At 39.1% G+C, this 72,089-nt stretch overlaps 2 protein-coding genes, 1 non-coding gene and 1 pseudogene across 4 annotated transcripts; 1 reads left to right on the forward strand and 3 right to left on the reverse strand.

The window, feature by feature from the left end:
* Positions 1–16,155: 16,155 nt before the first annotated feature.
* Positions 16,156–20,022, forward strand: LOC145555799 (uncharacterized). The gene is made up of 9 exons (XM_081617520.1): positions 16,156–16,706; positions 17,326–17,406; positions 17,488–18,147; positions 18,268–18,403; positions 18,508–18,670; positions 18,795–18,923; positions 19,177–19,371; positions 19,479–19,601; positions 19,684–20,022. The coding sequence occupies exons 1-9, from the start codon at positions 16,520–16,522 to the stop codon at positions 19,774–19,776; spliced, it is 1,767 nt and encodes a 588-aa protein (XP_081473646.1). The 5' UTR covers positions 16,156–16,519; the 3' UTR covers positions 19,777–20,022.
* Positions 20,023–20,138: 116 nt separating this feature from the next.
* On the reverse strand, positions 20,139–22,701 carry LOC145555800 (uncharacterized; annotated as a pseudogene). The gene is made up of 3 exons (XR_014091562.1): positions 21,851–22,701; positions 21,107–21,236; positions 20,139–20,967 (listed from the first exon to the last, which is right to left on the reverse strand). The product of XR_014091562.1 is annotated as an uncharacterized LOC145555800 (transcript).
* A 662-nt stretch (positions 22,702–23,363) lies between these two features.
* LOC145555801 (putative prolyl 4-hydroxylase 7) lies at positions 23,364–31,525 on the reverse strand. The gene is made up of 8 exons (XM_081617521.1): positions 31,229–31,525; positions 31,038–31,136; positions 30,900–30,957; positions 30,636–30,740; positions 25,192–25,249; positions 24,928–25,103; positions 24,796–24,856; positions 23,364–23,976 (listed from the first exon to the last, which is right to left on the reverse strand). The coding sequence occupies exons 1-8, from the start codon at positions 31,315–31,317 to the stop codon at positions 23,675–23,677; spliced, it is 948 nt and encodes a 315-aa protein (XP_081473647.1). The 5' UTR covers positions 31,318–31,525; the 3' UTR covers positions 23,364–23,674.
* Positions 31,526–43,117: 11,592 nt separating this feature from the next.
* LOC145557240 (small nucleolar RNA R71) lies at positions 43,118–43,224 on the reverse strand. Its single transcript, XR_014092286.1, has one exon. It is a non-coding gene; the product is annotated as a small nucleolar RNA R71 (small nucleolar RNA).
* Between the last annotated feature and the right edge of the window lie 28,865 nt (positions 43,225–72,089).

Consider the following 72,089-nt stretch of genomic DNA (forward strand, 5'->3'; position numbering starts at 1 on the left):
ATTTAATATTAGAACTTACTCTAAATTTTGCATAGAGGTGGGCATCATATCACTTACATAAATTGTGAATTGCTAAGTACTGCCAACGTTTTTTATCAAACCGCCAACAAAAGTGATGAAGGGACAAAATTGCCCTTACTCATCCACACTTCCTGCTTTCTCTCTCCTAAGTTCATTAAGTCTCAAACTCAATAGTCAACCACCACAAATCAACCATCATTGCCACCACCACCCACGCCACCACAGTCATGACCACCACCACCCACGCCACCACGGTCACGACCACCACCACCACAGCACCATCACCGCCCACTACGACCATCATAATCGGCGCTCCAAACCGGTCACCCAGGACGGTAATCGGTTTCCAGCGCCGGTTGACCACGGTAATCGGCATCCAAAACCGGTTACCATCCCAGGTGACCGGTTTTGCACGCTGATTGACCACGTTTGACCGGCGTGCGAAACCGGTTACAACGGTGTTTAATCGGTTATGCGTGAGGCTCTACCAATTGTTCTCACCAATGAAAAATTTTTCGGTTGCGGGAAGAAACAAATGTTCTTCAATTGTTTTTCAACCAAGGGAATTGTTCTTCAAATGTTTCTTCTTCCAATTCAATGTTTCGGTCAATAAGTGATCTTCATTCTATTGCCGATTGTAAGCGTTGGATATTTTCTTAAAACAAACCGAAGGTAAAAACCACTATGATACGCTGCTACCAGTTCATTACCTCTGATCGCCGCCGTCACCGACCTTCCGCCTTCAACATACTACCGCTGGTCCCGACGCTTCCCTTCTTCTCCGATGTACAGCTGTTGTGGTTGATGGTGGCGGTTGTGGCCCTTGTGGGTGATGAGAGAGAAAAAAAGTTAAAAGCCAAAGAGGAAGATGGGTGGGGGTATACTAAGGCTATTAGTGTCCATTCACCTTAAATATCGGCAGTTTTGATAAAAATTGTTGGAGGTATTTAACACCCCCCTTACATAATTGGTTTACTTGACAAGTGATAATCGTAGAAAAGAAGTGCAAAACGTTTTTAGATAGAACAAATAGTATAAGTTTGGTAATACTTGATTTTTACTTTGTTTACATTTGTAGGAAATTGAGGGATATATTATATTTCATTTGGATAACAAATGAGGAAGGAAGAGAATTGGAGGAGAGAGAAATGGAGAGCTTAATTTATAAGAAATTGATATCTCCAACAATAGAGAGATTCAGAGAAAAACTCATTATTCTCCCCTTCCCTTCCCTTCCCACCCTTTCCCCTCCATCTCCTTTTTTTCCTTTCTATTTCTTTATCCAAACAAAATGTTAAATAATTACAATATCCTGGCTAAAAAAGGGGTAGGGGATCATACAAATCATCCACATATCCAGCTTTGATACTATCTACACCATTCGATAATTTAATCTAAATTGAACACCATTGTGACCATTCTGTACTCGAGACATATACTTGGTCATGAGTTTTGTATAAGGTTGGCTAACGTAATTTTTATTGTAAGACGCTCAATTTGAGGGTAAATTTTACAAGTTTTATGGTAACCTTAATGTTTTTACGGGTAACTTTTAATTTGCAAGGAGTTTGATTGTATTTTGATGTGTAATTTATTTCTCATGGATATATGCTATGATGACTATTGACTAATATGATTAATGTAATGCATATACAAGGTACATATGCCTTAAAAGAGAATCTTATACTCCCTCCATTTCATAATGTTAGTCCCATATACTATTTTGGGCGTTTCAAAATGATCTACCCATATTGAATCTATTCCTTTATTTTATTTTATTTTATTTTTCTAATTTGGTCTTATAATTTCTAATCCCATTAGTGGATTGATGACATGGCAATAATTAAATATTCTGATTGGTCATCAATCCCATTTGTTTTGAGGGTTTTTGTCCCTCGGGAGAGTTACAACACGAAGTCTGATCCGACTGAGCTGTACCTGCAAAATAACGGAGACTCCGGGTGGTTGGAGCTCCGCCTCCGACGGTCAAGTTAGTAACTTGAAATGGAATAAAGAGAACGGAAATTTAGGTGGGTATCTGCTCGGATTCCAAGCTCAAGTCTTTCTCTGATGTGAGAGAATGAAGGTGTAATAAATGATTGAATGTGTCCCCAAAATGGGGAAATATTCCCCTATTTATAGGGTCCTTGGAAATCGTGCCCTTATCTAGGTCACTTGACCTAGATTGCGGTGGGCTGCGCCGAATTACGGCATTCTCTTGGGATTTGGGCCCTTGAGGGCCGCCATTTCAGAATCTATCTGAAGGAGCCGCGTGTCAAATGGCTAAGGGGCCACTTGGACAGTCTGATCCTAACACGTGGCCTTCTCTTACTGGGACACCTGTCTAGGGTAATTTTTACCCTAAACATTTGCCCCTCACATGGGTCACGTGGATGTCACGTGGGGCATGTGACAGGTGTCCACCTATCAAAGGTGAACAGTAACGGGTAAAATTTCAAATTTCAAATTTCAAATCAAAAATTTTCCCCCCACTTTCACTTTCTATAAATAGAAAGTTACCCCCCTCCTTTTCTCACCTTACGTTCACATTGACTTTTTTAGAGAGAGAAAAAGAGATTCTAGAGAGAGATTCTCTGCTCCCGTCTGCGTCACAGCAAGTTCAAGCTTCCGCATGCTAGCAGTTCAACACCCGGTTCACCGGTTGTAGCGGTTTTCAGATTTTTCCAAAGAAAAAGCAAGGTAACCGCCTGTACCACTTTAGCTTTCCTCCCTTTCAATTTGAATACCATTTGTTCCGCCTGTATACCCAACTTTTTTAGTGAATAAAAATGAGTTCCCAATCCACTTACTCGGCACTGCCTAGGACACTCAGCCGATCCCCCGGAACGGCTGAGTCTAGAACAGGGGGTGCCTCTTTTGGACTGTCGAAACCAATATGCTCATCTCCGAATTCCTCCCTCTCTGTGTCTGTGCAGGACACAATGGCCAGAACAAAACAGACGGTCAGGCGGTCTAGGAGCCGGCGCACTATGAGAGTGCCAGCCGATGAGGTTTTCCCGGAAGGGGAACAGAGGGATTGGGAGGAGAGCGGATTTGACGAAGAGGCTCCCTCTACCTCCAGGAGCTCTGGAGTAAGAGAGGTAGACGGCGAGGGAGCCGCCTCCTCTAATGAAGCCGACGATGCTGAGGCCGGCCAAGGATCAAGAGCCGAATCTTCCGGCTCCGACCAGGACAATTTTGCGGCTGACTATCAGCAACCGCCCAAGGTCGCTGACAACCCCAACCCCAAAAGGACCCGGATGCTGCCGAGTAACATTGCCCTTCTTAATAGTGGGTTCAGGGCCTTCAAGGAAAAGCATCCCTTTGGACGGGGTTGGGAGGTCATCGTTCCTCCGGCTGATGCCGTAATGGCCTGTGGAGATGACATTGAGCACGCAGATGACTACTTCATCTGCTACGAGGCGGTTATCGAAGCCGGCCTCCGGTTCCCCCTCCACCCCGGGATTAGGAAAATCCTCAAGGGGTACGATCTAGGGGTTTGGCAGCTCACCCCCAACTCGTGGGTGAATATCCTAAGTTACATCGCCGCCTGCGAGTTTCAAAACTTGAACCCCAGCTTCTCCGCCTTCGCTCACATGCACTATTTGAGCAAGGCTCCAGGCGGCCATGGGGCATGGTATACTCTGACTACCTTGCCCCAATACTTGATGACTTTGGACAAGGTGTCCAAATGGTCCGGGTTGAAGGACAAGTTTTATTTGGTTTCTTCCCCCACCCTAAGACACAACCGGACACTGCGCCGGTACAATGCTGAATCGACTCTTCCGGGACGTAAGTGCCCTCTCCCGGCACTCTCTACTAAGGCCCGGGAGCAAATAATGGAGCCGAGATTCTTTGAAACAACAACTGAGCCCATGGGGGATGTGACTCATATTATTGTACCTAAAAACTGGATTCCCCATCTGGACTTCTTCAAGGACGAGTGCTTCTTGTCCGCCTGCGGGCTAAGTACCATGTTTCCCAGGGGTAGAATACTTCTCATCCGGAATGATTGTTATTTTATTTTAATTGCAAACTTGCCATAATTTTCTCTAACTATAAATTCATGCTCTTGCAGACGAAGCCTTATGAATGGTAGACCAGGCGAAGACACCGGCTAAGTCCGCGGCGCTACTGCGCAAAGAGGCGGCACTTGCCAAGAAGGCAGCCGTCGAGGCTAAGGATTCCAAGAAAGGCGGGGTAAGACCACCTGACTTTATGTGTTTGCATTTTTTTTAACGGTTGGGTATACTTACCCTTTGTTTATTTTTCAAGAGTCCATCAAGAAGGTTCCACGATCCTTCTCCAAGCTGCTAAAAAGGCAAGGAGATGATCTGGAGAAGACTCCGACTGCTAAAGCCCCCAGGAAGGGCCCTCCTCCTCCCCATACACAATCATCTGCCCAATCCGATCGTCCAACGACCGGGGGCAAATCCCCTGCTGTGCTGAAAAAACTGAGCGAAGGCTCAGAACGCTCGCAGCAGAAGGCGCCGGATGTCTTTATGGCATCGAAGGGTGGCGAGCCACCTAATGTTGCAAGCGGTGTGGCAACGCCTGGGGAGGGGCAGAATCCGGAGACCCATCCGGAAGCCCAAGGTAAGGGTCGGATTGAAATACCTTGGCCACTTGATTTTATGAGAGTCAAGACCAAGGTTGATCCTTCTAAAGGGTCGGTCTGCAGCCGGCAACAAATGAATGCCGACTACGTTGCCTCTATCTCACAGAGTATTACTTTTGATGCAGATCTGACTTCTGACCGGCCGGATCTTGCGGGTTTCGCAAAACGGATGGTGAGGACCCTCACCCGGTCTGAGAAGAACTCCATACCTGATCTGCAGATTCTGGACTTCGACCGGATAATGGGTCAACTGGATGAGGTAGTGAATCCCACAACCTTAACATCTTTATTTTTAATTTTGCTAAGTAACTCATAAGCCGGCTGTTCTTGTCACAGACAATGCTGAGAGTGGACAGCCTCTGGGGCCCCTTTAGGCGGAAGCAGGAAGAGGTAAATGACGCCAAACGGAGGGCCATCGAAAACCTCAACTCTGCTGAATATTCTGATTATACGTGTAATTTAAAGATTAAAGCAATAGAGTTGAAACAGGAGGAGCTGATCCGGAGTTTGACGGCTGCAAACGATGAAGCTAACAGCCGGGCTGATGACCTTGATAAGCAGCTGAAAGATGCCAAATCAGATCTCAAGGCATTAGAAGATGCTGACAAGGAGAATGCCCAATTCCGAACAGACAATAACCGCCTGAGGGTCGAGCTCATCAATCTGCGCAACAAGCAGTCGGACGAGCTGGCCCAAGAGCAGAAACGGCTGACAGAGGAGAATGATCGGGACAACTTGGCCCGGCTGCAGATCACTTGGAACCTCCTTTACCCAGAAATAGACTTTGAGGTTTATAAGCTGAGGTATGATTACGCCACTGCGGTGTATGATGCCCAGCAACTGGTGATGCTCTACCGCTGCGCTTCAAAGATTGGGCTGCTGAGCAGGGATATGAAGTCTCTGATGACGAGGAGCCGGCGGCGGATGAGCATAACGAAGGCCAAACCAGCCAGACTCAGCCGGAGCAGCATCCACCTCAGCCTTAGGCGGGCCTCCCCAAATTCTGCGGCAGTATGCCAACCATTTTCTTTACCGGCTTGTATGTCGTGTTTTGTTGTATCTTTACCAACCATGGGGTTGGATTAACACCTTATTTTTTGTTTCTTCGCCGGATGTAACTCCGGTTAACACATCTTCCGGCCTTTGAGCCATTTTAAATATTTAATGAAGTATTCCGACTCAGTCGGTTGTTTATACTTGTTTGTGTTTTTCAATTTGAATTTTGTATCTGTTCGCAATTCTTTAACATTTTGCCTAACTTTAAAAAGCATGCGGCAATTTGCAATCCAGGTACTCTTGCCCCTGGGCGGCTGTGTGGTTGGTTTTATTTCAAGTTGATTGATTGGCTTGGAAACACTTGATACTAGGAGAAGTATGGAGTGTTTTTAGGCCAATCAATCACAACGGTGATTGCCCCAAACCAAGTGCACAACCGGCCATAAAAACGGGTGTTTTTGAGCTTCTTATCCAGGCGGTTATATTCCGTCTGGGATTAACACGTAGCCATTACACATAATATTTTGCCCCAATAGGGGAAGTTAGTGCAACTTTAGAATAAATAACCTAACTAAGAATTTCAGCCGATGACCGACTGATGCCTCAGGGCATCCGGTACTCGGTAACTTAATCGTTCTTCATAGATTATTCTGGTCAGACGACTATGAATTGACCAATTTGGTCGTTCAATTTCCGCAATCTGCATCTGTACATAGAACCGACGAATAGTCCGTTCTCTGCGACGATTGCACCTGGAGGGGTGTCGCCGGACGCCTTTGTCCATGTTGGGACAGACGGTTTTATAAAATAAGCAACCATCCGGCCATATTGGCCTTTGGTCTTGTTTGAGACCGGTTGTATAGCTACTAAGCGTTTTTGTGCTTAGTTTTTAATCGGATCATTGGCCGAGCATTATTACAACATTGGATTTACACTAAATATCGAATTTAGTTTGTTGAACGAATAGTCCGTCTGAGTATTACCCAGGCGGTCAAGCAATTATTAAATTACACTATCAACGTAATTAAATAAATAAAGAGTTCGTCTGAGTTTTACCCAGGCGGACAAGCAGTTATAATATTCAACCTAAACTAAGTATCAAACTTAGTAAGTTAAACACAGGGTCCGTCTGGGTATTACTCCGGCGGACGAACAATAAAAATGGCAAAAATAATTCTCCAAACAAAGCCTGAATTTTCATTAATTGACTTACTGTTTACAAAAATTATACATTCTCGGAAGTAGTACTTTTTTAGATTGTCTACATTCCAAGTTCTAGGCAGGCGGCGGCCGTCCGGAGTTTCCAGACGATAGGTGTCGTTCCTGACTTCTTCATAAATCCGATAGGGGCCTTCCCAATTAGGGGTTAGCTTCCCAGCCTCATTGGCCCTTCCGGTTGCCTCCATTTTTCGTAACACAAAGTCATCCACTTTCAGAGGACGCTTGTGCACTTTCTTGTTATAAGCTCTGGTCATTCTCAGACGGTATATCTCATAGCGCAGGGCAGCGTTGCCCCTGCGTTCCGGGAGGGAGTCCAATGCCAGCCGCAAGGCCTCCCAATTTGCCTCTTCATCATAGAGCATAACTCTGAGAGTTGGCTCATAGTGCTCAATGGGCAAGACGGCTTCAGCACCGTATACCATAAGAAATGGGGTTTCTTCGGTTGCCCCTTTAGCGGTAGTCCGGATGGCCCACAGGACATGAATTAATTCTTCTGCCCATAAACCACCGGCTCTTTTAATTTTCTTCTTTATGCCGTCTGAGATGAGTTTGTTGAAGGCTTCAACTTGGCCGTTTGCTTGGGGTCGGCCGACTGATGCAAAATAATGTGAGATACCCTGATCTCCCAACCAAGTCTTGAGCTGAGGGGTCTCAAACTGAGGGCCATTATCAAACACCATATACATAGGTACCCCAAACCGGATGATGATGTTCTTCCAGATGAAGGAGATGACATCCTTTGTCTTGATGTTTTTAATTGACTTAGCTTCTACCCATTTGGTGAAATAATCCACAGCCACCAAAATGTAGCGCTTTCCGCCTAGAGCGGGCGTATAAGGACCCAAGATATCCATGCCCCATTTAGCAAATGGGACTGGGCTGTGGATTGCCATCAGATCAGTAGCCGGGCGGCGAATTAGTGGGCCAAACCTTTGGCACTTGTCGCATCTTTTGACTAACTCTTTGGCGTCTGCTTCAAGAGTAGGCCAAAAGTAATGCCGTCTGGCTCTGACGGCTAAGGACCTGCCGCCTATATGAGAGGCGCAGTATCCAGCATGCAATTCTTCGAGAATTTCTTTCCCCTTCTCTGGGGTAACACACTTCAATAAAGGTTTGAGGAAACCCGCCTTGAAGAGTTCTCCTTTTCTCAACTCGAAGTTTGCTGCTCGCTTTTTCAAGACGACTGCCTCCTGTGATGAATCAGGGAGCTTGCCGTCTGCTAAATATGCCCGGATGTCATCCATCCAGGTAGAGCTTCGGTCTAAGATTCCAATGGACTCTTCATGTATGCTTCTCTTTTCAAGAACTTCCCAAAAGACCGATCGAGGAGTGTCACAGCAGGCGGATGAAGCCAATTTGGACAACGCATCCGCCTGGTTGTTATCTGACCTAGGCACTTGATTCAGACGGAATTCCTCAAGTGCCCCAATCTCTTCTTTGACTGCCTGAAGGTATTTGATCATAGTCAGATGGGTTGCCTCATATGCTCCCTCATACTGGCTGACGACCAACTGTGAATCAGAATAGGCATCAATTTTAGTTGCCCCTGCTGCCTTACACATGCGGATTCCGGCTAGCAGGGCTTCATATTCCGCCTCGTTATTTGAGGCTTGAAACTTAAACCGCAGTGCATATTCAAATTTGTCCCCCTCAGGGGACTCATATATAATTCCTGCACTGCAGCCATTCTTCGTTGAGCTTCCGTCTACATACACTTTCCAAACCTGGTCAATAATATCCGGTTGCACCGGTCGTGTCATTTCAACAATGAAGTCGGCAAACGCCTGACCTTTCACTGCCTTTCTAGGTTCAAAAGTGATTTCAAGACTTTGCATTTCAATAGCCCAATTCAACATTCTGCCGGATGACTCCAAAGTAGACATTGGCCGCTTGAGGGGCTGGTCGGTGTAGATTACCACCGGATGAGCCAGGAAATACGGTTTCAATTTCTTGAAAGCCATATACAGGGCAAGGCCAAAATTTTCTACCATTGGGTACTGGAGCTCAGCATTTTGTAAGACATGGCTAATGAAATAGACCGGAAGCTGAACACCGTCTCTCTCAGCAAGGAGAACGGCACTGAGGGCATGATCTGAGACGGCTAGGTACATGTATAACACCTCTCTAGGCAGTGGACTAACAAGCCTTGGCAAAGAGTGGAGGTGTTCTTTCAGCCGTTGGAAAGCCGCCTCAGCCTCATCCCCCCATTCAAACCTGGTCTTCTTCCTGATTTCTTGGAAGAAGTAAAGGCATTTGTCACCTGACTGGCTGAGGAATCTCCCCAAGGCTGCCAGACAACCGGTTAGTCTCTGTGCTTCCTTGACAGTGCGGGGTGACTTCATGTCAATCACCGCCTGTATCTTCTCAGGGTTAGCCTCTATCCCCCTTTGATCAATCAGGAATCCGAGAAACTTCCCAGACTCAACACCAAAGACGCATTTCTTAGGATTTAACATAACCTTATGCCGCCTGAGTGTGGTGAAGGTTTCTCGGATATCAGCAAGGTGATCCGCCTGCTGTTTGGATTTGACTATCATGTTATCAATGTATGCCTCTACATTCCTCCCAATTTGATTAATAAAGACCGTATTAATCATCCGTTGGAACGTAGCCGGCGCATTTTTCAAACCAAACGGCATCACCGTGTAACAGAATAGCCCCTGATCAGTGACGAAGACCGTCTTTTCTTGATATTTCTTCCACAGGGGTATCTGATGGAAGCCGGAATAGGCATCCATAAAACTCATCAAGGCATGCCCGGCTGTTGAATCGACCAGACTGTCGATCTTAGGAAGCGGATAACTGTCCTTGGGACATGCCTTGTTGAGATCTGTGTAATCAACACACATCCGCCAGGTACCATTCGGCTTCTTTACAAGCACAACATTCGCCACCCAGTCGGGGAAATTACATGGCCGAATGAACCCAGCATCCAACAGCTTTTTTACTTCGGCAGCTACCGCCTGACTTCTTTCCTCGCCGTGATTTCTTTTCTTTTGCCGGATGGGCTTCTTTTTAGGATCCACGGCGAGTTTGTGCACAACGAGATCTGGGCTGACGCCTGGCATCTCTTCCACTTCAAAGGCAAAAATGTCTTTGAATTCTTTCAGCAGAAGGTGCAAGTCTGCACCTATCATAACAAAGGCAATCGTCCCAACCTTCAAGGTAAGCTCCGGACGGCTGTCGTCCAGAGGTATGTCAATATGCTCACCAGCCGGTTGGGGACGGAGCTCATCTGACCGTTCACCGGTCAGTGATTGCTATTTTTTCTCCTTCTTCACCTCCACCAGCATAGGTGCCTTTCTTTCTTTCCGGCTGCTGGTGGGGCTGATACTGGATCGGCCTCATTGACATTGTCAAGGTCTATTGGCTCCTGGTCGCCTGGGGCCACGGTATCTCTGACGGATGAGAGATAGCACTCCCGGGCCGTCTTCTGATCCCCATTCAAGGAACCAACAGAGCCGTCGTCCCTTTCATACTTGATGAGCATGAGGGATGAGATGATTACAGCCTTGGATTCGTTGAGGGTTGGCCGACCCAAGGTAATGTTGTAGGCGGTCAGCTCCTCAACGACCAAAAACTTGACGACCAGATGTCGCCCTTTTCCTTTCTCACCCAGCCGGATGGGTAGATCGACTCTTCCGACTGGGTAAACCATTCCCCCCCAAAGCCAACTAGGGGGTGGGTGACCGGATGCAAGCTGCTGTCATTGTATTTCAGCTTCTGCAAGCACCGGAGGCTGATGATGTCTGATGAGCTGCCGATATCAATAAGGATCCGCCCGACCAGTTGGTTGGCAACCTTACATTCAATGACGACGGAGTCATCATGTGGGCGGCGAACACTGCCCCTATCCTTCTCAGTGATCAGAACATCCGGGAAGGAGGAGCTTGCAGACGCCTGCCCATCATCATCTTTGTCCATCTTTCGAAGATGGCTCTTGGTGCCCCGGATGGTAGGGCCACCGCATGAGAACCCGCCTGCTATTGTGTAGACCGGCTCCTTGTCGGTATCCGAGCTACTAGCAGGCTGGGGGGTAGTCTTAGAGGACTGACCCTTATTCTTCTTCTTAGCCCCAGCTGGGACTTAGAAATATAGGACTTCAGCATGCCCTTGTCAGCCAGACGGTCCAACGCCCGTTGAAGGCTGAAGCAGTCGTTGGTGTCATGGCCAACTTCCTCATGGTATTGGCAAAATTTATTTTTATTCCTTGATTGAATGGAACTTTTCATCGGATTCGGCTTCTCTAGGGACAGTCAGTCCTTAATCTCCATGAGGATGGAGTTGCAGTCCTTATTAAACTCGTACTTTGGGACGTACGGTTTAAATTCTTTCTTCTTCTTCTGGAACGGCTGGTCAGAATCACTAACCGTCCAGATTTCTTTTCTCTTCTTGCTCTCTTCCTTCTTTTTAGCCGGCTGAGCAGGCCGGTTGTCTTTTTGCTTGTCGGACTTCTTGGAGTCCGACTGGTTACCAGGCGAGCAGAGGTCGGTAGCTTGAATGTAGCTCTCCGCCTCCCTCAAGGCCGCCTGTAAGGTGAAAGCCCCTTTTCTGACTAGGTCGAACTTAAAGGTCGACCCGTCTCTCAGACCCTTGAAAAAGTCTGTAAAAGCTACCTCATCAGACAGTCCCGGAATCTGAATTCTGATCAGATTGAACCGCCTGACATATGAGCGCAGCCCTTCTCTCTCTCCCTACTTAAAAGTGCTCAAATCAAGACTTGTTTTCTTAGCAGGGATGTTCATTGAGAAGTTGGAAGCAAACAGGAAGGCGAGCTTCCTGAAACTATCGATGGACCCGGCTGGCAGATTACCAAACCATTGTTGGGCAATGCCCTTCAATGTAGCCGGGAAGCACCGACACCAAGTGGCATCATCCAACCCCTGCAGATACATGAGGTTGGTGTAAGCTATGAGGTTGTCTTCCGGATTGGTGGTACCGTCATAGGTACCAACCAAGACATTCTTAACCTTGGCTGGCTGGGCCGCCTCGGTTATCTCCCGGGTGAACGCAGAAGGCTGTTCACCCAGGCGCAGCAGACGGAGCTGCCAGTCCAATGGCTGGACATTTTGATATGCCGCCTGACCTCCAAAGAGAGCCGGCTGCATGAAGTGAGGAGAATACTGTCCGTAAGCCTGAGTAGGCACGTACGGTACAACTCCAATCATGTGAGGGCCAGAATGGACGGTATTACCGCCTGTCTGGCTCTCATGCAAGGAGGGTGCACTCCCTGAAGAAAAGTTGTTGAAGCTGTTTGGAAAGTTCGACGTTGAAGCCGATTTAGACAGCGATTGGTTTCTCTTCCGGTTTATGATCTCCCGGGCATCGAGAATTGATTTTTTACTTCCCACCGGCTGCTGAGTCCGGCGGGTGTTGTTGGTATTCCTCTTAGGGAGAAGAATTTTCGACCAATCAATGGTCCCGGCTGCCTTCTCCTTTGGATGAGGAGTTGGCTGCCGCTCTCTGACTGACTTCCCCTTTTCCAGAGGAGTCTTCTTGGCCGACTGACCTTTACTGGGGCCAGCCCGGCTCTGGGTGATAAACTCTTTAATTTCACCCTTAAAACTTGTCATGAATCTCATGAGTTCGTCTCGGGTGACAGGGGCTGATCCAGCGGCTGTTTGGGTTTCCCCTTCCGGCTGCCCAGAGGGTCGGCTTGTACCCGCCTGGGAGGCACCCCACTCCAGAGTGTCTCTGGGCCGGATGCGCTTGATTATGAGAGAGCCGTCATCGGCTGTAAAGGTTTCGACCTGAGGATCTTCATCCTCATGGTCTGTAAAGACTTCTGGGTCATCGCCCAGACGGTTAGGGGGTGGCACAGACTCTTGAACCATCTTCGAGGTACTCTCCCCACAGACGGCGCCAAATGTTTTGGGGGTTTTTGTCCCTCGGGAGAGTTACAACACGAAGTCTGATCCGGCTGAGCTGTACCTACAAAATGACGGAGACTCCGGGTGGTTGGAGCTCCGCCTCCGACGGTCAAGTTAGTAACTTGAAATGGAATAAAGAGAACGGAAATTTAGGTGGGTATCTGCTCGGATTCCAAGCTCAAGTCTTTCTCTGATGTGAGAGAATGCAGGTGTAATAAATAATTGAATGTGTCCCCAAAATGGGGAAATATTCCCCTATTTATAGGGTCCTTGGAAATTGTGCCCTTATCTAGGTCACTTGACCTAGATTGCGGTGGGCTGCGCCGAATTACGGCGTTCTCTTGGGATTTGGGCCCTTGAGGGCCGCCATTTCAGAATCTATCTGAAGGAGCAGCGTGTCAAATGGCTAAGGGGCCACTTGGGACAGTCTGATCCTGACACGTGGCCTTCTCTTACTGGGACACCTGTCTAGGGTAATTTTTACCCTAAACACCATTAAACAAGCATTGTAATTGATGCTTTCCAAATAAAAAAATCAGAACATTTAATAAGATAGAACTAATTAAGCAATTTTTGTACTAAAATGTAAGATTCCAAATATTATTCATTCTCTTATTTTTTGTGATTGATTCTATATGGGACTAACAAAGTGAAACGGAGGGAGTATTAATCAATCATCTTTAATAATGAAGTTTTTTAAAATTAATGTAAACTTAAGAGTTAAACTTTTTACTATAGCTCAATAATAAATCATACAAGCATTCTTCAAAAACCTAGGGAATAATATTACTTGTATATAATTTTTTAATTCGGAAGAAGAGAGTATTAAATTAATCAAAAACAATCGTAATCAAGAATCTATAATCCAACATAACATCCTCTTGTTGTTTTCATGAATAGAACTAAAAACATGGTGGCATATATCATGAAAAACACCGAAGGAGGAAGGCCAGGCCAGGGTAGCTGCGTACCCCACAAAAAAATATACATAGCTGTAAAGAAAAGGACACAACAAAGACACATCTCTCATCACTTGGTCATTTTAGCCAAATAATTCCATTCTTAAATTATTTATGCTACAAGAAGGAAGATTCATACATTACAACATCACAAATGATTTATGATTTGTGTTTCCCTAGATTTATGGTACGAAGTTTTCAATGTATGAATATTATATTACCTTCGTCCCATCACAATTATTACAACTTTTACAAGTTTATGCTTCGTATTACTTAGTTTGTACAATCATTTCATTTGAAACAAAGCATTTAAACTCAAGTTTATTAAATTTCATTTGATTGAGTGTGTATTTTAAATTTATAACAGTTTTATATGTGTATTTTTAAATATCTAATTTTTATTCATACTATTGATATGAAATCTCAAACATTTGGCAATAAGCTAACACGAGTAGGATAGTAAGAGGACTTTGTACTATGTGAAGTTATAGGAGGAGGAGGTATTTTGGTAGATAGAAAATTTGGGCAAAATTAGTTTACTGGACTAATATTAGGTGATTGACCACTATAACATTCTAATTGGAATGTTAGGTTGTGAGATGATTGAAAGAACTCATTCCACCAAATAAGTTCATTTTCAATAACATATATAATTAGCTATTTACCAAACACTTTTATACAATAAGCTAATAAAATAGGTTAATCAAATCAGTTTGTCAAAATCAGCTAACATAATCAGCTTCTGCTTAAGCTAGGTCGTGTTTGGTGAAAAGTTGAAAACTTAAGCGGATTGTGTTAGCTGATTTTGACCAGTTTATTGCATTAATTGATTTGACTAACTTATTATATTAGTTGATTGTTGGTAAATAGTTGATTTCTTAAAACTGATCGGGTACGCAAAATGACCGATAAATAAGGATATGATTGGCATATTTAATTTTGAAGGATTAATTATTGCACAAAAGATATATATATATATATATATATCAAACTAATCTGACAATAAAAAAAACTAATAAAAAAACTAATAAAGATATATAGGCATATAATTAATCTGACAATAAAATAAATAAAAAAAAAACTAAAAAAAACTGATAATTTTTTATATAAAAAAAGCGCATGAAAAATAATGAAAGAAAACTAAAAAAAAAAAAAAAAATACAAAATCGAAACAAAGAAAATTAAGGCAAAGATAATTGAGAAAACTAACCTTCAGATCTACTATGATTCTATGAACTATGAAGTATGGAGTGGCAGTGGCTTGGGAAGTTGGGAGTGAATGAAAGAAAATGAAATTAAATTGTGCTAGTTAGTTGTGTCAAAAAAAAAAAAAAAATGCGCTAGCTAGTTAGGGTTTGTTCACATTGATTGAACCGAACTGAACTGAACTGAACTTATTAGAGCTGAACTGAACTTATTAGAACTGAAATGAACTGAACTGAAATTAATCTGATCAGAACAGGCCCTTAGTTGTAAATTTGTGATAGAGTTTATGATAGAGTTTGGTAATAAACAAGCTAAGGGGAAATTTGTAATTTAGCTCATCATATCAAATCATCTTTCTACAAAACGCTGCTCTTACCAATTTTTTCTTAAAGAGCTTATTTAGGCAAATCATCTCTTCCAATAACCTTACCACCAAACACTAATATTAGCTTATTTGACTAGTTAATCAGCTAAGTTGGTCAAACAGGCTAATTTACCCCCAATAAGTTGTAAATTTGTGATAGTGTTTGGTAATAAATGAGGAACTTTTTCATTAGCTTATTCAAGTAGTTTAAGGTGAAATGACAATTGTAGCCTCATTTAACCCAAAAGCCAATAATAAAATATGTTAATAAATCAGTTATTTACCAAATAGTTTTATACAATCAGTTAAGACAACATGTTAGTCAAATCAGTTAATGCATTCAGTTAGTCAAATCAGTAAATATAATCCGCTAGTCAAAATCAACAAACACGATCAGTTTGAGCTTTTACCAAACATGGCCATGATGTTGATGATAAAAGATGGTGTTTTTCCCCCCTCAAAAATCGTTATGTTTAGCACTTTAGCATCGCTTTATGATGTCTAATTGTTCAATTTGATCACAAGTATAAAAATTGGTAAAACTCACTTGTCTCCTAATAATTTAACCTGAATCACTTACCTTAAATTCAAACTTTACCAAAATTTTATCATTACCCGAGTTATTTCCAACCTAAATATTTTGATATTGATTTATCATAAACTAATAACAACTCGAATATGATCTAATCCAAAATTAAAACAAAAAATCGTCATCAAAGAACCAATGATCACTTAGATAACACCAAATCCGAAATGACCTGACTCGAACAATGAAACCCTACCTATAGGTCTAACAAGTAAGCCAAAAAAGTTTCATCCATACTATTAGTATACGTGCATAAGGCACATTATAAGGACGCTCGTGTGTGTCAATTAAACATCGTGGGGGCAACGCTACTCTAGTCGGACCCGGTTTACTCATTATTTTTTTTTTATTACATTTGTTTCATCATATCATTGACTTCATGTCTCCCCTTATTTGTCAAATAGCATTTCACAAATTAATAAAGAGGGAATTTTTCAATCTTTAGATTGATTTTTTCTCTGTTTTACAGAATCTAAACTGTCAACAATTTTTTTAAGCTCCAAATAACAAGAATATGGAATTTTTTGGTTATTTATTTTAATTTTAATATTTGTTTATTTCATATTTTGCTTTGCTTAGAAAGAAAGAGGCCATAGAAGAGGTCTCTTCAACTTGGGTTTTTGAGTTTTGAAGTTGCATTATTTTTTTAGAGAGAAAAAGTTGAAGGGAGGAACAAAAATGGGGGCTTGTGCATCAAAGCCAGAAAGTTGTGTAGGAGGAAAGTTGAAGTTCTCAAAAAGATATAGAAAAACAAGGAGGTCAAGGCTTAAGAAAAGCTTGTCTTGTACCAGTAATAAGCTTGTTCCTATTGATGAAATGACGGGTTTCAATGATCTTCCCTCTTACATTAATCCAACTTTTCGAGGTACCATGATCAAATTTCGTACTTAAAAACTTTTTTTAGTTATGGGGAGGGGGTGATTTTTTTTTTTTTTTCCCTTTTTGGTTTTTTTGGTGTATAAGGAGTCATGTAATGCAGTAATGTGGCCAGGATTTGATCTCGAGTTTTGGGTAAAGGGAGTTAGTTTGATTATACTAAAACTAAGGATGAATAATTTAAATACATGGAGATGATGTGATATCTTGCATATATGATTCCAAAAGTATATCTATGTATCAGTATAAGGTCCATTAATATTTACTCTAAATTGATATGATCATGATTTTTCTCTAACATTATTGTGTATATGATTCTAAAAGTATATGAAAGTTTATTACATATGTGAATGATATTTAGGTGCTATAATCTTAGAGGATATTCTTGATATATGGATGTTATGGTTTTTTTCTTGCTAAAGAAAATCTCCTAAAATCGTACGAATCTCACGGTCCCAAGAAAAACAAATTGTGAAGATGATGTACATTTTCATTACAGGAGACTAAGAATGAGATATTTGCTTTACATGTAAATGTGGCTTTTTAGTGAGATTCTTCAGCAAATATATGCTTCTTTTACCTGTTCCTGATATTTTCGGTGTCAACAGTTAGCTTGGACGAGTCATGGTTTGATTCCCACCCTGTGTTTGAGGCTGATTGGGATGACGATTTTTACAGCATTCAGGAAGGTATTAAACAAATCACATTAAATGTCTAAATTGTAAATGATATATTAATATTATGGTAACATGTCATATATTTGTATGCAGATTCCCTATCTATAAGAAGCTTTGATCATAGCACCTGTCCATCAACTTTTTCATCTCCAAAATGCCAAAGTCCTGGTTATGGTTGTTTTTCGGCTGTGTCCTCCTTTAGACTACGTAAAGAACAAGCCGAGGAAGAATCATTGAAAGAGGGAACTTCTTTTAGCTTCTATAAGGACCATTTGTTACAGAAAGATTTCCAAGATCAAGAAGCTGATCATTCTCATGTTTTTTCGGGTGATCAGCAGCTGCAAGATGACTGTGCACCAACTGAGTTTTCCTTCGATTGCAACCTAGATTTTTCTGATCAAAGCACAGGAAGTAGTGAAAATTCACTGGATTTGCAGTTGAATGACTTGGATAAACCCCAATTGAAGCCACAGAATAACCTCTTTGATGTTAAGACATCTCTGCTAGTGGTCAAAGTATGCAGGCATAGGGATGAACATGAGGCTGTAAAAGCTGATGATTCATCTGGAGTAGGAAACTACCCGGCAGTCACAAACTCTTGTTTGCCGTGCCTCAAGATGTCAAATGTATCAGGAGCCGATAGAAGGAGATCAGTCAGTCCTAGCCCTCCTGGTACCAGGAAGAAAGCAGGGTTAAAGCCCCTGAAGGCACTCTCCTTTCGATGGAGGGATGAATATGCTACTCCTACTTTAGGTGAAGATTTTTCGTTTTATCTTTGATTCGTGTTATTCTGTGTCATTAAGATGAGTTTCATCTCAAAGCTTGAAATGTTTATCTTTAATTTTGTTAACATCTCAAATTTGGGTTGTTCAGTTTCGCCAAGGGCCCCCGTGAAAAGACCAATAGCAGGATCTCAGATACCTTACTGTCCACCAGGGAAGAAGATGTCAGATTGCTGGTCACCTATTGATCCTAACACTTTCAAAGTACGAGGTCATAATTTTCTCAGGTGACGAAATAATCCACAACTGATAAGTATTTTTTACATGAAATGTAATTGTAACTTCGGTGTATATGCTATGCCTTGAATCATCCAAAGTTCTCTTGTGGCAGGGATAAAAGGAAGGATTTGGCTCCAAACCATGCTGCTTTTTATCCATTTGGTGTTGATGTCTTTCGATCTCATCGCAAAATTAATCACATCGCTCGTTTTGTGGAGCTCCCACCCATAAGTTCTTCAGGAAAAATTCCTCCTATCCTTGTTGTGAACATACAGGTGCTCACCTTTGATAAACTTCCACCTAAGAGCTATCTGACATTTTGACAGTTAAGCACAAAGTAGTTTTTATTGGGTTAACTTAAGTTGTTTCTTCGGTTTTTTTTTCTTTGTTTATGTTCAGATGCCACTGTATCCGGCTTCAGTTTTCAACCGTGAGCATGATGGAGAAGGAATGAACATTGTTCTCTATTTTAGGCTTTCTGAAAGCTTCTCCAAGGATTTACCTCGTCAGTTCCAAGACAATGTCAGGGTAAGAAGCAATCACTGCAAATTTTTCTTATTTGTGGCCTAACTTTACCAGTATGAACTCGATAATTGTACATCTTCAATATGATCCTATTTATGCTGATTGATTGTCAAAATATATATGCCAAAAGTTTCACTTAATTTAATTTGATTTGCTAATCCTCAACTGCAATAATTTTTTTTTTTTAATTCTTGTATCAAAATACTTCAAGGCAGTTGATTCATATTAATATGTGTTTTTTTACTTTCTTAATCAGAGATTGATACTGGATGAGACAGAGAAAGTCAAGGGTTTTTCAGCAGAGACAACAGCACCCTTTAGAGAGAGACTTAAGATCTTGGGACGTCTAGCGAATGTAGAGGAGCTCAGTCTGAATGCTGCAGAGAAGAGGCTACTTAACGCATACAATGAGAAACCTGTCCTGTCACGCCCTCAGCATGAGTTTTATTCAGTAAGAAATTTTCATATTTTAGCTTTCAAGTTATTATTCATACCTATAATCTGAACATTGTATCATATGCTATGAAAATTATGGTTTTCTGATTACAACTTATACAGGGAGAAAACTACTTTGAGATAGATTTGGACGTGCACAGATTTAGCTATATTTGTAGGAAAGGTCTTGATTCGATCCAAAACAGATTAAGTCATTCTGTCTTGGATTTCGGCCTCACCATTCAGGTACTTGTTTCTTTAGGTAGTCAAGTACAGATTAGTATTTTCTGATGAAATTATTTTGACATATTTATGATATAATAATCAGGGACACAAACCTGAGGATTTGCCGGAGCATCTGTTATGTTGTGTAAGGTTGAATGAAATTGATTACACCAACTACCGTCACTTGGCAGTTTGAGTTGAGACGTTCAAAAGAGGGGAGAATCTCTAAGTCATGCTCTTTTCATCCCAAAAGAACAAGAAAAAGAAAAGGCCTATATGTACCTGTTTCAGTGTTTCTCCTCTCATTTCCTGATTCCGCCCCTAAAAGGAAGGAGGTGTGAAATACCTATGTTTCTCATTTTTGTTCCTCTTCATTTAACCTTGTATTCCGATGTAATTATCAAAAAAAATGTATGTAAACTCCGGCGTATATTCTATCACCTCTCAAAGATTGCAAAAAGCACAATTCTCAATGAAAATATCCTGCTGTTTTTAAACCAAATGAATAACATAACAGAACAAGCCATTAGCTTATTCCATGTTTATTCCAGTTAGAAAGAAAAAACAGCATCAAATCTGGGAAATTCCAACAATTTTGAATCAGTAGCCTAATTCCAAAAAAAAAAAAAATTGAAAGAAAAGAAAGGGCCAATTTGTTCAAAATTAGTAGTCTAAGATGTCATCAAAAGCAGGAAAATCTAACTGTATCTCGTTGTCACGATCCAATAGAGTCTTAACAAAGGAGTTCACTGACGAAGGCTCATAGTCATAGTAGCTGCTTGTTACAGTATTCTTAGCTGCACTTTTACTCTCTGGCATCCCAAACTTGTCATCTGTAACCTTGCTGTTTGAATGGTTAGCACCAATGAGCTGGAATTGCGATGATTTCTCCTGGATTTGGGGAGGTGAATCTGCTGCTAGAAAGCCCTGGTAGCTGTGCTCTTCCTCTGTAATGTCAGCAACTAGAAGAGGGTCAACAGAGTTTTTCTGTCCCCAGCTGTAAGCTGCAGTTGGCACCAGCAGGTGTGAGCTCGATTTTCCATTTGAGATTGATGATGTAGAGGACGATGAGGATGAAGGTGATACTTCTTCTAAAATATAATGGTTAAAAGAGGTAACATCTTGGAACTGAGTTCCTGGATTATCAGATGGTGATATCTTACATTGAGAGGAGAAAGAATTGGTTATGTTTTGGTCAAGAGATCTGATTTGGTGGTTGTTTGATAGGCAGCTGATGCTTTCATAATCAGATAGTATTTTTGAGATGGGTTTATGAGTAACAGGGTCAATTCCCATTTTAGCAAGCTTCTTTTTCAGCTTGGTGTTCCAGTAGTTCTTCACATCGTTATCTGTTCTTCCTGGCAGATGTTTCGCAATTAAGGACCACCTGCACCAATTTAATAACAGACCAACAGACTGGAAATTAAGGATGAATTTTCTGACATTTATCAACAAGAATCAGTGAAAGATAGAATGCTGTGCATTTAATGTATTCTGAAATCAAAGAGAACATCCATAAGAAGCACCTGCTGCCTATAGCTGCATGGTACTGAATGATGAGCTGCTCTTCTTGTTCCGTGAATTCTTCATGCTTAAGGTCAGGCCTTAGGTAGTTAGTCCACCTAAGCCTGCAACTCTTACCGCATCTATTAAGTCCTATAAAAACAACTAATTCATTAATATGCACAAACCCTAAATAATTAGTAAGAGAGAACAGCAAAAACCTAAGCAAAACAAAGCACATTATTAAGATCTTCAAAACACAGCATGGGCTGATAATGACATATAACGACATTAGACATTTTCTGCATAACACACGGAGTTGTTACTCGATAATAAGATTTTTACTCGTCACTGTCATGTACCCCTCTCACAGCTCCTAAGGGGAACTGTTGGAATCACAATAAATTAATGTTAATTAAATAACTTTTGATAACATGATCTGTGGCAAAAAGCTCCAGTAAACATTAAAATGTCCTCCATATTATTCCTCTATATCCCTGAAAAAACTCCCCATTTGTCCCCCAAGATACCCTGATGTACAAAGCACATTCTCACAATTAGAAAATAGGCAAAACTCTATGATAACGTGTTATAATACAAATATATTTTTCTGATATTTAAACCTAAATTACTGGCCAATGTCATTCAGGTGTCTGTACAGATATCAGGGTATGAGCAAATGTTAATAAACGCAAAGGCTGATAAGAAGCATTCCCTAAGTGAGTGAGTGAGGGGGTGCAGGAAAGGCAAAGTCACCGAAGATTTACCTGCTTTCTTAGGAACCTGAGTCCAATTACCGACTCCATGGTTAGATACATATGCAAGTATCTTAGCATCTTCTTCTGGAGTCCAGAGGCCTTTCTTGACGTTTGCTTTATCGCAGCAAGGAGGCCTCCCCATCTTCAGATCAGCGCGCACAAGCACAAGCAGCAGCAGCAAGGAAAATGAGAGAAAGAGAAAAGGAATGATGAAGTTGATGTAATGATGTGATGCAATGTTCACACCGTTTTAACTCTTACAGAATCAAAGAAGAAACAATTAACAACTCTCAAGGCAAGCATTGCATGCAAATGGGGATCCCAATTAACGACATTCGCATGACATTTTTTTTTCCTTGTAATTAAAGCCCATTTTTTTGAATTGAAATCAGCTCTAATTAAATCTGCATGCATATGGCAACATATATAACTGTAAATTGTACAAACCTTTATACTAGTATCACGAGCAAAAACTGTCACAAACTTGAAGCTTTAGTACAACCTGCTGACATGGAATAAATGTTTCCTTCCAGTAATTCATTAAATTTGTTCATTTTTTTACTTTCTGCAATCCAAATCAGCAATGTAAAAGTACTGTACTGGAGACTGGCGCGAAAAGATACAGTTATCAGATAAATAAGATCTGCAGATTATCTCATATCAGTACTAATTACTAACAGTGGTATCCAAATGTCATATGCAAACTTGCAACAATGATTTGATAAGAGAACTATGCACATATAATAAGTGCTCTTCATGGTAACCACTATCTACTACAAAATGCATTCGAAAGGAGGACGTTCACTAATTAATTCTTCGTACTTCATAGGTAATAGCTGGTTATTTAATTGCTTCTTCCATTTTTATTTGCACCATTCACGTAATTTACTTCTACAAATTCAAGAAAAAATCAACAATAAAATCAAGAAAACAATCATGTATGTAATAGGATGTTACTAGATTCATCTTAAAATATTACTCCCTCCGTCCCTGAAAGAATGACCTTTTGGGTTGATTTAGCGGGTATTAATAAAATTTAAAAAAAAGAAGTAAAGTATGTTGGAAAGATAAATTAATATGGGGTTTACAAAAAAGTAGAGAGAGATGGTAATAATAATATATGGAAAAACAAAATTTTATATGGGGAAGCTAAATTTGTACAAATATTGTTGCAAATTGATAGGTATTTTAATGCTAATGGGTCATTCTTTTTAGGACTAAAATTAGGCCAAATAGGTCGTTCTTTCGGGGACGGAGAGAGTATATATATAATAACAAATTTTAATAATTTTAACTTGTATATAATTAAAGATATTAGGAAGTTCCACATTAACAAGTGTTAGTAGCAATGATGCAACTAAGAAATAACAGTAGTACATAGTATATAACTTTGTCATTATTTATCTTTAACGCTAACTGCTTTATACATTGTTAGGTAGTCATTACTTTATAAACACCAACAAGTATTCAATGTCATAAACAAAAAGACAAATATCTATGTTTTGGAAGGAACAGTGCTTAATGAAGGAAGAAAACCTGCATTCGCGGCGGCCAGCGGCTGCTATAGAATAATACAGATAAAAATATAGAATACTCTATCTCCATCAATTTCATGCTGAATAACTACAAGCTTACAGTACAGAAAGTTTAATACAAAAAGGGGAGACGAAACTCAATCCAAGGTTGTGGCTCTCTGTTTCTAGTAGAAGCAACATTTATCTACAACTATCTCAGCATCAGATGTGACTGGTGATCCATAGTTAAAAAAAACCTCATCCCTAAAAAAAGAAAAGAAGATAACTCATCCACAAATGGAATGACTGATGTGTATGCTCAGCAAACATTGCAGCTCTTTCTGCAATGTCCCTTTGATTTTTCGCTGCCTACCATGTACACAGGGTTCTTTTCACACTCCCCTGCTTGTGCCCACTGAGTACAGTGCACATTTTTATCTGTACATTCTCCAGAAGACTTATCTTCTAGAGATCTGTCAAAAGACCGAACGTGAATCCACTTAGTTGCAGACCACTTCTCACCCTCAATGACGGGGCAGCTACCATGCAAGCTCATTGGATCAGTAGTTGCATCGGGATGAAGACTGAAAAACATCAATGCATCACCCTTACTGGGTTTCACTGCATGCAAGGACATATCTAGAACTGTAAGGAAATTACTTGGGCAAGATGATGAGAATGTGAAAGAGCTTCTAGTTGAAATGTGAAAATGTTGATGCTGCTAAAAACTCTACAGGCTGTAACAGCCACAGAGGGCGAAGGTCTGAATTCATAAACTTAAAGGTCTCTATAGCCACACACTTGATTTATCGCATGGATTAGTGTACAAATAAGTAAATTTATTGTATGTATTAGTGTACAAATAAGGTCAAAGTTCGGTAAAATCTCAGATAAGATTAGACCAAATCACGTCACATAAGATCAAATCAGATGAACTGAACATAGCCTAAATTTCCTAATGTCTTACTAGTTTAAGTGATGGGGAGAGAATGGAAATAACACAACTGCTATAAAGGGTCTTTTGTAAAACCATGACATATCCCTGAGAGTTTATGACATTGTAACATCTTTGGGTGAGGGGGGAAGGGGTGGAGGGAGGATTTTTCTGTGCAAAAAACCTAAAAGTATATAACACACAATATAAAAGCAGCAATGCTACAAACACCATGAAAGTGAAAGTTTGTGAACGAGAATCAGATCCAAAATAAAAGGATGTTCTACAATATATATTATTCTAAAACTCTAAGAGAGCATTTAATATTTAGATCACTTTTTTTCTTTTTCTGTTTTTTGGAAAGGGTTATATTTGGATCACTTAATAGCACAGAAGCGATGTAAGATATGCAAAGCAGTAAATACCGAAACTTCTTAGACAACCATACAAGGAATTTAGAAGTCTTTTTTTTGGATAACTCTGGCAAAAACTGTACTGAGGTATACCTGCATAGCCACCTTTAGCACAATCAGACCAGCTTTCATTTTTCGGTTGGTTCAGTTTTCCCTGGACAAAACATTGAATTAGACAAACTTCTGGAGAAAGAATGAAAGTCAAGAAAAAAAATAAAAATTTACCTCTGCGTTGGGAAAGACAGTTTCTCCACCCTTTTCAACATAAGACAAGTACATCAGCACAGTAGCAATCCGGTGGCCACCTAGCTGCTGATTGACCTTATCATGAAAGTAATCAAAATGGGGCTCATACTTTTGACCAAGCTCATAGCGAAGGACTTGCATGGCCTCCCCATTTTCTGAACAGTGATGACAATATATAAGTTATTTATTCAATAAGATCCAACTTAAGCAGCACAATAAGGCCTGATGTACAGCAATATTCACCTGGAGGAAGGAAAGTCCAGGCAGCAATTCTTGCCTCGATTCTAGTGACTACATCATCCTTCAGAGGCAACACAAAGGGTGAATGTAAGTATTTCAGATTTTGATTTGAAATATATGCATAGATATAGAATTGACATAAATCAGCAAAATTAGCTTTGTACAATCGTACCACATGAAGTATTATACACAACATACTAATTTGAAGTATTTTCTACATTTTCACAAAGACTCTAGAAAAGATATGAAAATATCCCTCAAAGAAAGGTTAGGTTAAATTTTGGCATGACAAGAACAAGGATCCACTAAAAGTAGCAACAGAGGTTCATTAACAAAACGCAACAGAAAAGAGACATCCAAAACAAAACCTCGGATAATAAGAAACACAAAAATAAGAAAAGCTACTTAGTGCTGCCTAAGGCCCGTTAATGAATTTTTTGTGGCCCTAATTAACTAATACTTGAATTTATAATCACACAAAAAAGGATTCGAGTATGCAAAACATTACATTGATACACAATACTTTTTTATACAATTTTTTTTATTTATTAATAATACAGTAATTCTCTTATAAAATGTTTCTTCGAGCATCTCTATATGCAATGCCACCTACATCAATATGCTCTAACATATTTCTTTAAATTTATAAAAGGGCTAAACCATTCAACCTTTCTCAAGAGATTGACTCTCACAAGCATGTTTCCAATTATTTCAGCTTTGACAAAACTTCTTTCAACAAATGCAACAAAACGACATAGTTAATAAGATCCGGTATGCAATTGAAAATTTGAAACACTTGTAATATAATTAGTACCTTTGACAAAGTCAAGAATTCATATGCCGAAATCAACACATTTGGCAAAGTCATTTACAATACTTAAAATTCCGGAAAAAAAATCCTCCGCATCAACATCGGTCAAATTATTACATGAAAAAGTAATGTTAAAATTTATGTAAGATTTTCTTAATTCATCATTATTTAGTGATTTCAACTTGTTTTTGAGTCAAATAAAATTTCCAAAAAATTTCATATACTTATAATTGCCCAAATATATTCTTCAAAGAACTAATTGACATATCCACAACTACCAAAATATATAATTGACTCTTAAAAATTTATCGGTTAATTGTATTCTTTCATCATTGATTCATCAAATAGTTTTATTATAAAAATTGGAGTTGCAATGAAATAAGTGAAAGGTAATATCTTATATTTTGAAGAGCATAGAAAAAAAAAAAAAGGCATTAAATGTAGCATTCATTTGACATAAATATAGCGCCTACACTTTCAACAAAAAAAGTCAATTAACAATTTGATAGACTAATGGGTATGCAGATAAAATACGATCAACCCAAGGAATCTTTTGGAGACAATTATTTTATGGTGGTTGTAGATATGACAATTACTTTTTTGAAAATAGATTTGAGCAATTAGAGGCACTTGTAAAAAGAAAAAAGTTGAATTGTTATTTGACTCAAACAAGTTATAATCATAGGATGATAATGAATTAAGAAAATTTTGTATGAATTTCAACACAACTTTTTCTCATAATAATTTAATGGATATTGATGCAGCCGAATTTTCGTATTTTAGAACTAAAAGTATTGCAAATGACTGTTAATTGTGTTGATGTCACATCTGAAATTCTAGAGTTTGTCAAAGGTGTCATTTGTTTTCCAAATGTTTCAATTGCTTATCGAATCCAATTATCTATTTTCATAACTAGTGCATCTGCTAAAAGAAGTTTTTCAAAGCTGAGTTATTGAAAAACTACTTGGGATCGTCAATGTCTCAAGAAAAGTTGAATGGTCTAGCCATTTTATGTATTTAGATGTAGAAACTATTACTATTAATCTAGAATTGCTCAAAGGAAATGTTTTGTATGAGAAATATTGTTTTAAGTAAATTATAGGAAAAATTGCCCCCATTAATCCCAAATTTGTCTCGTCCGCCAATAATAATCCCTAGTTTGGATTATTCACCATCATTCTCAACTTTAGGGGGTATTAATTTTTATTGCACCCGACCGGTCATTTAACTCGATGTAGCAGTTTACCTAGACACGTGTCAGCGTATGATTGGCTTAAATTTTTTTTTGAAAAAAAAAAAACCACAAACCCACCCATGCCCAGCAGTTGCCTTCGGACCCCCACCCCCACCCCGCCGAAAAACACCACACCCCCACCCCCACCCCCACCGGAAAATCAGCCCCATCCCCGAAAACCCCTCCCCCGCTGCCGGAAACCGCACAACCCTCCCCTTCCCTCAAAACACACCCCTTCCCTTCCCCCACCCCCGAAAACCCCTCCCCCACCCCCGAACACCCCTCCCCCGCTCCCGGAAACTACCGCCCAGCCCTCCCCCCTCCCTCGAAACTCACCCATTCCCTTCCCCCACCTCCCCCACCCCTGAAAACACCTCCCCCCTGTTTCCGTTTTCGTTGTTTCCCCCTCCCCGTCGTTTCCGCCCCCTTCCCCTTCGTTTCCGCCTCGAAATTCGGCCTCCTTTCCTTTATCCTCCCCGAATCCGTATGCCATTAACGGTGGCTGCCGTTTGGTTGGCTGTTTTTTTTTTTTTTGTTTTTGTTTTTTTATTTGACCATTCACGTAGTGACACGTGTGCAAAAAAAATCTAAAACACAAATGTTGACCGGATTAACCGGTTGCAGGTAAGTTGGGTGCAATAGGAACTAATGGGGGGCAAAGTTGTTAGTGATGGTGAATAATCGAAAGTATGGACTATTATTGGCGGACGAGACAAAGTTTGGATTAATGGGGGCAATTTTTCCTTAAATTTTTTTTTTTACATCCCTGAATAATTTTTTTTTGATAATAAATTTAAGTTTTAGTCAATTAGGGATCCATTTTTGAGATTCTCCCTTAGGCCACAAAAGTCTTAGAAACGTGCCTGCACTAATAGTCTACTACCCTAATACCATTATTTGATCCCTGTTACCTTGCACACTGATAATATACTTGTTAATATATCCTCAGGCTATATGTTCAAATGGAATATTAAGGAGAATGACAAAGAAAGCTTTTTAAAAAGTCAGACAGGGTATGGACCGATGGACGGTTGCTTTTCTTACAAGCTATAGCTTTGAAGTATATTTCTTTCCGGAGGGAAAGTTTGACAATTCTCCTCCTCAGCTCTCTTATGTATTTTGACATTCACACTGGTAGGAAGCTAGTATAGAAGCTAAAACACTTGAAAATCGCATTGAAAGACATTAGTCAAGGATTTGAACTAGAGATCACTTATAAATGCTTTAGTGGCTAACTTTGTATTTGGATCCTTTCCCTGAGCTGATGAAGAGGTAAGAGAAAGGTTGAATATTATGACACTCATAAAGCCACTATAAACTATATGAAACAAAGTCTAAAATGGATTGGCTTAAGGCTGGGGATTATATTCTGCAATGTTTGACAGGTAATTAAAGCAGAGAAGAGCTTGGAAGTTGGAACTCTATTCATGCAATCGAGAATGAGAATGGTGCATGGGTGAATAATCCAAAATATGGGAATGATACTTTCCCATATTATAAATCTTTTGTTAGGCACTGCTATGACAGAAGGGAAGGTAAACAAAACAGTTAATGGAGCTAGGCATGTGGTATCTCAGGATCATTGTCAGATATTTTTTTGCTTGCCCCATACTCAGCTAGAGAAACTAAAGATGCTTTACTATCTATTCCTGGAACTAAGGCACTTGGGCCAGCTGTTATAGCAGCTGTTTTTCAAAGATGCATAAAATATAATAGGTACTGATCTTACTAATATTATTCTTCCCTATCTTATTACTGGTAGGCTCTAAAAGTGATTAAATGTGACTTCTACTGTTTTGATTCCTAAAAGTAATGAGAGTGGTAAGATCAATCTCATGCTGTAATGTGGTCTATAAAGGTGATTACCAAGATACATGGCAATGGGAATTACTTGTTTTTGCTTTACTGATGATACAATTCTATTTTGAAGAAATATTAAATCAACTACGCTGAAGATGAGGGTCTGAATTAGTTCTCTGAAACTTCAGTCCTCCAAGTTAATGAGGACAAAACTGCTTCTTATTACTCTGGTGTGTCTCAAGAGCAGATTGACTCTGCAAAGAATTTCTGGTCTTACCACCAGAAGTTCAAACCCTTGTAAATTATTTGGGAATCCCTATTTGTGCGAAAAGGCTCTAGGTAAAGTAAGGTGAAACCAATCAAACCATTGCTAAGACAAAGGTGACTAGAACATAAGTTTGGAGCTCAAGAAATCTTTCGAATGCTCAAAGGTTACAGATAGTCGATTATGTATTACTGAGCATTCACATTTACTGGACATTACCTTATGCAAGATTTGAGAGAATAAATAATATCTGCAGGGGTTGCATTCGGCATTGCTCTTAAGATAAGCAAGGCCCTGATATGTATTGTGTGAAAATGTTTGCAAGTCCAAAGCTACTGCAAGGATTGGGTTTGATAAAAATTAATACATGGAATGTTGCTGCCATTAAAAAGCTTGTGTGGGTAAAGGGGATCTAGTGAGGCTTGTTGTTCCAAAGCATAGATTTTGCGGCTGGGTTGCTGTTCTGAAGAGATTAAACAACAACGACAGGCTTTGCAAAGATGAGAATTTGTGTTGATCAAAGTAGTCCTATATGTGCAGGGGTGGCTAATAAATCCCATCAGCATCAGTTCTTTGAGCGTATACATTCAAAGGTGTTTTGTAGCAAAGAGATACTTGTACGGTATCAAGCGCAGAACATGAGGCATTCTTGAAATGCTGAGATGGATATCTACTATCTAGATGCATATTGAGCAAGTTTAGAAAGTTGTGCTTTATTCAGTTATTCTAGCAACAGAAACAAGCAAACAACCATTTAGTATTTTGATCAACTCTACAGCAAATAATAGCAAATGTTTAAAATTTCAACTAAATCACCTAAAACAACATAGAAAAAACAATCATGTTTCTGCTAGGAATGAAATGCAAAGAACAAACCAGCTAGCTAGTGAAACAACATTAAGATATGCGCTAGACTGAATTCAAAACTCTCATAGCCAACAATAAGAATCACTATGTAACCACTAAAATTGATAAAACTTGCCATGTTTACAACTGCCATATATTTAGTGTGCATTTTGTTTTAATTAAAAAATTTCACTTATCTAAACTAACCTAACTTACTTGAACTTATTTAATTGTAAATTAAACCTCGGTGGTAACCCTTATCTAAACTAACTTTTTCCTTAGCCAAACTTATCAGAACTAATAAGGTGATAAGAGCATGCCCTTAAAATCCATATCACATAATACACAAAATTCGCCAATTCGTAGTTTCTCAAGGATAACATAATTTACATAGTAGTATCATGACATAAAGGGACTATTACTCAACCACATTAAGCAATTATAAAATAATCAAACAAAGTAGTTACAAGATTTGGCAAAAAAACACAAACCTGACCCTTTTGAAGAAACATGCCAGAACTAGTCCTCACTTCACTTGGTATACTCTTTCCAGACTCATTATCAGCCACCATTGATTTCTCCAATTTATCCTTTGCCTAATTCAATAAAAATAAATAAAAAAAAAAAAAAAAATCCCACTATTTATTAAAAATTTACACAAACAAACAATAATCATAAATAATAAATAATTAATTTTTCTTTCAAAAAAAAAAAATAATAATAAATAATTAATTTTTGATTATATAAAACCTAACCAATTGGATAAGATGATCACATTCTTCATGGGTTAAAAAACCCTTGTACAGAAATGCCCTGAAAATTCAACAATTATTACAATCATTAAATACATCATTGAAGATTTGAAGATAAGAAAAATGAAAGATAAGAAAAACCTGGGATGCCATGATAGCTGAGTGACGCGAGTAGGATCAAACCCATATAAAGTATTATAAACAGTCTCACTCTTCAATTTAAGCACAGATTCTTGACGCCTGAAAAATTAATAATGATTTTATATCAAAATTTAAAACGCATTTTTAAAATTTTGATTCCCAGAAAATGAAGATTGAAAATAGAAGAATACTTGTTGTTGCTAAACCATCCGGCAAGAGAAAGGTGAGGGAAAATCACGAGAAAAGATAGAAAAATTAATGGGAATTTTCGAACTTCCATGATCAAATAAAATCAAATTGCACCCAGAATTCAAAGAAATTTGAGCAATGTGGGTGATTTTAATTTTGATTAGTGTTGATAATTGTTGAAGATGAAAAGAGAAAATTATGGTGAATATTGACGACGTAAATGTAGAATGCGGAAATGTGGAGTGTTTAAGTTGGGTTGAATAGTCGAATTGAAACGAAGAGCACCACCCACAGAATTGGGATTCCAAGTGTTAGAAATTTTTAAAAAGTTGTCTTGTCTGGAAGTTTCGTTTCTTCGGTCACATTAATGTTACACTTTGACTCGTTCGTTAACTTATTATTACATTCATTATAGATTTAGGCTCTATACACGAATATATTCGAATTGTGTGTTGCTATAAGATGGGCACGGGCCGTGCCGACACGTGGGCGGCACGACTCCAGCACAGCCCGGCACGGCACAGCGGCTCACTTGTGGGTCGTGGGTCATGCCGTGAACAAAACTACAAATTAAAATCCGGCACGAGCACGCCGAGCAGCACAGTCGTCGGCCCGCCGGCACGGCCCATGCCCGATTATATAAACTTATTTAATTAATTAAACTTATTTAATTAATAAATAAATAAGTTTATTTATATAAACTTATTTAATTAAGTTTATTTATATTAACTTATTTAATTAAATTTATATAAACTTAAACATAAATTAGTTTTATAAAATTAATTAAATTAAATTTGTTAAAAAAAACATATATTAACATTAACATAAACATAAATTAATAACATTATTTATATAAAATTAAGTTGTACGAAAAAATATATATATATATCGTTTTTTTATTTACATTTATTTAAAAAAAAACGGTTTGGCCCGCGGCCCGGCCCGCCAGGCACGTGGGCCGTGCCATGCCGTGGGCTGGGGTGTGCCAAATTTTTGCACGGCACGACAACCACCCCTGCACGGCTCACGACGGCACGGCACAATGCCCATCTTTAGCCACATTGTATGGCCATTCATAAAAGAACAAAGTAACTCATATAATTGCTTCTAAAGCTTCGGTGTTGCGTCTTAAAAATATTCTTCCTGGGGTTGTTTCGGAAAATCAGAGTGCTTTTGTTCCGGGACGACTTATCACGGATAATGCTTTGATTGCTTTAGATCTTTTTCATACGATGAAAACTAGATGCAAAGGGAAGAAGGGCTTGGTTTTGATGAAATTGGATATGAGCAAGGCCTACGACAGAGTTGAATGGAATTTTTTGGAGAAACTCCTTCTGAAATTGGGATTTGCAGGAAAGTGGGTTGATATTGTGATGGATTGTGTGACAACGGTGTCTTATTCTTTTGTTGTCAATGGTGGGGTGTGTGGTTCCGTGACTCCATCTCGTGGTCTTCGACAAGGAGATCCCCTATCTCCGTATTTATTTATTCTTGTTGCTGATGCTTTTTCTGGATTGTTGAAGAAAGCGATGGCGGATGGTCTACTCCATGGGGCCAGAGCTAGTCGGAGAGGTCCGAAAATTTCTCATTTACTTTTTGCAGACGACAGTCTACTTTTCGCAAGAGCCAACCGAAGTGAATGCTCGAAAATTGTTGAAATCCTCAACACATATGAAGCAGCTTCCGGACATAAAATTAACTATGACAAATCGGAGGTCACTTTTAGCAAGGGTGTAAGTACGTCGATGCAAGAGGAACTACTTGAGATTTTGGCAATGAGAAGGGTGGATACTCACGATAAATACTTAGGTATTCCCACCATTATTGGAAGGTCGAAAAGTTTGGTGTTTATGGCACTTACAGACAGAATTTGGAAGAAATTGAGCGGATGGAAAGAAAAATTATTGTCTCGTGCAGGGAAAGAAATTCTTCTTAAAGCCGTAATTCAAGCGATTCCCACATACTTAATGGGAGTCTACAAGTTACCGATTAGTGTAATCCAGGACATCCACTCTATGATGGCGAAGTTCCTTTGGGGTAGCAGTGATGAAAGCCGCAAGTTCCATTGGAAAAGCTGGAGCGACTTATGCACTCCTAAATGTCTTGGAGGGTTGGTCTTCAGAGATTTACGTGTTTTTAATGATGCATTACTCGGAAGACAAGCCTGGCGCTTAATTAGGTTCCCTGAATCTCTGCTTAACAAAGTTATGGGTGCGAAATATTACCCTAACAGCAGCTTTTTGGAGTCGTCTTTAGGCTATGCTGGCAGCTATTCTTGGCAGAGTATATGGTCTTCGAAGGGGCTGCTTAAAGAAGGATTATTATGGCGTATTGGCAATGGTGGGTCTGTCAACATATGGCACGATCCCTGGTTAGGCTCAGGTTCAAGCAGATTTGTTTCGACTCCTAAAACTGATGCATTCGAGCTTGTTAGTGATCTGATTGATCATGAGAGAAGGGAATGGCATGATTCTTTAATTTGCAACAACTTTAGTGAGGAGGATGCTTAGAGTATATTGTCAATCCCCCTAAGCACTTCCCCTGCTGCTGATACGGTGTCATGGGCTTTCTCCATGGATGGCTTCTACTCTGTAAAGACAGCCTATATGATTGGCAAATCGTGCAATTTAGATGATTTCCACATCTCCTGGGTCGATATTTGGCAGCTCGATGTCACTCCGAAGGTACGCCATTTTCTTTGGCGAATCTGTACTGGCACTCTTTCGGTCAGAGCTTATCTCAAACATCGTCATATGTCAGATGAGGAGATGTGTCCTTGGTGTTCTGACTGCCCTGAAACAGTCAGACATGCGCTTTTTGAGTGTCATACTGTTTCTGATTTGTGGCGTGAATGTGATTGCCAAGAATTTGCTAACTGGCCTCTTGATCTGAATTTCCTGGACTTCTTTAATTCCTGGAAAAATCTGGACTCCAAGAAGAAATGCAGGGTTGCTATTTTGATGTGGAATATATGGCGAAGAAGAAACGAGAAATAATTTCAAAGAATCTGAAACTTTTCACCCTGTGCTCGTGGATTGAGTGATGCGTCTAGCAAGTGAATGCATTTCATGTACAAATAAAATTTATGGCGTGGTGAGACCGAAGCCAAGCAACAACCCAAAGACGTGGATTGCCCCCCTGAAGGTGTGATTAAACTGAACTGTGATGCCTCTTTGCGCGAGGAGAGGTGGGTTGGGTTAGGTGTTGTGGCTCGTGATTGGAAGGGTGAGGTTATTATGGCTGCTGTCAGATGCTCTAGAGCTTTCTGGCCCCCTATCATTGCTGAATGTAAGGCCATTGCTATGGCTATTCGGCTCGCGAGACGTTATGGCTTCACTGATGTTGTGGTGGAATCCGACAGCCAAGTGCTTATACGAAGACTTTGCAAAGGAGTGACTTTCCTCGCCGACCTCGATAGCTTGCTAGATGACATACTAAAATCTTGTAATGTTTTCAATTCTTTGTCTTGGTGTCATGTCAAACGGGAGGGCAATAGTGTAGCTCATCATTTAGCCCGTTTAGTGCCTTTTGGTTGTGAACAAATTTGGGAAAACCACGCTCCTAGTGAGGTTTCCCCGTATGTTTTGATGGATAGATTAATAATATAAGGCACGCCATCCGGTTTCCTCAAAAAAAAAAAGTAACTCATATAACATTGAATAAGTAACCCCTATAACACTAACCAAGTAACCTTATAACACTGACAAAATAACCCCTTTCACACTGATCAAGTAACCCCTATTACATTACGAATTAAGTTCAATTAAGTAAAAATTAGTAACTTTAAAGAAAATATATAACAGTTGAATAAAATTCAGTACCTTTAAGAAGAAAATATAACAGAGAATCAGTAAAAATAATTTCATCTTAGCAAAAATAATTTAAGTTCAGTAAAATTAATTTCAGTTCAGTAAAAAATAATTTAAATTCAGCAAAAATAATTTCAGTTCAGGTAAAATAATTTTAGTTCAGCAAAATAAGGTGGAGTGAACGAGGCCTAACAGGAAATTAGCAAAAATAATTTCAATTCATAAAAAAATAATTTCAGTTTAGTAAAAAAAATAATTTAAATTCAACATAAATAGTTTCAGTTAATTAAAAATAATTTAAGTTCAGCAAAAATGAGGTGAAGTTAACAAGGTCTTATAGAGTTAGACCCTGTTCACTTCACCTTAAAAAATAATATTAAGTAAAAGTAATTTTAGTTTAGTAAAAATAAGTTCAGTTCAGTAAAATTGATTTCAATTCAGTAAAAATAATTTCAGTTCAGTAAAAATAAATTCAGTTCAGTAAAATTCAGTTTTCTTAAAGAAGAATTATAATATAAAATCAGTAAAAATAATTTCATTTCAGCAAAAATAATTTCAATTCAGTATAATTAATTGAAGTTCAGTAATAATTTAAGTTCAACAAATATAATTTTGTTTCAGTAAAAATAATTTCAGTTCAACAAAAATAAGGTGAAGTGGACGGGGCCTTATAGAGACTATATGAGTGATTATAGTTTTCAAATTAATTCTTACTTTTATACTCCATATTTTGTTATATATTTCATTTCTTCATCCGAAGAGATTTAGTAGAAATAATGTAAAGTAATAAAATATGATGGAAGTGGGGTTGGTTGAAAAATAAAAAAATATAAAATTAAAAAAGCGGCAAAAGTGAGCATAAGTGGTAGGAAAGAAAATATGATATGAGGGGACTGTTGATAAGGAGGAAAATAGTAAAATTTTACTCCACATTAAAGTTTCCAAAAAAAGGAGCAAACTAATTAATAAAATACGGCTATAAAAGAAAAGTGGGGCAAGTAATAAAATACGGAGGGAGCTAGTAATTCTTTCATTTTCTTTTACACATTTTTAATTTTGACACCGTTTATAAACTGTACTTTCTATTCCCTCTGTAAGGTTTTTTAGGTGAAATGGTTTAACTTGAGGAGATGACACCTGAAGTCTTTGGCGTAAGACTTTGTCCTGCACCAAAGCAAATTCTTGCGGAGTAGGAACAACAAGGACAATATCTACTAGTAAGACTTGGGGTGCTACAATCCATTATTCATAAGATGATGTAATTAAGTGTCTATAAGATATCATTTGTTTACAGATGATATGTATCATTAATTGTATAGGATTGATGATATTTTTAATATCATTTTTTTTATTATTCTTACTAAAAACAGTGAGGAGGGAACTTTTTTTTTTTTTTTGGTGAGAGTGCTATAACGAAACCAATAGTAAGATGTTCCCTTTGTTGCACTGTTTTTATATTACAAGGGAATTTCCGAAATGAGACCCTATGGTAACCTCGCATAAACTACCCATGGAAAGTTGGGGAAGTAATAAAAGGTCTGAACCAGATTCACCAGTTGAGGTTGAGGGAAGAAGTAAACGACCAGCGGCATTAAGCAAACAAAAATGAAGGCTAAACAATCCCCTTCTTCCTCTACAAGTGCAAGTCTTAACTCTTTAAACACAACTCTTGAATGTATCAGTGAAAAGAGGAATGAATTGGGAGAACGGATGCTTGAGGCAATGAAGGAACGAGGTGAAGAAAGAAAAAACAAAGGGAGGAGGCCACAAAGTTTCGTATGTTGGAAATGTTGATGCAAAAACAAGATCATGATGAAATTGAAGCATAAATGTACTTGAAGCAAAGAGACGAGTTTAGTACTAAGTTTTTGCTTTGAATAATAAGTAGTAATTGCAATTATAATTACCAATGTCATTGTTAAGGCTAGTATTGTCATTTTTATTCATTTAATGTCATAGTTTTTTAGTTATTGTTAGTTTATTGCTCTAACTATCAATAGTAGATAAAAATTCGTTTTTATTATGTATTATCAATGTTAGAAGTTGTTAGTGTAATTGTTAGTTAATTATTGTCAGTATATTGTAAGCTATTTAGTTATAACTAATATTATATTTAACAAAACTGTAATGTTTTTAATTATGTGTCATTCATTTATAAACACTTTTATTCAATATAATTAATTGTCCAACAATATAGTAAATTTTTAAATAACATCATATGCAATGATATTCTATCCTATCTTCTACAATAATCTTACATTATGACATATCTATCTCCAACCTTATCTTTTTACTACTAGCCTTATCTTCAAATTTGATCTACCAACACATTGTCTATAAATTGTATTTATTCATATACGTAGCATCTCAAACCCACAACAACCTTTATTCAATTTTTTTTTAACCAATTATCATAATTGCAATATGAACATTGATTCAAATTCATCAAGTTCAAGTGATGATCTATATGATTACATGATGATGGATTTTATTGAGGAAAGTAGTGGAAGACGCATTAAGACACGTTGTTCAACAAAATGAACATCACCATCCAAGAAAGAAGAGGACAACTGTTTCAAGGGATCGTGAAGCAGCTCATGATCGTTTGGTTGCAGACTACTTCAGTGATCAACCAATATACAGTGAAAATAATTTTCGACGTAGGTTTCGCATGCAAAGACCTCTTTTTCTTCGCATTGTGAACTCATTAAGTGCAGGTTTTCGCTATTTTCAACAACATCCAGATGCAACGATGCGAATGGGTGCTTCAGCTATTCAAAAATGCACAGCAACAATAAGGATGTTAGCCTATGGTTGTGTAACTGATCAAGTTGACGAGTATATTAAACTTGGTACAACAACATCTAGAGAATGTCTTACACAATTTGTTGATGGAGTGATTACACATTTTTCCACTGACTACCTTCGTAAACCAACACCTGAAGATGTCCTACGTCTTTTGAGAGAAGGGGAGGAAAGAGGTTTTCCTAGCATGTTGGGGAGTATTGATTGTATGCATTGGGTATGGAAAAATTGTCCAGCGGGGTGGAAAGGTATGTACCAAGGTAGATCTAAAACAGTAACTGTGATCTTAGAAGTTATTGCTTCAAGGGAGTTATGGATTTGGCATGCTTTCTTCGGGACACCTGGATTGTGCAACGACATAAACGTACTTCAACGTTCCCTAGTTTTTGATGATATTATGAACAATCGAGCTCCACAAGTCATGTTCACTGTGAATGGAAATACTTACAATAAAGGGTATTATCTCAGCGATGAAATTTATCCAAAACGGTCCACATTTGTGGATGCCATTACTGCCCCACAAACCGCTAAGCAAAGGTTGTTTACTGAACGCCAAGATAGTGCTATAGAAAAGATGTTGAGCGTGCCTTTGGTGTGCTACAAGCTCGATTTGAAATAATTGGGAAACCGGCTTTGGCATGGAACGTTGATATGCTATGGAAAATCATGACGGCATGTATTATAAAGCACAACATGATTTTTGAAGACGAGTGTGATACTTATTTGAATTATAAAGACCCTCGTGAGTTTGCCCAAGAACAACAGGAAAATATGGTAGGAACATCAATGGGAAACTCTACGACATTCACTGTTACACCCCGGGCATTATGATCCACACAATTTTCGTAGATTGATGGATACAAGACAAGAGGTTCATGATAGAACAACTCATTTCTCATTGAAAAACGACTTGGTTGAACATTTATGGGGGAGATCCAGAAGATCGTCTGCGGATTAAATTTTTAGTGTACTATTTTATTTTAATTAGTTTCATAATGTATTTAAGGTATTTCGTTATTTTAGTACGTAATTAATGTCGAACCGTGTTATTAAAATGTGCACGTGTTTGTGTTGATCGGTTAATTACTACAAATTTTAACTTTATAAAATAAGTAATTTAAGGTTACAACTCAATTTATTTTATCAATAGTAACTAAAAAAATAATTAATTAGGCTAATTTATTTTTTAATCATAAATTATCATTGTTTCAAAATTAAATGTGTAGTTAAAAAAAAAGAAGATAATATATGGTGGGATATATAAAGTAGGAGTGAGGAAGGAAGAGAGGATCCTCTTTGATGTGTGGAAAAATAAAGAAATAAAAAGAGGAAGAGGATGGAGATAGTAGGAAATGATGTGGAAGAAAGAGAATATGATATGTTAAAAGGAGAAAAGGAGAGAGAGTAGAAGAGAGGATATAAGAGCTTGTTCTCATACATTTATTTTCAGTTCAGTTCAACCCAGTTCAGTTCAGTTCACTTCAGCTCCTAATTTCCTTCTCTTATATAATATTCAGTTCAGTTCAGTTCAGCTCAGCTCAGCTCAATTCACTTCAGTTCACTTCAGTTCAGCTGAGTTCAGTCTATGAGAACAGACCCTAAGTATCCTCTCCAATAATCGTGCTCTTAGAGCACACACATTGGGGAGGATATATCATCCTCCCTCCACTCTTTCTCCTCCAAAGTAGTATCCTCTTTGATGTAAAAATGTAAGAGAGGATACTACTTTCAAGAGGAATGCAATATATCCTTTATGGAGAGAGGATATTAAATGTTTGGAAGAGGATAAGTTAGTGGACCCAAACTCATTTTTTTAATATTTTTTGCCTTTGTGTTCACTGATCAATGAAATTTTGTAGAAAGGACAAAAACAAAGCTAGCAACTTGATGCAAGGGGCCCATTGCATGCATGCAGTAAAACTCAACAGCTATATTTTAACCAAAACCAACGGCTATATTTGTATTTGAAATCCAACATTTTGGTGACAATATTAGCAGTAATTTAAAATTTCTAAAGGTAATAAATAATAAAAATAATTTTTTGCCTCTATATAATGAACCCAAATTTAACCATATTTCATACATTTTATCCTTTTTTAATTTACCTCTCTTTTCTAATTATCATATAATCCTTCTTTTATTTTTTCTTCAATATGGATAGAAATAATCCAAACCACGTGCACAACTTAAATATTCCGTTTAATCAAAACTCCCAATATAATCCAAACAATGTCCAATTTGATCCAAATATCCTCCATAACCCTCAATTTTAAGCTGCTTTTCAATGGATTGCTAATCAACCAAGACCAATGAATCCAAATTACGCACCCCAATTTCAACAACCTGTTTCTCAAGAGACCCAATCATTTCCCATGTCTCAACATTTCAGTCAATTTAATGAGCAATCTCCCGGAGGGGTTGGTAGTAGCAATTCAACTCCAATAGAAGAATTACGAGGAGCACAACATCTAGAAGATATTGATGTTGAAGTTGTTCCCCAAGAAATTTTCACCAATGCTAAGCAGAAGAATAGTGCAACACAATATAATGTAGATGAAGATAAAGCGCTTGTATCAGCCTACATCAACGCCGGAGGTGATGTTCTTCGGAACACGAACACCAAAAAAAGCGGGTTATGTGCAGAAATTATGAAGCTCTACGAGCGTGCTAGAGAAGATAATTCTAATATTCGTCCAAGAACGATCAAATCTATACAAAATCGTTGGGACCATATCAATGAACATGTTTCAAAATGGGTAGATGTGTATGGTACTCATAAAGTGGCGGAACAAAATTTAGAGCAACTTGCTAACAAAGATTAATAAACCCCCTCCTTATTTTTCTCTTTCTATTATAATCATGGCACCAAAGAAGTGAAGTTGATAACCTCGCGGGAGAAGTGTGTTGGAAATATTTCCAACTTTAATTTTAAGTATGTGGTTTATCTCACTGATAAGTGTTTTATTTGTCCACTTATCATGGCATTTTAGACACGATTTTGTACTCTTTCCCCTACTATAATCCCTTTTTCCTAACTCCTTTTATGGCGATTTGCATCTTTTGGCTTCCCCGTTTATTTTTATGCGTGTGCTCGTGTTTGTAGGTGCAATGAGAATGTGGTTAAGTAGCATGAGTTTGAAGACTTTCTCGAGGGATCATTTACCAGGCAGGAGCGGGCGTGCACCTTTAGAGGAGCGGCCGCTCCTCATCCCAGCATCACAATCTGCCTACCCCCTGCACTATAAGGAGCGGGCGTGCACCTAAATAGGAGCGGGCGCTCCTCCCTGAACTCCTACATTCTTCCATCCACCTGCAGTAAGGAGAGGGCGCGCAAAGAGATAGGAGCGGGCGCTCCTCCTGTTCAGAAGCCCGATTTTTGACGGATTTTACAATGTAATTTTTAGGCGTATAAATATGACGCTTGACTTCAGTTTTTGGGATCGTCTTTCCCTTTAGTTTTCTTAGGCCCTTAGTTTCTCTAAACCCTCATTTATTAGTTTAGATCTTCTCAAACTCAATCATTGTAGTAGATTAATTGAAGATTGTTCTCTTGAATTCAACAATTTTTCAACCTTGAAGCATTTTAAGTAATCTCTTTCCTCTATCTCTTACTCTCTAATTTCAGTTTTTTATTTACTTTGAATTGTTAATTTCTCTCTTGATCTTGTTTAATTGTTGTTGCATGTTCAATCTACTTTATTCTCACTACTTCTCTCAACTTGTTAATTTAATGCTAGAATTATAACTTGTTGTTAGGATGTCCTTCATCATGTTTAGTGAGTAGTTAATTAGTTATGGGTTGGGTGAAGACCCAACCAAGCCATGGGTTGATTGATGTTTGTGCTTGCATGTTCATTTTGGGTTGATGATTGATTGTTAAGGGATTGGTTAATTGCATGTGTAATTGATTGGCCACTTATTGCTCATGTATTCACTTCTATGCTAGCATTGAAAGATGGAGTCTAGTTGTGAGCCCACTCTTATATGATTATGCTAAATTCCTCTTGATTATATTATGGTTCCTTGTTTGAATGATGTAGTAGTCTTAGTTGCGACAATTAGGTGAGAAATCCCAATTGTTTGTGCCTTAGTGCTTTCTTGGAACGATCGAAAGACAAACCCGAGTTAGTAGTCTACTTCTCGTTATTAAGACTTGGTTGTCTTATCTTGTTAGTTGAGTTTTGTTTAGGAATGCTTAGTGTTGTGGCTTCGAAAGAAGGCAATGTTGAGTGCCCTCTCTATCACCCAATTTGTGTTCATGCTTGCCTATTGATTTGATCCATTGGTTTGGTTGGAGTCGATCCCTATTTCCCCCTAGTGTTTGTCTCCATATTAGTTGTCTAATAAAAACCCCCAATTTATGACCAAACTAGATTGCAACCGTTTCATACTCTTGGTGTCCTTACCCATTCCCTGTGGATACGATCCTTTGCTTACCCTAAACTTGTATTAGGTTGGTTTAGGTAGAAATATTGTTTGGTTTTAGGGTGATTGTCCAACGACCGATTATTTCCTCTACCAAAATGGCGCCGTTGCCGGGGAATGGCGTTAAGCATTGAGTTACTTATGAGATATGTGAGCCTAGTTCATTTGTATAGCTTTATTTTTTTTCTTTGTTTTCTTTGACTAACCTACTAATATCCCATCTAGTCTTCTTTGTTTATGCCCAAACGCAACAATAGGACATTTCCTCTTGTGCCGTTGAACCTCGAGCTTGAAAAGGTTGTTAGGGAAAATGGAAGAGAAAATAGGGAGATAGCTAGCGGTGCTACTTCAAGTGAACCGCAAGTTGAGGTTAAGTCCGATCATTCTAGTTCTAGTGAATCTAGTGGAGGCACCATTCCATTAGAATCACCAAGGACAAATTCTTCAACTTCTCCACCTATCCGCCAATTCGACATGGCTCAACCGAACAAGACTTTGAGAGAATTTGGTGTCCCTCCTCCTTATCAAGAAGCAAGTGGGACTGCTACTCCCGCTATCGAAGCAAATAACTTTGAGATAAGTCCCGCCCTTATCACCTTGATTGAGGGTCATCAATTCTCCGGGGCCAAGCATGACGACCCCATTGCACATCTTAAGCAATTTACACGGTATTGTAGCACCGTGAAGGCTAATGGGGTGACTCCAGAGTACATCCTTCTAAGTATGTTCAAATTTTCTCTCACGGGGAGTGCAAGTGATTGGCTTGATAGGTTGCCTCCGAACTCATTGAACACATGGAATGAGGTGACTTCGGCATTCCTTGGGAGGTTCATTCCTTTTGGGAAAACGGCGGAGTTAAGGTCCAAGATTTCGAACTTTCAACAAGAGCCCGATGAGTCTCTCTATGATGCTTGGGAGAGATTCAAGAGCTACCAACAACAATGCCCTCACCATGACATGGAGAATTGGCTCTTTCTCCATGGGTTTTATAGAGGTCTTTTGAGAGCGGACCGAATACTCTTGGATGGAGCATCGGGAGGACCTATCATGAACAAGCCCCAACGGAGGCACTAAAGATCATAGAGGATGTAGTTCAAAACTATACCGATTGGATCCCCAATGAGAGAAGCACTTCCAAGAAAGGAGGAAAGTATGAGGTAAATGCTATCAACATGATCAATTCAAAATTAGATGCTTTATCTTCTAAGTTTGATCAATTGCAATCCTCTTCTCTATCCCCTTCCCCACATCAAATTTCGCATGCATCTAGTTCATTAAATGAAAACATGTCAATACAAATGATGTCTTGTGATGCTTGTGGAAGTGAAGATCATGTTACTTCGGAGTGCTATTTGTGTAATGATTCATGCTCCCCTTCCCCTTCCATGGAACAAGTAAATGCAATTAACAATGGTTAAACCAACCCTAGGTATGACCCTTATTCCAACACCTATAATGAGGGATGGAAACATCGCCCAAACTTTGGTTGGAAAGGGGGGCCAAACTCAAGGAAATGGTCAAGGTCAATATAGTGGCCAAAGGACTGTTCAAAACAATAATCAAGGAAATTATATGAACCAAGGTAGTGGTAACTATGTGTAGGGAATAATTTCAAGCCTTTAAAAATCTCACTAGCTCGAACCCCACTGTGATCATACACTAAAGTACGGTGGCGTCCAAAAGGGAAGAAGATAGAGCAAAAGAGTCGCCAACAAGTTTTTTAGGAACTTGTAAATCGTTCACGAGGTGAAGGTTACACGCCTTAACAATCCAAGAGATCGTCAACTCCATAAGGTCTAGAACCAAATAAGGGTTCGGGGATGAAGGTACAAATCCAACCTAAAAGAGATTGAACCTGCCCTAATAATAGGCCTCTACTTTATTCTGATCGTATTCATGTGCGCTTTTTAATTAACATGCAATCAATAGGATTAACCCTAAACCTGTTTATCTATGTTGGTTGAATATTAATGCACAAATAAATCTATTATTGGTGATCACTTGAATTATAATCGTATTAACCCTAACAAGATTATTAAATATCTTATTAAGCGTGATTACAAGTACAAAATTCCCTTTAACATGCGTAAAAGGTGATCAAGCAATAAAAAATAAAATATAATCAAGCAACATAATAATAAATAATCAATATCATGAATAATAAAATTATAATCATAATCATGTTCATGTTAATATTAAAGCATAATAATAGCAAGACCCTAGGCATGATACTAACAAGATTAATAACAAATCCTAGCATGTCACTAAGCAATAAAAATAAAATCTTTAACCCTAACATGATATTAACAATCATAAATATTAGGAAGAACATAGGAAGCATCATAACAATCATATTTAATATTAAAGTTACCCTAGACATGATACTAGGAATATCATAATAACAATATAAACATGATTTCTACATCATAACATCAATTAAAACCATTAAAGCACTTACTTTGATGTCTCGTACCTCTTTTTCTAATAACAAAATACACACGTTAGTAACTTCAAGGAAAATAATAATCAAATAATTAAATTAAATAATTGAAAGAGAGATTTGAGACCAAACCCTCAGAAATTAAAACCTTTCACGTCTAGGGCAAAGGCAACTTCGAATATGGCTAGGTGTTTCTAGATCTTGTGAATGCGGAATTTTGTATGAAAAAAACAAAGTAAGAAAGAATTGAATGTTTTAAGAGAGATGAATGATTTAGAGAATGCTAAAGAATTAATGATTGTTGATGAAAACTTGTGAATTGGTGAATGAGGAGAATTGGTGAATGAAAACGGTGTTTTTAATACGATATTTATAGAGAAAATCAGCCAAAAAAGATAAATTAACAAAACAGAGTCTGACGCATTAAAAACAGAACTGGCGCCAACCCTGGCTAGCTGGCGCCAGGCACCAACACTAGCGCCAGGCGCCAGGCCTGGTTCCAAGCGCCAAGGCCCGGGGTTAGGCGCCAAGCCTGATACCAACGCGTTTTCGAAAATCCGATAAGTTTACCTTACTGAAGGATAAAATAATATAATTTCCTCGAAAATGCTATTTGATTTTGATTAAAACTCTGAAAAGTCAACAAAAGTCAATTTATCAATGCTAATTGAATTAGGAATGAAAAGAACCTTCTAGAAGAATCTAGAAGACTAAAACCATTCCTAATTGCATTAGGAATGATAAATCATATTAGGCCCTACCCTAGATCATCGGGCCGTACATAAAGCTTAAACCGGGCCCAGTTTAGTAAATTGGCCATAATTTCCTCAATATTCATCGGAATTGGGCTTATAATATATCGTTGGAAAGGTCTTTGTAAGCCCCATACAACTACGCCATTATTGGACCCATATCATGGACCAACCAAACTGGATTGGCTGTTTTCTTAAAATAAATTTTTCAAAAAAAGAGAGAAGAGAAAAGAAATAAAAACTATCCGCAACACTAGACTTTCCACACTTTCGTTTCATTCGATTATGATTCGACGTGAAAGGTACTCATCACTGGGTTTGGTTTTGGGGAGACACAAATGGGTAAGTAGTGGTGTAGTTGGATGGGGCTTGCAAAGACCTTTCCAACGATATATTATAAGCCCAATTCCGATGAATATTGAGGAAGTTATGGCCAATTTACTAAACTGGGCCTGGTTTGAGTTTTAAGTACGGCCCAATGATCTAGGGGAGGGCCTAATATGATTTATCATTCCTAATGTAATTAGGAATGGTTTTAGTCTTTTAGAACATTCTAGAAGGTTCTTATCATTCTTAATTCAATTAGGACTCTTCAGAGTTTTAATCAGATCAAATAGCATTTTCGACTGAAATTATATTATTTTATCTTCCAGTACGGTAAAATTATCAGATTTTCGAAAACGCGTTGAATTCCGAATTAGCGTCCAACCCCAGGCCTTGGCGCCTGGAACCAGGATTGGCGCCAGACGCCAGCATTGGCGCCTGGCGCTAGCCACTGGTCCTGGCGCCAATGAGCCAGGGCTGGCGCCAATGTGTTTTTGTGGTCTTCAGACTCTGTTTTGATAAATTATCTTTTTTGGATGATTTTCTCTATAAATATCGTATCAAAAACTCCATTTTCAATCATCAACAAGCATCAACAATCATCAATTACCATTCATGAATTCTCTTCATCTACAATCAATTCATATCTTTTCAATAACATTAATTCTTTAGCATACTTTCATCTTTCTTTCTTCTTTGCTTTTTTAATACAAAATTCCGCATTCACAAGATCTAGAAACACCTAGCCATATTCGAAGTTGCCTTCGCCCTAGACGTGAAAGGTTTTAATTTCTGAGGGTTTGGTCCCAAATCTCTATTTCAATTATTTAATTTAATTGTTTTGATTGTTATTTTTCCTTGAAGTTACTAACGTGTGTATTTTGTTATTAGAAAGAGGTACAAGGCATCCAAGTAAGTACTTTAAGGGATTTTATTGATTAATTGATATTATGATGTAGATATCATGTTTAGATTGTTATTATAATTCCTAATGTTATGTTAGGGCGTTTTGATCTTCCTAGTATCATGTCTAGGGTAACTCTAATATCAAGTATGATTAAAAGTATGATGTCTTTTATTTTCTTCCTAATATTTATGATTGTTAGTATCATGTTAGGGTTAAAGATTTGATTTTTATTGCTTAGTGACATGCTAGGGTTTGTTATTAATCTTGTTAGTATCATGCCTAGGATCTTGCTATGCTTTAACATGATTATGATTATTATGATTATGATTGATATTATTATTATAATAATTATTATTCATGATATTATTTATTTATTATGTTGCTTGATATGTATCATATTTTATTTATTTATTGCTTGATCACCTTTATTGCATGTTTAAAGGGAATTGGTACTTGCAATCACGCTTAATAAGATAATTAATAATCTTGTTTAGGGTTAATTGTGATTATATTTCAAGTGATCGCCAATAATAGTTTATATGTGCATTAATATTCAACCAACATAGATAAACAGGTTTAAGGTTAATCCTATTGATTGTATGTTAGTCAGAAAGCGCACATGAATACGAGCAGAATAAAGTAGAGGCCTATTATTAGGGCAGGTTCAATCTCTTTTAGGTTGGATTTGTACCATCATCCCCGAATCCTTATTTGGTTCATGACCTTATGGAGTTGACGATCTCTTGGATCGTTAAGGGGTGTAACCTTCACCTCGTGAACGGTTTACAAGTTCCTTAAAAACTTGTTGGCGACTCTTTTGCTCTATCTTCTTCCCTTTTGGACACCACCGTACTTTAGTGTATGATCACAGTGGGGTTCAAGCTAGTGGGATTTTAAAGGCTTGAAACTATTCCCCACAAGTACTCTACTGAGCGTCGCTATTTTCTGGGGACTTATGGAGCGGTCGCGTACTTAGGAGAGAGGGTCGCTAGACAGCATTCTTCTGATGTCTTCGTCGTTCCTGCTGCTCCACCACGTCATATGTTTGACGAGGCGCGGTTGTCGAGCATGTCTGAGGGAGCTGGTACCCCTTGGCAGTCCCATGTGATCCTCGGGCGGTGTTATGCTGAGGAGCTACTACCTTTGTTAGCTGCAGCCCCCGCACCGGCTGAGGATGTGAGGGTAAGATTTTCTTAGCTTTACTTTCCACTAAGTAGCCCCCAAGTAATGCTTTACTGACCTTTTTTCGTTTTATCAGGATGGTGCTACTGAGTTCGTGCCACCCCGTATGTCCATCCACTACCAGGGGATGTACGGGCCGATCGAGGAGATGATTTCTCCGGCTCCCGAGGGCGAGCGCTTCGTAGAGCGGTCGATTCCTCGCCACCAGACTAGAGTAAGCCTAGTTTTTCCAGAATTTTTGTGTTCATCCGAGAGGTAGCCTTTCTTTACTCATTATTTTTGCATTGCTGCTTCAATTTTACTTTGTTTCTAATTTAACTCTTTTTGCAGGGCCAGCCTATCGCTTCTCACACCCGCACGAGACCTGAGGGGCGGAGGGATCCAGCGAGGTCCAGCTCGAGACGTCGTCGCACTTCGTCAGGGGGTAGAGGCGGTCGCTCTGAGGCTGCTCGAGCTGATGTTGCAGAGGGCTCGGGATCTTCTTCTGATCGAGGGTGCTCACGCTGCACCGGTAGGAGAGGCTACCTCAGCTTTCAGAGGTGGTGGGATGTACGAGGTTGGCTCGTCATCGCAGCAGCCTCCGCGGCCTCAGCCTCAGGTTGATCCTGGCTGGAGTGGTCCTATATTGAGTCTTCCTCCTCCTACGGAGACTGGAGCTGAAGCTGGAGCTGGTGGAGAGGTGACTCCTCGTACGGCGCAATTTTATGACATGATGGGCCTACGTCCTCCGGCGCCGTAGTTTGTTCCTGTGTATATTTTATTTTGACTTTTTTTATAGAACTTTGCCTTTGACTCATTATTCATAGACACATTTTGTATATTTATGCTATTATGAATTTATTTACTGTTGTGTGTATGTTTGTGTGTGCAAGAAAAGTGTGACAACAATTTTGCGCAAAAATTCCGTCATTTTTTATTATTGATGGAGGGTATCCGACTCTCTCCCCCAAAAAGAAAAAATAAAAAAGGAAAAAATCGAATGAAATGTCGGGTGTTTGGAAATTAAAATAAAGTCCAAAAAGAATAATAAAAATTAAAAAAATAATAGCTATATTTAATTAATTAGGAAAAAGGATAGAAAAGGATTAAACAGAGCCATAAAGTCATTAACCGACTCGAGTTTAATATTAAAAACGCAAGTTGAGGACGCGCGGCTGATCTGGCAACTTGGCGCCAGCTGGCGCCACACTATGGCGCGTGGCGCCAGGCGCTACACTTAGTGTGTGGCGCCAAGCGCTGGCGGCTGGCGCCAATTGACGCTGATGCTGTATTTTAATCTGATTAAAATTCCTCGCATTTTCTATATAAAAATCCCCCTGCCTAGTTGATTCTTCTCATAATTCCAGCGAATAAATAATTCTCTTCTATATAAAAACAATAATTATGTCTTTAGTCACCAAGACCTTCACCCAATACACTCATGAATGGTGTCGATCTCTTAATGCGAGGGAGAGAAAAGAATTAGACTTATTTCACCTAGGGGGAATTTATGGCATCAAAGGGGTAGATCTTGACCTAGACTTCATACATACCGCTTTAGAATTTTGGAATGTTGATACTCATTGTTTCAGAATAAGGTATGATGAGATTAGCCCTTTGCCAGAGGAATTTGGTGCTATCTTAGGCTTCCCTGCGATAGACCTTATAGCAATCCCTAGAGTAGACGCATACTATTATAAGGATTTTGAGCGCTTCTTTAATTTGAAGGAAAGGGATTTATCAAAAATAGTAGATGGCAACATAGTTAATTTGAAAGAATTTGCACGCCATTATTTTGATAAACCTCTTTCTGAATCTTTTCATATATATAGAAGAAGGGCGTTCTTGTTTTGCATGCTTAACCAATTTTTTCTTAGTTGTGGTAAAAATAATGAGGGTCAACCAATTATAACCACTGTACTAGAACAAATTGAATCAGGGAGAAATCCAATGCCATTAATAGTTGGAGAGACTATGATTAGTCTAGATGAATTGAAAAGGGACCCAAAAGCGCCTCTTCGCGGCTCTCCAATTTTATTACAGGTGGAAAAATAATATTTTTAATTACCAAAATCAAAAAATATATTTTTGTATTGTAATAATAATTTATTTGCATTGCAATTTTTTTATAGATGTGGCTAATGGAGAGGCTAGGATTAATTAGCCCTCTGGACGACATTGAAAAGTATACTCCCAATTGCTTTGTGAGAAGGAAAAAGCGCATCCCTAAAATTGGGCGCCATGGGTGGAGAAAAGTCTTTGAATCACGTGATTTCACTATCAAGTGGGTCGTCCCATGGTGGAAAATAGAAAGGATGGTTTGTGTTAACAAGCAACCTTTCTGCCGTCTTCCAAGCTTGTCTCGTGTAACTTTTTATTATCCCTGCAGGGTAAAAAGACAATACGGCTTGCTTCAGAATATTCCTTCCGGAGATCTTCGTCCTCCCTTTGAGTACCCTATTTCTCAAGAAGTAGACAGATTTGATGCTTACTGGGGTGCTAGACCTTTATGTGAAGTGATTACCCAAAAGTTTCCCCCTTCTTTGCCCAGTGATGTAAAGAAGTGGTTGCTGAAGAAATCTTCGATTGATCAGGGTAGAACCGATGTGAAGAATCGTCTAGGTGACAGGGTGACTCCTGCCAAGGAACGCTTAGGTGCAAGAATTGAATTCAAAACACCTGCAATGCCTAGGAATAAAAATACTACCAAAGACAAAGGAAAAAGGAAAGCTAACACCACAAACAAAAAAGCTTGGGTGGAAAAGAAGCATGGAGTGCTAGCTGAAGGGGAGACTATCTATTCCAAAATCGAATGTAGGTCCTCTAAAGGATGCCTACTAGCTAAAGTCATGGATGAAGAGGAGGAAGCAGACAAGAATTGGAAAAGAGCTAGAAAGGAAAAGAAAGATTAAGAGCATTGCTTACCTTTAGATTTATTAGACTTAGATTGTTATTTTTATTTAAAGTTAATTTATTTCAGCTTTATTTTAAATTCCATCAATAATGTAATTTTATTTTATTAATGAAATTTCAGCTTTCAATTAAATTATTCACTTCAAATTTATTTTATTAAAGCAATGAAAATCGAAAAAAAAATTAATTTTCCAGAAATTCTTCGAGTACGGAAGTCGAAAATTTTCCGAAAAACACCGAAATTCTCCCAGAGCTTCTTTCCAGATTGGCGCCAGTTATTGGCATTTGGCGCCTGCCATTGAGGTCTGGCGCCAGGCGCCAATTCCATCGGCTGGCGCTGATGACTTCTGGCTGGCGCCAGGTTCTGTTCTACGACGCCGATAATTCGCCGATTTTCTGATGAAATTTTAATTAATTCCGGAACGCGGAGATGTCGAAAAATAAAGTGGCCTCACCCGTAAAGGGTTGCCTACGTATCCTTTCTTAAGGAATCAGGCCGAACGTAGCTCTCTTGAGTATCCTACTCAAGTAATTATGGGTAGTATTTCTTAAGTTGGTCAAGATTTGTCATGTTTGAGAATTCATTGCCATCCATATCAGTTAGTTTTACTGCACCACCTGATAGGATTGTCTTGACAATGTAGGGTCCAGACCAATTAGGTCTAAATTTTCCCCTTGGGTCTAAAACATTTTTCCTTAGTGCTTTTAATACCAAATCTCGTACTTTGATATTTCTTGTCTTGACCTTCTTGTTAAAATGTCTAGCCATACGAGTTTGGTAACACTGAGTGTGATGTAGAGCTTCTAGTTGTTTTTCGTCGAGTAGAATCAATTCTTCATATCTTGCCCCAGTCCATTCAACTTCATTGAGTTTACTCTCTAGCGCAATGCGTAGAGATGGTATTTCTAATTCGACAGGTTGTACGGCATCCATTCCATATACCAAGGAAAATGGCGTATTTCCTGTTGATGTACAGATTGACGTGCGATAACCCCACAATGCGAAGTGAAGCTTGTCAGGCCAATCCTTATAATTTTCCGTCATTTTCTCGATGATAGTCTTTAGATTTTTATTAGCTGCCTCAACTGCTCCGTTTGCTTGAGGTCTATAAGGGGAAGAATGATGGTGTTGAATGCCATATTTTTGTAGCAATTCTTCACATTCGGCTTGAAAGTGAGTTCCATTGTCACTTATCATTTCATGTGGGACTCCATATCGACAAATAATATTTCTTTCGATAAAGAGTGCTACATGTTTTGCAGTGAGTTTAGCGTACGATTGCGCTTCCACCCACTTTGTAAAGTAATCATTTGCTACTAGAATAAATTCGTGGCCTCCTGTTCCTGGGGGAGTGATTTTGCCAATGATGTCAATTCCCCATGTAGAGAATGGCCATGGCGATGTGTAGGTGTAGAGCAAAGATGGAGGGACATGTTGTAAATTGGCATAAATTTGGCACTTAGGGCATCTTTTTACGTATTGATGGCAATCCCTATTCATTGTAGTCCAATAATATCCTTCTCGCATTATTTTCTGGACTAACATTTTGCCGTTTACATGAGTGCCACAAATTCCTTCGTGAACTATTATCATTACTCTTTGTGCATCCATCTTTCCTACACATAAGAGAGCTCGACCTTTAGGTAACCTTTTATGTAGCTCGTTGTCTATGAGTACATATTGAGAAGACAAAAGTCTTAATGCTCGCTTTGCTCTTTTGTCAGCATGAGGAGGGTATTCTCCATTGGTGACATAATTGAGTATGTCAGTGTACCATGGTTCTTCTTCTTCTTCTTCTTGGACTAAGTCGTCGTCTTCTATAGCCTGGATGTATGCTGGTTTGTGCCTTTTTTCGATAGTTAGAGGCATTTGCTCGATTTCCGTGGGAATCCTAACCATTGAGGCTAATCTTGCCAAGGCATCAGCAAATTGGTTTTCCTCTCTAGGTAGATATGTGTATTCTACCTTCTCTAACTGATCGGTAAGAGTTTCCAGATAGGTTTGGTAAGGGGCTAAGATTTCGCTCCTTACTTTCCACCTTTTAGATATCTGATTGATGATCAAAGAAGAGTCTCCGAATATCCTTAATTTCTTTACTCCCAATGCCAAAGTTGTTTCAAGGCCTACCACGCATGCTTCATATTCAGCAGCATTGTTGGTAACGTCGAAATCAAGCTTTATGGAGATTGGAACGTGTTCTTCTTTAGGTGATACTAGTAGTACTCCAACGCCACATCCCTTTTGGTTTGAGGCTCCGTCGAAATACAAGGTCCAAGTATCATCTTCAGTGACCATTAAGTCTTCATCTGGAAATTCATTGTCTTGTATTGGCGTCGAGTCTTCTATTGGAAAGTCTGCTAGAAAGTCTGACACCACGGATCCTTTAATAGCTTTTTGTGGCATAAACCTTACATCAAACTGAGCTAGATTGACTATCCATCTTGAAATGCGTCCATTGAGTGTAGATTTCTCGAATAGGTACTTGAGTGGGTCTAATCGGGAGACTACGAAAACGGTATGCACCAACATGTAATGTCTGAACTTAGTTGTGGCCCACACCAAGGCGAGGCACAATTTCTCGAGCGATGTATAGCGTGTTTCGTATTCGAGCATCTTTTTACTTAGGTAATAGATTGCGTTCTCTTTGCCTTGTACCTCCTGTGCTAGCATGGCTCCCATTGTCTCCTTGGTAACCGTCAAATATAACCTAAGAGGTATTCCGGGAAGTGCTGGTGCTAATACGGGAGGATTTGCGAGATAGGCTTTGATCTTTTCAAAGGCTTTTTGACACTCGTCATCCCATATTACTGGTACATTCTTCTTGAGCTTCTTGAAGATTGGTTCACATATCGTCGTCAGTTTTGATATGAACCTACTTATGTATTGCAACCGGCCAATAAATCCTCGAATCTGCTTCTCAGTCTTGGGCGGTGGCATTGACATGATTGCTTTAATCTTGGTTGGATCTACCTCTATTCCTCTAGAGCTTATGACGTATCCCAAGAGCTTGCCTGAGGTGACTCCAAAAGCACATTTTGATGGATTCAACCTCATGTAATATTTTCTTAGCCTTTCGAAAAATTTCCTTAAGGCTACTTGATGGTCTGAACGGTCTTTCAATTTTATAATCATGTCGTTGACATATACTTCGACTTCTTTGTGCATCATGTCATGGAGTAAGGCAGTTGATGCACGTTGGTAAGTAGCACCCGCGTTTTTCAACCCGAATGGCATTACCGTGTAGCAGTAAGTGCCCCATGGCGTTATAAAGGTTGTTTTCTCCATGTCTTCTTCTGCCATGAGAATCTGGTTGTAACCTGCGTACCCATCCATGAACGAGAGAATCGCGTGATTTGTCGTGTTATCTACTAGAATATCGATGTGTGGCAAAGGGAAGTCGTCCTTTGGACTTGCCTTATTTAGATCTCGATAGTCGACACACATCCTTACCCTTCCGTCTTTCTTTGGAACTGGGACGACGTTGGCGACCCATTCGGGGTATTTGGATACCTTGATGAAACCTGCAGTTATTTGCTTTTGAACTTCTTCTTTTATTTTAAGTGCTACGTCGGGTTTCATTCGACGCAACTTTTATTTTACAGGTTTCATTCCTGGAATTAGTGGTATAGTATGTTGAGCTATTTCTCTATTAATGCCTGGCATATCTTCATATGACCAAGCAAATACATCGATAAATTCTTTAAGTAAGTTAATTAAATCGGTTCTTTCTTGCTTATTCAATGTTAATCCGATTTTAACTTCTCTTTTATTAGTTGAATCATTCGAGATATCAACCGTTTCAGTTTCTTCAATTACCGGTGTTTTCTTTTCAAGTGTTTCCATTGCTTTAATAATTTCTTTGTCTTTTTCATCGTTAGCTAAGCAATGCTCGTCATCTTGGGTTAGGGAGGAACACAAGAAGTAAGGAGAATGAGAAATATTACTATACTCTGAGATCATTACATCAAAGAGTGATATGTCCTCAGGGACTGGAATACTAACTATCCTAGGAGAAGAAATAGGAGGGGGAGGTGCTACTACTAAAGACTTAGAAGACTCTAAAGGGAAAGACTCTGACTCAGACGAATCCTTAAACATCGGTCCCTGTCCTGTCGTGATTGATATCTTCCTTCCGCTTGGAGTAGTCACTTTGATAGTCTTGCGCCACCCTTGTAGTAATCCTTCAACTGGAGTAATTAACTTCGAGGGGTCGAAGCCTTCACTTTGTAGGACCGTTTAAATGAGCGAGGAGTTATCTTCTTCATAAGTTGGCTCATTCTTTTCTCGCCCAAACAGTAATCCCATGACGTTAAAGTCAAAGCATGGGGATGCTTTCTCCTTATGGACGGGAGTTGGGATTTCATCAGTGAAGTAGCAATCCAAGAAAATCTCGAATCCTGGTTGTCTTATGCCGTTTACAACAATTGGCTCGGGAAATTCATGGCATGGATAGTCCTCTCCTTCTTTTATGAACTGACCATTAAGCGTAAGAGGGTACTGATCCATTGGAATTGCTTTCTTTTGAATGCGAGCGTCCTTACGTGCTTTCAACTTGTCCTGGGCTCGCTTGAGATCTTTCCGAGTCGGTTTAAAACCAAGTCCGAAAGTATCTAACTTAGGGAGGCCACGTGACTCCAGCGGTTCTGCCATTCCTTTCTTCTTTCCTAAAGTCATCCCAGGAAAGTGTCCTTGTTTCTTCAGCATGGCGTTGACGGTCATGTTGGAATGGGGGTCATGGCAAAGAGATGTCCTTTCATCCTCCTAGATTAAGGATACTTCTTTGTTAAAGCCCCATAAGTCTTCATCATCCTCGTCGTGCTCTACGTTAATGATTGGATTTTCTATATATTTGATTCTCATCGGCGAAGCATCGATGGTTATTGGAATTCCTCCAACTATAGCTTTCACGTGTTGGTGGAGAGATGAAGGGACGGCCTTTAGATCATGAAGCCAAGGGCGTCCCAAAAATAAGTTGAATGAAGCTTTGATGTCCACTACTTGGAAAGTAGTAGCATGTTCTATTGCTCCTGCCGTTACATTTAGGGTAATCTTGCCAAGAGCTTGACGACGATTATTATCGTAGGCTCTTATTCCTTGTGTGGATGGAGTTAAGTCTTCATCCTTTATGCCGAGCATCCTCGCAGTTCTAAGTGGACAGACATTGATAGCCGATCCATTGTATACAAGAGTCATAGGAACATTCATCCTTTTGCAAACTACTGTGAGGTTTAATGCCTTGTAATGTTTGTCACCTTCTGGGGGTAAATCTTTGTCAGAAAAGGTGATCAAATTAATCGGACTAGGAAGGTCACTTGTGAGGAAGTTGGCTAGTCCCTCAGGAGAAGTGTTAGAATCTATCCCGATTTTGTCCAAGGCATTCATTACAGCCAACCTATGCTCTCGAGATGTTGCCAGAAGTTTCCACACATTCATCTCAACTTTTGTCTTCTTAAATTGTTTAACAATGTCGTTGTCTTCGATGATAGGTATGGGAACTTGATGTACGGTTGGCATAGGTTGTGTTGAAACGGGAGGTTGCATTCTCCCAGATCTTGTGAGGACGTCTATTGATGAATCTTCCTCAGCCAAAATGTCATCTGTGGTGTATGAAACAGAAGGTGAAGGTCCTACTATGTTCTTTAGATAGACATCTTCTTCATCACTGTCCCAAACTCCATTAATGGTTGTATCCTCTTCTTGTTGAACTTGGACTAGTTTCTTTTCATCAATCATTTTCTGTACCAAATCCTTGAATTTGAAACAGTTTTCTATAGTGTGACCCCCTGATTGATGATACTGACAGTAATATCTATCTGTCCTTTTTAATGACTCGAATGGTCTCGGTTCGAGAGGTTTGACCTCGCCACTCTCGGAGAGCATTTCGAACATTTGCGCATATGGGATCCCAATTGGAGTGTAGATTCTATTGCTCTTCTTGGGTTTTTCAGTGACTTGTAAGGGAAAGTGCTTTGCCTCATAAGTTATTTTCACTGGTGTGAATTCTCTTTTAGATTCTTCTTTTGGAAGTGGAAGCTCATCATATTTCTTATGGAGTTCGTTCATAACTTTGAGAGCTTCACGTAGTAATTGCGATGCCTCCTTCATAGACAGTGTGAGCAATTGTATATCTTCCTTATTCGCTGGTTCTGGAAGACTATCCTTGACATCGAAAAAGATCTCCTCTTCTTTTTCTATGGCACAGATTTCTTTGACAGGTTTAATGAGAGATGAGGGGTCAACCTCGTTTTCCTCATCGGAGATAGCTAGAGTATGAGCTAGAGGTGCATTGGCAATGCTTGGCTTCTTACTGGCAGGGGGCAACGACAGTTTGTTACTGTCGATTAGGTCTTGGATAGCTTCCTTAAGCTTCCAACAGCTTTCAGTGGAATGGCCCCTACCTTGGTGATACTTGCAGTGTGCATTGGGGTTCCAGTTAACCGACCTCTTCTCAACTGGTGGGTCCTCAAATGGTCCAATGGGAGTTATAAGACCTTTTGCATTTAACCGATCAAATGCGGTGTCATAACTCATGCCAATAGGAGTGAAGTTCCTCCTAAATGGTTTCTTCTGTCCTTGGTTGTTTATGGCAAGAACTTCTCCTAAATTAAAGGTGCTAACATTATTTGAGTGGGCGGTTTTGGAAGAAGAAGGATTGTCGTTCTTCTTTCCTTTCCAGCCACTGTTGGAGTTATTGTTGGCAGCTTTTGACTTAGCCAAGTCATCTTCAATATTGATCCCAATGTCGTAAACGGCCTTGAAAGTATGGAGATTATTTTGATATTTAAGATGCTTGGAATACTTTTCTTGGAGATTTTTGATAAACAGTCTCACATACTCTTTTTCACTTGGTACCTCAATCATCTTAGCTGAGGTTTCTCTCCACTTGTTAAAGAAAGAGGTAAAGCCTTCATTCTCTTTTTGTTTGAGGATTTCAAGTTCTCTATGGTCAGTCTCGACTTGGATGTTGCACTTGTACCTATCAACGAAAGCGTTTGCTATAGACTCCCAAGTAGAGGTCTTTTCTTTCTCGAGAGATAGTGAGAAAAGAGAAGGGAAGACCTTCTTATCGATACCCTTGATACTCATTATGGTTTCAAACGCTCTTAAATGAAAGTAAGGGTTGTCAATTGCTCTGAATTTTAGGATGTCGTTGACGTTGAACTTCTGCGGAAGAAGATCTTTGTCCACCGAGACCCCTTGTGATGTAAGTTCTTGAAACTTGTAGTCGCTGGACAACTTGCTTAAACTCTCTTGCATGAGGTCCATTTGTTGTTGCTTCACGGGATCGTCGATCCTAAGTGCAAGAAGCTTCAGTGTCTCAGTCACAGTAGCCAGTTGGTTCTTAAGATCATTGACTTCTTCTTGTGTTGCCATTATAACCTTAGCTTTTCTCTTGCGAGCTATAGGTTTGTCGAAAAGTTGGACTTGTACGAAGAGATTATCTTTGACTAATCGTCCTTCCTTTCTTGACCACGCGCTGTAAATTAAACCATTTTGCGTTTTAATTACTTGACTCGAATCATCTTGACTTTATAGTTTATTTTAAGGGAAAAAAGAAAAAGAAAAGGGTGCATATTTTTGGCAAAAATAATGTACATATTTTTAGGGAACTAAGTATTATTATTTTTTATATTGGAGGATCAATATCCGACTTACCCCCCTAAAAAAATGACGGAAAAACGCGCACACAAGACTCACTTAATCATGGTCAAAGTATGTGTATTGGTGTGTTGGCGCGAGGTGGTGTGTTGGCGCGAGGTGATGGGTTGGCACAGAAAGCCTAACCGTGAAGGGTTGGGGCGAGGTGATGGGACACCGCGAGTTTTAGAAAAAACTCGCTTCCATGGTTTGGTGAATTCAACATCTCGGATGTACCCTTTGTTGCACGGAGCGTTCAATCGGGTAGATGGAGCATGAATTCACAGAGGGTTATGTCCATATGTAGAACACATATGGGTTTCAGAAAAGTGAGAAAAAATTCAATCAGGAAGTAGGATAGAGCAAACAATACGAAAAACCGGTCAAAATTAGAACGCATATTTCTGGCTCGGTATTGGGGGAAATTGGCGCCAGCAAACAGAGACTGACGCTAGTTTTTAACTGTAGCGCCTGGCGCCAATACTGGCGTCTGGCGCTACGGCTAAAAGTCTGGCGCCAAGCTCTGGCCCCTGACGCTACTTCCCACATGCCTCAGCAGCTTTCTGTGCTCGATAAAATTTTCCAGTTTCGCGCGGTGTTATTTCAGTCCTAGTTGTGAAAGACGTTTCTCAATATTCCTACGTGTAAAATCCTATGTTTTTAACTCATTACGGATGGTCTTTCCAATGAGATCGTTTTTATGCATATGACAATAATGTTAATCAAAATTACGCACATGAAATACTTAGAACTTTTCGAGTCTCATCCACTCATTCTAAATCATTGCCGAAACAAATTCAGGAATTAAAATAGAAATCCTCCCCAGTGGAGTCGCCAAAAACTGTAGGGAATAATTTCAGGCCTTTAAAAATCCCACTAGCTCGAACCCCACTGTGATCATACACTAAAGTACGGTGGCGTCCAAAAGGGAAGAAGATAGAGCAAAAGAGTCGCCAACAAGTTTTTTAGGAACTTGTAAACCGTTCACGAGGTGAAGGTTACACCCCTTAACAATCCAAGAGATCGTCAACTCCATAAGGTCTAGAACCAAATAAGGGTTCGGGGATGAAGGTACAAATCCAACCTAAAAGAGATTGAACCTGCCCTAATAATAGGCCTCTACTTTATTCTGATCGTATTCATGTGCGCTTTTTAATTAACATGCAATCAATAGGATTAACCCTAAACCTGTTTATCTATGTTGGTTGAATATTAATGCACAAATAAATCTATTATTGGTGATCAATTGAATTATAATCGTATTAACCCTAACAAGATTATTAAATATCTTATTAAGTGTGATTACAAGTACAAAATTCCCTTTAACATGCATAAGAGGTGATCAAGCAATAAAAAATAACATATAATCAAGCAACATAATAATAAATAATCAATATCATGAATAATAAAATTATAATCATAATCATGTTCATGTTAATATTAAAGCATAATAATAGCAAGACCCTAGGCATGATACTAACAAGATTAATAACAAATCCTAGCATGTCACTAAGAAATAAAAATAAAATCTTTAACCCTAACATGATATTAACAATCATAAATATTAGGAAGAACATAGGAAGCATCATAACAATCATATTTAATATTAAAGTTACCCTAGACATGATACTAGGAATATCATAATAACAATATAAACATGATTTCTACATCATAACATCAATTAAAACCATTAAAGCACTTACTTTGATGCCTCGTACCTCTTTCTAATAACAAAATACACACGTTAGTAACTTCAAGGAAAATAATAATCAAACAATTAAATTAAATAATTGAAAGAGAGATTTGGGACCAAACCCTCAGAAATTAAAACCTTTCACGTCTAGGGCAAAGGCAACTTCGAATATGGCTAGGTGTTTCTAGATCTTGTGAATGCGGAATTTTGTATGAAAAAAATAAAGTAAGAAAGAATTGAATGTTTTAAGAGAGATGAATGATTTAGAGAATGCTAAAGAATTAATGATTGTTGATGAAAACTTGTGAATTGGTGAATGAGGAGAATTGGTGAATGAAAACGGAGTTTGTAATACGATATTTATAGAGAAAATCAGCCAAAAATGATAAATTAACAAAACAGAGTCTGACGCATTAAAAATAGAACTGGCGCCAACCCTGGCTAGCTGGCGCCAGGCACCAACACTTGCGCCAGGCGCCAGACACCAACACTTGCGCCAGGCGCCAGGCCTGGTTCCAAGCGCCAAGGCCCGGGGTTAGGCGCCAAGCCTGATACCAATGCGTTTTCGAAAATCCGATAAGTTTACCTTACTGGAGGATAAAATAATATAATTTCCTCGAAAATGCTATTTGATTTTGATTAAAACTCTGAAAAGTCAACAAAAGTCAATTTATCAATGCTAATTGAATTAGGAATGAAAAGAACCTTCTAGAAGAATCTAGAAGACTAAAACCATTCCTAATTTCATTAGGAATGATAAATCATATTAGGCCCTACCCTAGATCATTGGGCCGTACATAAAGCTCAAACCGGGCCCAGTTTAGTAAATTGGCCATAATTTCCTCAATATTCATCGGAATTGGGCTTATAATATATCGTTGGAAAGGTCTTTGTAAGCCCCATCCAACTACACCATTATTGGACCCATATCATGGACCAACCAAACTGGATTGGCTGTTTTCTTAAAATAAAGTTTTCAAAAACAGAGAGAAGAGAAAAGAAATAAAAACTATCCACAACACTAGACTTTCCACACTTTCGTTTCATTCGATTATGATTCGACGTGAAAGGTACTCATCACTGGGTTTGGTTTTGGGGAGACACAAATGGGTGTCTACAGAAGCCCCCACTTTAACTGAGTTTGGAGAAACGCAGGTTTCAAAAAACAAAAGTCAAAGTATCGATAGGGACGGAGAATGATTCAGAACGTTCTGCGATCCTAAATCAATCTTGCAACGCCGATACCTGCAAACTAGCGTTAGTTAAACAGATAAAAGAGTTAAAAAACGCGTATCTTGCACCGTCGAGCACACGTCTCTGAAAATAACCGATTGTTTTGATGACCTCCTGCAAGCTAGAGAATGCCATCCCGCTTGAAAACCGCTACGCCCGTAACTGCTTCCAAATTTGGAAGATTGCTTCGCCTGAAACGATCCTCCTCCGCTATGATAATATTCCGCGTCCAAGGGAATACTATCGAAGATTATTTCTCTTGAAACAATCCTCATCCGCATTGATAATATTCCACATCCTAGGGAACACCATCGAAGATTATTTCTCTTGAAATAATCCTCATCTGCATTATGATCATCTTCCATGCCTAAGGGAATATGATCGGAGACAACTTCGCCCGAAATTACCTCCAGTTGTTTGTGACAACTCTCCGCAAGCTAGGGAACGCTGTCGAAGATATCTTCTCTTGAAGTCATCTTCATTTGATGCGATAATTTTCCAAAGGAAATTACCGAAGATCTCCGCTTGTCGATCTTTAAAAGTTCGCCTGAACTTTGCTTCCGCTATGCCTGTACGTCGGCGCTTCCGTTGTTTTAAACCTGTATGTCGGTGCTCTTTCTCTTTTGAACCTATATGTCGGTGCCTTTTTCGTTAATGAGCCAATGCTTAGGCGCTTTAAGCTAAGTGAGACGATCTCTTATCAGGTCGACCACTTTATGTAATCAAGCCGATTACTAAATCATGTCAAATTTCTTAGAGGGGCAAACTGGCGTACCAAGGAACCCAAAAATATGTTGCAAAAGGCTAGCACAACCTCACCAGGTGGTTGGGTGCTTTTGCGTCGTTGAAAAACCATCAGCGCCACCTTATTAGCATAAGCGCCAGGCGCCAAGCCAAATTTGTGACGCCAATGCATAGGGCTTGGCGCCAGCGCGGGGATTTCCTTAAATACCCCTTTCCTCTTCATTTCGCTGCTTTGTTCATCGCGAAACTGCTCGAAAGAAGTCCGAAACTTCAATTGCTCATTGCTTGCTCGTTTCTCAACCTAATCCCCTCAAATTTGTTGCAAATCAAAGCTCTTTTCATCTATTTTCCTGATCTATGTAAGTTTACTTCAAACTCACATCAGTTTTTCTGAATTATTGGCATGTTTATTCACGAATTTCATGAAAATTCAAAACTTATAATGCTCAATTTGCTTTGTTTGTCAAGTTTTATGCCATGAAATTGCTTGTTTATGTTTGTATATTGCTTTGGGAGTAATTTGAGACTTGTTTGACTCAATTTGGTGAAGAAATGAGCAATTTGCCATTGTTGGACCTCTTAAGGTCGTGAAGAACAATGTGACTTGTTCTTGATGTTTTTGCTAGCAATTCTTATTCAATTTGTCACAATAATCACTATAGTGTTGCAAGAAATTGTTTAATTGCTTGAAAAATGTTGTCATGCTCAATTCGAATTTGTGCTCTGTTTTAGTACTACGTACTCTGTTTTTTTGCGAACATAGTATCATGCGGCTAGGCGAACCTTAGATACTAGAGAACCTTAATTCATGATAATTTTGCACAATGTAGCATGGCTAGACAGCGAGGCTCGGGTTCACGGTCCCGAAACACTAGACGGGAGCATGAGCCCGTAGAGGATGACATCACGCCTTCCACTTCACTTGGTCGACTTCCGGAGTGGGATGAGCGGACCTTGTTCTTCGCCCCTGTCCACCACATTTCTGAGAGGGTGAGACAGGGTATCGCGCCCGGGAGGACACGGCATCACAGCTCTGGTTGTGATGGTTTAGGCGATTTGTACAGGATGCACATCGCCAGGGATCTTGAGACGAGACTCCTATGGGAGTCTTGCGGGCTAGCTACTCTGTTCAAGACCTCCGAGGCTATGGTTGCCTCCAGCGGGGGTCATCATGTAGTGCGCGCTTTGGTGGAGTTCTTCTGGGACACCACCAACACCTTCCATTTCCCCTGGGGCGAGATGATGGTCACCCCTACGGACTTCAGTCTCATCACAGGAATGGAGTTCACTTCTGTGCCACTGCCGTTTCACAGTGGAATCGACGTCTTTTCTTCGGAGGTCGAGGAGCTGTTGGGGCCGATCGCTATTCGGGCCCGAGCTGAGGTCGAGACGACTCAGTTTAGTGCTAGAGGAATTCGCCGCTCGACGCTGGCAGCGGCTCTTGATGACGATGCGACCACCCGAGAGCAGCGGGTGCGCATCTTTGTGTTGATGTTGTTGTCAGGGACATTCTGCCCTGACAAGGGTAGTAGGGCATTGCTTCACTACCTCCCTGCTGTCCGCGATCTTCACCGGATCGGGACTTATGACTGGGCCAGCTTGGCCTATGCTGACTTCGTTCATGCGCTGAGGGACTCGTGTCGACACCGGTCCTTTGGGACGAACATTGCTTTGTCTGCCTTTTGGAAGGTCGTAGAGGTGAACATTTATTTGATATTGTACACCAAAACAGAGTCTGACGCATTAAAAACAGAACTGGCGCCAACCCTGGCTAGCTGGCGCCAACCCTGGCTAGCTAGCGCCAGGCGCCAAGGCCTGGGGTTAGGCGCCAAGCCTGATACCAACGCGTTTTTGAAAATCCGATAAGTTTACCGTACTGGAGGATAAAATAATATAATTTCCTCGAAAATGCTATTTGATTTTGATTAAAACTCTAAAAAGTCAACAAAAGTCAATTTATCAATGCTAATTGAATTAGGAATGAAAAGAACTTTCTAGAAGAATCTAGAAGACTAAAACCATTCATAATTACATTAGGAATGATAAATCATATTAGGCCCTCCCCTAGATCATTGGGCCGTACATAAAGCTCAAATCGGGCCCAGTTTAGTAAATTGGTCATAACTTCCTCAATATTCATCGGAATTGAGCTTATAATATATCGTTGGAAAGGTCTTTGTAAGCCCCATCCAACTACACCATTATTGGACCCATATCATGGACCAACCAAACTGGATTGGCTGTTTTCTTAAAATAAAGTTTTCAAAAATAGAGAGAAGAGAAAAGAAATAAAAACTATCCGCAACACTAGACTTTCCACACTTTCGTTTCATTCGATTATGATTCGACGTGAAAGGTACTCATCACTGGGTTTGGTTTTGGGGAGAAACAAATGGATGTCTACACTATGTTTCAAACAACCAAGTAAATCAACAAAATGACAATAGGTATCACCAAAGAGGTCAATATTCGTCCAACAACAACCCACCCGGTTTTAATGGAGGAAATAAACCTACCCTTGCTCCTATCCCTCAACCTCCTCTCCAACTTCAAGCTCCCCCTCCTAAGTCAAGCCTAGAAATAACAATGGAAAATTTTTTTAATGCTCAAACCAAGAAAACAATGACTTAGAGGAGACTATCAAGCAAGTGCAAGTCCACAATAAGATGCTAGAAACTCAATTAACTCAACTAGTTAATGCACTTAAAATCAACAATTCTAGCACCACTTCGCCTAGTCAAGAAGAACATTGTAAGGCAATCATGACTAGATGTGGAACTATCATAGATGAAACTCCATCAATGAGCTTGCAAAAAGAGAGTGAGAATGAGGAGGTTAGAGAAGATAAACAATGTGAGGTGTCTAAGTCAAGTGAGGATGAGATGGTTGGCATGAGTGAGTCCACCACGGTGAGCTTAACCGAAAATTGTAGTGCAATTATAAAAAAACCACTCTCCCACTAAACTAAAAGATCCCAGAAGTTTCTCCATTCCTTGCTTTATTAAGAACATTTCCTTGAAAATGCCCTATATGATTTAGGAGCTAGTGTGAGTTTGATGCCTTTCTCGGTTTATAAGAAGCTTGGTATAGGTGGTTTGGTACCCACTAATGTCACTCTTCAACTTGCCGATGGATCCACCAAATTCCCTAAGGGTAAGGTAGAAGATGTCCCTCTCAAGGTAGGTAATTTCACCATTCCGGTTGATTTTATTGTGCTAGGAATGATGGAAGATGCCCTCACCCCTATTATCCTAGGTCGACCTTTCTTAGCAACGGGTGGTGCAATAATTGATGTAAGGGAAGGAAAACTCACATTAAATGTGGGTGATGATGAATTTTGTCTTACTATTGACCCCAAGAGAGGATGTCCTTCCCCCATAAAACATTGCATGACCTTAGATGCTATTAGTGATAATGATTTGCATATGTTGAGAGTGATGAGGTGATTGCAATGTTTGAATAGGTTTGATGAGGTGATTGCCATGCTTTCTTGCCTTAAGACAATGCTTAAATAAGGTGAGTCCTATGCTCACAAGGGTGAAGAGGATGGCATCAAGGCTTCTAAGAAGAAGAGGAAGGGAAAATCAAAGAGAAAAAGGAAGAAGAAGGATTCAAAGAAAATTGATGAAAATGAATTTGTTGTAGGTGTTAGTCAAGAAGACAATTTGATTATGCCCAAGATGGCAAGTTGTAACAATAAAAACAATGGTGACAATTTGATTTCAAACTTTATCCCACCTTGAGGATAGTTTTCGAATTTGTGTCAAGCTAGTGACGTTAAAGAAGCGCTCCCGGGAGGCAACCCGAGTATTTTTGCTTTTACTCTAAAAAAAATGAGAGATGAGAGAGCTCGAACTAACACTTTAACAAATTTGAGTGTTTGTTTGGTGATTTGCTTTTGTTGTAGGTAATTTGCTAAGGGAGATAAAAGAAGGCAACTTCAGCCATCAAGCATAGGAGTGGGCTCTCCATGAAGCTAGCGCGCCCGCTCCAATGTGCGTCAAGAGAAGCAGGAACTTCAAACCAAGTTAGGATCGAGCACTCCAAGTCAACAGCACGCCCGCTCCTAAGCCCTTCAATTGATGCAGGAACTTCCAGCAAGCATAGGAGCGAGCACTCCTCGACCCCTTCATGCCCGCTCCTCTCATTAGTTCAAAAAAAAAAAAGTTTTGAAAAGGAATCAGAAACCGGAAATGCTGCTAGGAGCGGGCGCTCCAAAATAACAGCACGCCCGCTCCTAATGTTGAAAACTGGTCAGTAACATAACAAACTGTAGGAGCGGGCGCTCCGATACCCTTGCACGCCCGCTCCTACTGACAAAGAGAGATTAGAAGTAAATTTCAAGGAGAGAAGCGGGCGCTCCTCAACCCCTGCATGCCCGCTCCTCATCAATCCGGGTAAAAAAAAAAGGGGGGTTTCCCCCTTATCCCTTTTTACCCTCTTTCACTTCTCACCTCTCATTTCATCTCACTCATATTCTCTCTCATCATTACCCACCTCTTTCTCACTTTAAAAACCACATTTTCTATACCTTCTCTCATCAAAATGATCATCAATCCTTCACTTTTTTCACTAAAAAATCACAAATCCTTACTCTCCTTCCAATTCTCTTTCTAAAAATCACAAAATTTCACAAAATTGAGCAAAATTCAAATACCCCCAAGTTCTCCATTGAAGAACAAGAGCAAAAGGTGAAAGCTTGAGGAAGGAGGAGCAAAATTTGAGTGGTTTTGGAGGATTTTAGAGTATTTTCATACTCTATTTGGTATAATCCATTACTCTACTCAACTTCCTTCTTTAAAATTTCTTAATTCTTGCTAATTTCATTTAGTTTGTGTGACTAGTTGCATGATTAGGTGAATTTAAGTAAGTATTATTGTCAATGGAGAATTGTTAGAAAAATTTTGTGAATAATTTTTAGAATAGTTTAATTTATAATTGAAAATTTCTTAGACTTTGTGAATTTGTGATTTTGATTATTGTGAAATTGTGAAGTGCATTGTTCTTGAAAAATTGTGTGTTGGGATATATTTTGGTTGTATTGTGAAACAGGTACTCTTGGATTTTAAGGGGGTTTGAAGTTAAGGGTGGTGTGTAGTTGTTTGTTGTTGAGTGATATTCCTAAATAGCCTTTTCTAATCTAAAAATGAAGAAATTCATTGGAGGGATTAAGAAAAGAAAGACTAGTGAACCTCAAACATCCTCTTCCCCTTCACAAAAAGAAAATCCTAAGCCAATTCAACCTCCTAAACTCAAGGAAAAGTACAAAAAGGCTTTCAATGAACACTCAAAAAGAAAAATCATCCCAACCCGCTTTTATCATCAAGATTCAATGCGACTTCTAGGGTTCGATGATGGGATTAGGAGGGTAGCCGAAAACTTCGGTTGGCTAAACTTCTTAAACAATAGGGAGGAGACTTACAAGTCCCTAACTCTTGAATTCCTATCAACGGTCTCTATGAAGCACATAAACCTAGAGGGGGAGCCATTAGAGTGTGAGATTAAATTTCAAATGTTCAATGTCGAGAAGACCCTAACCTTAACGAGATTGAACGAAATTTTTGAATGGCCCGTCTTAACCAAGTCTATGGACCCATTGGTACTTACTTCTCAAGCTACGAGGAGCAAATTTGGTGGAATACCATTGCGGGGTATCCCAATTTCACAACCCGGTCTAGCCATGCTAGCCACATCATCCACCCCGTCCTTCGAATCTTCATGAGAATCATGAGCTATGCTTGTTTCTCTAAACAAGACTTAGGGAAGCTAACTAAAGAGGAGATCAAATGCCTATTCCTAGCTTCAAGATTTGAAGGAAATGGGGAAGGGTATGTGAAAATGGGATACATGTTCATTAAAAGATGCGAGGAAATAAGGGAGAGCGGAGAGATGAGTGGTGAGATTAGATGTGGGGGGATGGTTTTAATTATAGCGAGGAAACTAGGGTTTGGGTCTAAGCTAGACCAAATGACCCCAATTCATGGCCCCACTTTGCTTGACATTAAGGCACTTACTGATATGAAGTTCCTTACTGAAATTGAGGGCCGTAATATTCGCTATAGTTGGAAAGTCAATGGGAAGCATTATTGCACTCTCCCAAACCCGGCGGTTAATAGCTCGATGGGGACCACGTGGCAAGTTCCACGTGAGCAGCCCCCACGTGGTATGGCCGGTAATGACGAGGATGTACCTATACCCCATCGTGCGAGTACATCCTCCATCCCCCGATCTAGGGTAGGTGGTTCTTCCTCTTCCTCTTCCCTCTTTGATGTAGAATATGCTTTCAACCAACTGAATTTAACCAACCAAAGACTCCTTGAGCAAAATGAATATCAAAGTTTTGTAGCGGAAAGAAGCTACCAACATCAAGTTGAGAGGGGAGACTTTCCCCCTTACCTCAACTATCCCAACAGACCTGTTCAACAAGGGTCGGTTCCGGGTTGGCACAATGGTCAACCCACCTACCCTTATTGGCAAGACCCCCGCTATTCAATTGATGAGCTTTGCTCCTATCCCCCTTATGACTACTCACAACCAGGGAGATGTGATTATAGGGGCGACCCTAGCTATTACTACGTCTCCGAGGTTGATGGTGCTAGTTCATCTTTGGAGGTGATTGATCCCCCCTAAGGGGAAATTACGGGTTCCCACCCGGCTATGATGGTGATTGGGTTGAACAAGGTATGCCGGATTATGGTCACTACTGCTCTTGCCCCAACTATGATCTACCTCCTTATGTAGACGACCCGACCGGTTCTAGTGATGTAGATTTCAACTACAATTATCACTATTCGCCGGGGCGCCATAGATGATCTAGACATTCTAGTTACCGTTTCAATGCCCCTTTCACTTATTGGGACACCGAGGACGGGTGCCAATCCCAAGCTTGGGGGAGGTTACTTCATTGCCTATTTTATTTCATTAAAGCGGTAACTAAATGTCTAGCTTGGGGGGTATTTAGGCCTTGTGTTGAGTTGGGATTTGATGTTGCTAGTTTTGTGCTTAATATGATTATGCTCCGCCTATCTTGGTTGGTTAATTATTGGTTGAATGTCCGCATTTTAATGAGCTTGGTTTGGTTTATGTGCTTCTCTATTGGTGATGATATTTGTTGATGAGCTTTTTCTCCTTCCCAAAAATCCAATACCCAAAATATCCAAAGCCCTAAATCCTAATTCTTTAGTTAGTTTATCCTCTCCTCCTTTTCTCCTCTCCTTTCCAATCTTCTTTAGCTAGTTCTTCTTCCCATAAATCCAAATTCTTTAGCTAGTACCTCTTCCCCCCCCCCCCTCTTAATTTAAAAAAAATGTGCTTTAATTAGATTAGGCGTTGTATATATTGTCTTTGCTTGTAGTCATTTGGCTTGATGATTTGATTAGTGTCGTTGATGGTAAAACGAATTCAAGTAAGCTTGTGATATAATTGACTTAGTTTTGCGAATGACGGTTTATTTATGAATTGTGGAATGATTGTTCAACTCTTATGTGCATGATCCACACATGATATTATATCTTTATTTGCTTTGCTACTAATCACTATTATTTTATCATCTTGTATACATGAAAGATACTACATCAAGGTCAATGGTAACTCCTTTCCTCCTATTCTTGTTTATATTTCTTCAAAAAAAAAAAAAAAAAAAAAAAACAATTTTTGCTTTTAGACTAGTCCTCAATGACTGATTATTAGTAGCATGTTGGGGATTTCTTTTATGTTTTGCAGTTTGTATGTACTCAGCTTTGCTGATTGCGTGCTTTGTGTGTCTTTTTTTGGTCATGGACTTCGCCTTTCAATGACCCTGTGATGATCTAATTTTTACACTTGTAATATTGGGGAGTAGATTAACCACAGGTTCTTACACATGCAGCATTCACATCAGGGTTGTGGGATTTTGAGTGGAGAGTTGGTTATTATTCGCAATTTATTTCTTTTGCAAGTTTGAATTTATTTAAACTCTGGTTTTATTTATTTACTACTTTTGTGGGGTTTTGAATAGCACTACAAGAAAAAGGTGAATTAGCAATGGAATTTTGCGACTACCATAATAATTAGTTGCAAAAATAATTTTAGCGACTGAAAAAGACGAGTAGCCGCAAATTTTGCAACCGAATTTGCAGTAGTTGCTATGCGGTCGTTAATTAGCGACTGATTTTTGCGACTACTATAATAATCAGTTGCAAATAATATTTTTGCGACAGAAAAAGACGAGTAGTCACAAAATTTGCAACCGAATTTATAATAGTTGCTATGCGGTCGCTAATCTGCGACGCTCTTGTAATAATTTGCAACTAACACGGTAGTCGCTACTATTATTTTTAATATTTATTAAAAAGAAATAAAAAAAAACCCTTAGTATAATAAAAAAAATAAAAAATAAAACCCCTTATTCATAAAAAAAACGAAAAAAAAAGGTTATTGCCGCCAAAAAAACAAGAATTATCAATCAGTCTTATACTCTTATTCAACGTCAAAAACAAGAACTATCATACTCCTCCTAAAAATAAAAAAATAAAAAAATAAAAATAAAAATAAAATAAAAAAATCCTTAATCATTTAACTCGTGAAACAAAACAAAAAAAAGAAAAAAAAAAGAATTAATCACTCGATACACGCAAATTAACCCTCAGCCCCTCACCGTCGGTCCGTCGTTCTTCATCTTCCTTAGCTCCGCTGCGCCACCACGTCTCCTCCCAGGTAAGTTTAAATGCCTTCCACCCTTCGCTTATTGTAATTTGTCGACTATGGATTTTAGGGTTATCATTGATTTTTTTTTGGGTCCAATTATTGATTTTAATTTGGTTTCCATGGTCTAATTGAAGTCAATTAATTAAAAAAATCAATCAAAATTGATTGAGTATGCAAAAATCCCTAATGATTTTCAATGTAAAAATCCCATTTCTAGTTATTTCGACCCCTTTTTTTAACTATTATTTGTAAAATATATACATGTATATTTCATGAAGGAGGGGGGGGGGGGGGGGTTTGTTGTTAATTGAATTCTCGTTTTGCTCTGAATTCCTGTTCATTAGAGGGTATTGAGGCTCGCTAGTTATAATTGAATTCTTGTTTGCTCTGATTTTATTATGTTTTTGAGCCTAATTTGCTGCTGGTTGGTTGTCATGGCAGCCGTTGTGGGTGGTTGCTAGAATAACAGTATGTTAATTGAGTTTGCTCCTAATTTGAGTTGTGGGGCAGCAAGTTATTCTAATTGGATATAAAAATTTACCTTGACCCGGCATCGAATGCATAAATGCATTCACTCATTCTGTTTTCTGAGTATCTGCTTGGTCTGAATTCACTTCACCTCTATATAATGTGTAATCATGGATCACTTATTTGGAGAATTGGAGTTGCTTTTGGATTGGAAATGTGTTTGGAGTTATTATGAAGTTAAATATATTAGCAAATCATTAAAGCGAATTGGTGCTGGAGTTATGCATTTCAACTTCAGGTTTCTGTAGTGAACATATAGCTGTTGTGAGTTGTGCAAACTACTTGGGTAAGGACTTAGGGAGTCAGGGGTGAAGAACTTGTAATTAAGCATGCAAGTTTCTTGGTCATTCACTGTTAACTTGACTAAGAAACTTTTAATAGTGTTAATTACATACTACGTATGTTGATTTTGATATCCTCACATTTCCCACTACCCTCATCTTCTTATTTGGGTTGAATAAGGTGTATTGTTATCATTGTCAAATCCGGTTTTATTTCCCAACATCTATGTGACATCAACCTTGGCCATTAGATGAGGATACCAATAGATGAGGATAACCACAATGCAAATTAGGCTCAAAAACATAATAAAATCAAAGCAAATTAGGGGCAGCAACTTAGGGGCTAGAATAACAGTATGTTAATTGAGTTTGCTCCTAATTTGAGTTGTGGGGCAGCAAGTTATTCCTTATTACGCTCTTGTAATAAGGTGTTAGTTAATTGAGTTGTGGGGCAGCAAGTTAGGGGCTAGAATAACAGTATGTTAATTGAGTTTTTTGTCCGATTTTTTTATTTTAATTGGGTT

This window comes from Chenopodium album, chromosome 8, assembly GCF_948465745.1.
Source record: "Chenopodium album chromosome 8, dcCheAlbu1.1, whole genome shotgun sequence".
Classification (NCBI taxonomy): Eukaryota; Viridiplantae; Streptophyta; class Magnoliopsida; order Caryophyllales; family Amaranthaceae; genus Chenopodium; species Chenopodium album.

What these genes read in the sequence shown, in the direction of transcription:
- LOC145555799 (XM_081617520.1), top strand. Translation starts at nt 16,520, where the DNA reads ATGGGGGCTTGTGCATCAAAGCCAGAAAGTTGTGTAGGAGGAAAGTTG. An exon ending in CATTAATCCAACTTTTCGAG is followed by an intron (nt 16,707 to 17,325) that starts GTACCATGATCA and finishes CGGTGTCAACAG; the next exon opens with TTAGCTTGGACGAGTCATGG. An exon ending in ATTTCGGCCTCACCATTCAG is followed by an intron (nt 19,602 to 19,683) that starts GTACTTGTTTCT and finishes TATAATAATCAG; the next exon opens with GGACACAAACCTGAGGATTT.
- LOC145555801 (XM_081617521.1), bottom strand. Translation starts at nt 31,317, where the DNA reads ATGGAAGTTCGAAAATTCCCATTAATTTTTCTATCTTTTCTCGTGATT. An exon ending in GTGATCATCTTATCCAATTG is followed by an intron (nt 30,741 to 30,899) that starts GTTAGGTTTTAT and finishes TTATTGAATTAG; the next exon opens with GCAAAGGATAAATTGGAGAA. An exon ending in CTGTCTTTCCCAACGCAGAG is followed by an intron (nt 24,857 to 24,927) that starts GTAAATTTTTAT and finishes TGTTTTGTCCAG; the next exon opens with GGAAAACTGAACCAACCGAA.